Genomic DNA, 72,089 nt, shown 5'->3' with positions numbered 1-72,089 from the left:
AGCTCTGAAGATATGTTTGTTTGGTGCTGGCTTTTTGTTACTTATGTTGGTTTAATTTCATTTAGTTTTATTATTTTTAAAGATATCAAAGATATTAGCAACATAGGCACCATAAGGAATGAAATGACTGACTGATTCCTAATAAAGAAGAAACAAACTGATACCATCAAGCTGAAACAGTAGTTATCTGAAATATAAGATGTCAGAGTCTGAAGTTAAAGAGGTCACTAGCCTACAGATAATTCAGATTGTCACTCTTTATATAGCAGGTGGTTCCAGTGTAAAACAAAGCTCCAAGAAACAGCAAAAAGAGCAAGTAAAACAGTAAACTCGAATACACATAGTTAAATGACTCAATGAGAAAGTTACCACCAACAGGAAAGATGTTAGGCATTAAGATGATAGTAAAGTATGTGAATACATAAACTATTCTCAGAGTAATGACTCAGAATAGGGGATGGAGGTGAGGTAGAGCAGGGAGGAGGGGATGACACAGTATTAAGAGTTTGGTCTGTTCACAAGTAGGCTATGTTGATACTAGCATTCCTCTTTCGAAAGAGGCATGCAAATGAGGGAAATCGAAAATGAAAATGAGGCACTTATGTACATATCTGGCACATCATTCGCATATTCTTCATTCAAAAAAGCTTCTTTCAAAAGAAGAACCTCAGTGTAGAAGTGGCTCTTTCAAAAGTAATCCCTGTCTTTGAAAGAATCCTTCTTCCTATATTTTTTGGTGTAGATGTAGCCCTAGTCTTTTCATTGTACCTTAAATGTTCCTCTATTTTTTTTGCTTTTGAAGACAGGAGTGTTTACTATATATTCCCCTCATGCTCTTCTCCTGATTTAGTTACATAATTGTTTCATTATAACATATGTCGAGATTACAGGGATTTGTTGACAGCAGTTTTTTCAGAAGATATCTTCTGACAAAACTTCTGTCAACCAATCATGCCGGCAGTAAACAGGCCGTGTAGATGTGCCTCTGAAGGCACATGGGGCTGGCAACAGAGGGGCTTTTTGGGTGCACAGGCACATCTACACGGCCTGTTTACTCTCACGTGACTATGCTAATTAGTCATGTGATTATGCTAATGAGCAGCCATTGCAATTGTGAGACTGCCCATTAGCATGAAGCCACCAGCAATACCCCTCCCTGTAGATCCAGCCCCAAACTGGCTGGCTGTCAACAGATCCTGTTCACAGAAGTGTTATTCCATGTGGGCAATGGGATACAGCTGTCAACAAAAGCACAGCATTTTCTCAACTTACTGTCAACAGAACACACTTTGGAATCTGGACGCTGGAATCATGAGCTCATGGGAATAAGGGGACTTCGAAGTAGGCAGCATCCTTTCGAAAAGGAGCCCCGTCTGGAAGCGCCGCGCGGCGGCAAGGAGCGTCAATTTCGAAGCGCGGCTGCCGCCCGCATGCTAATGAAGCTCTGAATATGCATTTCAGTGCTTCATTAGTAAACTTCGAAATGGCCATTTGCATGGCCATTTCGAAGTTTGGGGCACGTGTAGACGTAGCCAAGGAGACAAAAATGCTGCCTTCATGGGAAAGCCATTCATGCCAATGCCAATATTGTTGTATATTTCAGTAATGTCTTGATGTCCCACTTATGTAATGGGGCCCCATTATCTTGAACGCTGTAAAGCACGTACAAATTCAGTTCCTGTTGTAAAAGCCATAAATGTTGTTTAATGAAAAGACACAATAGGGTGGATGAAACAAATAAGTGTATATTAGGGCAGGGAAGGAAGTGTTAACAATTAAATAGGTGTGGCTTCATAGAATCTTAGAAACATAGAACACTAGGACTGGAAGGGACCTTGAGAGGTCATCGAGTCCAGCCCCCCTGCCCTCATGGCAGGACCAAGTACCATCTAGACTATCCCTGATAGAAATTTATCTAATCTGTTCTTAAAATCTCCAGAGATGGAGATTCTACAACCTCCCTTGGCAATTTATTGCAGTGTTTGACCACCCTGACAGTTAGGAACTTTTTCCTAAAGTCCAGACTAAACCTCTGTTGCTGCAGTTTAAGCCCATTATTTCTTGTTCTATCCTCAGAGCCCAAGAAGAACAAGTTTTCTCCCTCCTCCTTAAGACATCCTTTTAGATACCTGAAAACTGCTATTATGTCCTCCCTCAATCTTCTTTTTTTCCCAACTGAACAAGCCCAATTCTCTCAGCCTTTCTTCATAGGTCATGTTCTCTAGAACTTTAAATATTCTTGTTGCTCTTCTCTGGACCCTTTCCAATTTCTCCACATCTTTCTTGAAATGTGGTGCTCAGAAATGGACACAGTACTCCAACTGAGGCCTAACCAGTGCAGACCAGAGTGGAAGAATGTCTTCTCGTGTCTTGTTCACAACACACCCACTAATGCATCCCAGAATCATATTTGCTTTTTTTGCAGCAGCAGTAGCATTACACTGTTGACTAATTTTTAGCTTGTGGTCCACTATAACCCCTAGATCCCTTTCTGCCATACTGCACCCTAGACAGTTGCTTTCCATTCTGTATATGTGAAACTAATTATTCCTTCCTAAGTGGAGCACTTTGCATTTGTCGTTATTAAACTTCATCCTGTTTACCTCAGACTATTTCTCCAATTTGTCCAGATCATTTTGAATTTTTGACCCTATCCTCCAAAGCAATTGCAACCCCTCCCAGCTTGGTATCATCTGCAAACTTAATAAGCGTACTTTCTATGCCAGTACCTAAACTGTTGATGAAGATATTGAACAGAACCAGTCCCAAAACAGACCCCTGCAAAACCCCACTTCTTATACCTTTCCAGCAGGATTGAGAACCATGAATAACTACTGTGTGAGTACAGTTATCTAGCCAGTTTTGCACCCACCTTCTAGTAGCCCCATCTAAGTTGTATTTGCTTAATTTATTGATAAGAATATCACGTGACAGCATATCAAATGCCTTACTAATGTTTAGGTACACCACATCCACAGCTTCTCCCTTATCCACAAGGCTTGTTATCCTATCAAAGAAAGCTATCAGATTGGTTTGACATGATTTGTTCTTTGCAAATCCATGCTGGCTGTTCCCTATCACCTTACCACCTTCCAAGTGTTTGCAGATGATTTCCTTAATTACTTGTTCCATTATCTTTCCCCCCCGCACAGAAGTTAAACTGACTGGTCTGTAGTTTCCTGCGTTGTTCTTATTCACCTTTCCAAAGTTGGGCACGAAGTTTGCCATTTTCCAGTCATCTGGAATCTCTCCTGTAAGAACATAAGAACATAAGAATGGCCATACTGGCTCAGACCAAAGGTCCATCCAGCCCAGTATCCCGTCTGCCGACAGTGGCCAATGCCAGGTGCCCCAGAGAAGGAGAACAGAAGACAATGATCAAGTGATTTATCTCCTGCCATCCATCTCCTGCCCCTGTACTGAAGGCTAGGGCACCATACTTTACCCCTGGCTAATAGACATTTATGGACCTAACCTGCAAAAATTTATCGAGCTCTTTTTTAAACCCTAATAGAGTCCTGGCCTTCACAGCCTCCTCCGGCAAGGAGTTCCACAGGTTGACTGTGCTCTGTGTGAATAAAAATTTCCTTTTACTAGTTTTGAACCTACTACCCCATCAATTTCATTTGGTGTCCCCTAGTTCTTGTATTATGGGAAAAGGTAAATAATTTTTCTATATTGACTTTCTCCACACCGTTCATGATTTTATATACCTCTATCATATCGCCCCTCAATCGCCTCTTTTCCGGACTGAAAAGTCCCAGTCTCTCTAGCCTCTCCCCATATGGGACCCGTTCCAAACCCCTAATCATCTTAGTCGCCCTTTTCTGAACCTTTTCTAATGCCAATATATCTTTTTTGAGGTGAGGAGACCACATCTGCACTCAGTACTCAAGATGTGGGCGTACCATAGTTTTATATAGGGGAAGTATGATATCTTTTGTCTTTTTATCGATCCCTTTTTTAATAATTCCTAACATCCTATTTGCCTTACTAACTGCCGCTGCACACTGCGTGGATGTCTTCAGAGAACTATCCACTATAACTCCAAGATCCCTTTCCTGATCTGTTGTAGCTAAATTTGACCCCATCACATTGTACCTGTAATTTGGGTTATTTTTTCCAATGTGCATTACCTTACACTTACCCACATTAAATTTAATTTGCCATTTTGCTGCCCAATCACTCAGTTTGCTGAGATCTTTTTGTAGTTCTTCACAATCCTTTTTGGTTTTGACTGTCCTGAACAACTTGGTGTCATCTGCAAACTTTGCCACCTCACTGCTTACCTCATTTTCTAGATCATTGATGAACAAGTTGAACAGGATCAGTCCCAGGACTGACCCCTGGGAACACCAGTAGTTACCCCCCTCCATTGTGAAAATTTAACATTTATTCCAACCCTTTGTTTTCTGTCTTTTAACCAATTCCCGATCCATGAAAGGATCTTTCCTCCTATCCCATGACCGCCTAATTTCCATAAAAGCCTTTGGTGTGGGACCGTGTCAAAGGCTTTCTGGAAATCTAGGTATATTATGTCCACTGGGTGCCCCTTGTCCGCATGTTTATTAACCCCTTCAAAGAATTCTAATAGATGAGTTAGACACGACTTCCCTCTGCAGAAACCATGCTGACTTTTGCCCAACAATTCGTGCTCTTCTACGTGCCTTGCAATTTTATTCTTAACTATTGTTTCTACTAATTTGCCTGGTACTGATGTTAGACTTATCGGTCTATAATTGCCAGGGTCTCCTCTAGAGCCTTTTTTAAATATTGGCGTTAAATTGGCCGTCTTCCAGTCATTGGGTACCGAATGTCCCCCATGATTTTCCAAAGATGATAGCTAAAGGCTCAGATACCTCCTTTATCAGCTCCATAAGTATTCTAGGATGGATTTCATCAGGCCCTGGTGATTTGCAGACATATAACTTTTCTAAGTGATTTTTAACTTGTTCTTTCATTTTATCTTCTGAACCTACCCCTTTTCCCCCAGCATTCACTGTGTTAGGCAGTCCTTCTTCAGGCTTCTCGGTGAAGATTTACTGTGTATTCCATGTAAGTATGATCAGCAGGTGGTAGATATATCTATTTGGATCATGAAAGCCCCATTTTCATATCACGAGAAATAAGTCCTTGTATCTGCTCAGATTTATGTGGTGGAACTGAGAGAGGAATTTTTGCTTAAGACTGAGTAATGCAGTGACTCATTATAGTTTTCATTGATGGAATCAGGGAGTCTGAGTTGATGTGGGATTGCAGTTTTTCTGTTGTTTTAGTATTCACAATTTTGCATGATAATGTTCATATTCTTAGTATTCATCTGAAGAGTCACATTACAGGTTTCTTCTTAATTTTTTATTAATTCAGTATTCATACTTTCGTTTCACAAGTTTCAGTCATCCACTTCCAGAAAGATACAACTTCATGTAGTTTAGGTGACCAATCACATACCAGGAATGGGTAGCAAGAAAGGTATGTAACCTGGGATCAGGACATAGGGGCCGTGTCTACACTAGCCAAAAACTTTGAAAATGCCATGCACATGGCCATTTCGCAGTTTACTAATGAAGCGCTGAAATACATGTTCAGTGCCTCATTAGCACGCAGGTGGCCACGGCACTTTGAAAATGACGCAGCTCGCCCAGACAGGGTTCCTTTTCAAAAGGACGCTGCCTACTTCAAAGTCCCCTTATTCCCATCTGCTCATAGGAATAAGGGGACTTCAAAGTAGGTGGGGTCCTTTAGAAAAGGAGCCCCGTCTGGATGAGCCACGCGGCAGGAAGCCGTGTCAATTTCGAAGTGCCACGGCCGCCAACATGCTAATGAGGCGCTGAATATGTATTTCAGCGCTTCATTAGTAAACTTCGAAATTGCCATTTGCATGGCAATTTCGAAGTTTTTGCCTAGTGTAGACACAGCCAGGCAGTGATATGTGTGCATGATCTATTCTGGAGATTCTTATGAAGAACAAAAAAAAGACTACATTTACAATGAATATTAGTCATGTCATTTCTACCAACTACACTTAAGAATAAAAAAAAAAACATATTTTCCATTTCTCACTATTTCAGCAGAGTGCAATTGACTATATACATGTAATTGGGGAATGACAGTATTGAGGTAGTTATTACTCAGGCAGAATACATTTACATTATAGTATCAAAACAAAAAGCAGTCAAGTAGCACTTTAAAGACTAGCAAAATGGTTTATTAGGTGAGCTTTCGTGGGACAGACCCACTTCTTCAGACCAGAGCCAGACCAGAGCAGACTCAATATTTAAGACACAGAGAACCAAAAACAGTAAGCAAGGAGGACAAATCAGAAACAGATAATCAAGGTGAGCAAATCAGAGAGTGGAGGGGTAGGGGGGAAGGTCAAGAATTAGACTGAGCCAAGTATGCAGACGAGCCCCTATAGTGATTCAGAAAGTTCCCATCACGATTTAAACCGTGTGTTAATGTGCTGAATTTGAATATAAAAGCCAGCTCGGCCGCTTCTCTTTCCAAAACAGTGCGATAATTCCTCTTCAGTAACACACATACCTTGAGGTCATTGACAGAATGCCCCATTCCATTAAAATGTTGACTAACTGGTTTGTGGATCTGGTGTGTTTTGATGTCTGTTTTGTGCCCATTGACCCTTTGTCTAAGGGAGTTAGAAGTCTGTCCAATATACAAAGCGTCTGGGCATTGTTGGCACATGATGGCATTTATGATGTTAGTAGAGGAGGATGAGAAAGTGCCCGTGATTCTGTGAGTAACCTGGTTAGGTCCAGTGATGGTATTTCCAGAGAAAATATGGGGACAAAGCTGGCAGCGGGCTTTGTTGCAGGGAAAGGTTCCAGGACTGGTGTTCCTGGGGTATAGACTATAGCTGTTAGTGAGGATCCTCATGAAGTTGGGAGGTCGTCTGTAGGAGAGAACAGGCATGTCACCCAGGGCCTTCTGGAGTGTAGCATTCTGATTAAGAATAGGTTGTAGGTCTTTAATAATTAGTTGCAGTGGTCTGAGTTGAGGGCTGTATAAAGACAGGAAGATTGCAAGAGAGTTTCTATGAATGCATCAGCTACTGCAATCTTAGGGTTACAGTAAAATAGACACTCCCACTTTCATTGTTTTTCTCCCATATTGTTTCTTGAATGCATGTTATTTCTGTGATTATTTCAGAAATTTATTTTTCTGCCATGACTTCTCTTCTTTTAAACTATGTGCTCCGCTCTTTCAAAAAGAAAGTTTACCTGTCCCACCACAAAAGGCAGGGTTGAAGAATCTGAAACAAATTAAATATGTGCAGGGTGGGGACTGGCTTCATATTTTTATGGCATAATTCATGGGAAATTATTATCATGTCACAATTAGTCTTCCGTCACACAAAGGTGTAATGGACAACCAATTCATTTCTCACCATTCATTTCTTAACTTATTATGCAGTCTAAATGTGGATCAAGATTTTTGAGACTGGCTTATTCTTATAATTACTGACTGAGAAATTCTTGTTGCCCTTCATTAAGTAGTTATAACATTTAATTGAGACTATAGGGTGTCTACAACTAGTACAATGCATAATTATCAGCACACATAAGGGAACACTGTAGCCACTTTTAACAATGAATCAGATTATAAAAAACTACATTTTCAATGTAAGTTTTGACTTTAATCTTTGCAGTGATTAAAACAAATCTCTGCATGTTTCTGCAAATGAAGACATTAAGCTAAATAAATGAACCATAAAGTGTGGTAGTAAAAACTTTGTTCATTAATGGGAATGGATAAAATAAATCTAATGTACATTTACAAATTATGGCTTTATCATTCCTTTTCTAATGGCTATATTAGAATGAACAGCAGCCATGAACTGTCTGCCCCTCTGATGAACAAGAGCCTCAGAACTCAGACACTTACTGCCTGGAAGGCTTACCCTTCATCATGGCACAGAATGTGTCCTGAAGTCCCAGGATGAAAGCTGAGATGCCTCTGCCCTTAACCCATGGCCCTGGACCCTACATTTCCAAACACATTGAATATCCTACAGCTGAGTTGGTGGGAAACATAAGCTTTCCATGTGAGTGAGCTGACAGTGCTGCTGAACCGAACGTAACGTTCAGCATGAGATCAATAACTCATGGCTTTCTGAATGAAACTGCCTTTCTTTTGTACATGTAAGGCGAGCCTTGGGCTGAATGAGTTTCTGAATAAGAATGTAGAGGAATGAATTGAGCAATAAAGCAGCATTTTTTTTGTTGTTGTTTTTTTCCCCCCCTTTTTACCTCCCTCTTGTCTTCTCTCTTTCACCAACCTAAATATACAGGGGGGAAACATCACTTTGGTATACTGCAGTTTGGACATGTGACCCTATTAATATTAATGAAAGTTGTATAAGTTCACATGTACCATGCATGCCATTCCATGTATTTCCCATAACATAAATTGGATTCTGGTATCTAATGTCCTCCACAGCATGCTGAAAGCTTTGATATATACAGAGAGGTGTCAAAGGAAGTCTAACTTGATATAAATTATCATTTTTATGGTGCCCCTGAGGCCGTCATATCAACTTAGAATTAATTACTTATGTAGGCCCCTTTAGAAAGGCAACTTGAGAGGAAATATTATAGATACATAGATGTAGATATAGGCTGTGTCTACACTACAAAAATAATTTCAAAGTTGCTTACTTTGATGTACAACTTCAAAGTACGCAACTTTGAAGTTGAGCACCTACACACACCCTGCTTTGAAGTTCAACTTTGAAGTAGGGCAGTACTCCATTCCCAGGAGTGGAGTAAGGACTTCAAAGTGGGGCTACCTCCTTCTATGTTAACTTTGAAGTAAGGGAAAATGTGTATAGACTCTCTGCTGGCTACTTCAAAGTAACTTCAAAGTTAGTTCCTAGTGTAGACGAACCCATAGATATAGATACACACAAACACACACACCCCCACACCAGTTTTAACTAATACTTATTTTGCCTTCCAGATCCTTTTTGCACAATTTAAAATCTGCATATATTCCATTTGACATTGGTAGACTAGGAGTACGTAGCTGGGTGAAGATTTATTAGCTCTGAGATTGAAGCAGGGCCCAGACCAAATATCAGTGGGCCCAAGTCAATAACCCAGATATTTTCAAATTATTTTAATATGGATCAAAATTTTGAAACTTAATAATATATTTTCTGTATCCAAATGGATTTTGAAAAAGGTAATAAACTGGAAAAAGAGGAAGAAAATCCAACTCTTAGCCGATTACTTAAATTACTTTGAAATCAATGGGACCATTGACATGCTTAAGTTGTGAAAATGCTTAAGTGCTTTACTTGATCAGGGCCTAAGGACTTTGAAAAGTCTTCTGTAACTTGTTGGGTTCAATGATTTTGCATACCTCATTTTCAAGTTGGTCAGGAATATTTCTGTTGAACTGATTTTCTGTCAGAAAATGCAGTTTCTGTAAAATCAAAATTTTCCACAAAAAAATGCCAGTTTTATCCCCAAAATATTTACTATCGGGAAAATCAACATTAAATATTTAAAGTCAGGTAAGTTTGACTTAAACTGGATTTTTTTTATTCAACTGAGTCTGAATATTTAATATTTTGTTGAAATGTTTGAAAACTAAACTGCATTCTTTTATCAGTGCTTTGCCTTTTGGGAGTTTTAGTTCAGGATAGCATTTTTTTTCCTTGGGGGCCAAGATTCCTGTAAGACTACATGTTCCACAATAAAATATAGATTTTCTTCTCACAGCTGCTACCTGGGGAGGGACGCGGGCACTAGGTTTGCTTTCTAGAATGGGTTCCATGGAAAATATAGTCTGACCCTGGATTCTGGCTCACAGAGCACAGAGAGGCAGAAAGCTTTTGATCTATAACTCTGGTAAGGAAATCCATCACTCTCACAAAATTCAGTTTAGTACTGAACTGACTCAGAATGAAGCATCCAAGAGGTAGCTGAATTTGTCTGTATCTTCAAAAACAATAAGAAGTTGTGTTAGTTTATAAGGTGCCACAAGACTTCTTGCTGTTTCAGAATGAAGTGTTTCTGGTCAATTCAATAAACCAAAATTTAAACATGTGCAGAACAAGTCTAGATGTTGAGCTTCCCAGCTTAATTTTTTAACTATTTTTCTGTTATATGTGCTGGCTTCCTGACTTCTCCCAGGGGGCTTTTATGCATTCCTACCTACCCCCCAATATGCAGTAAGTTACACTGACTTAAAGTGGTGTAGATAGTGTTTTTTTTTCCTAGGAAAAGAAGTGGCAGAACTCAAGCCTCAAATACCTGCCCCAGTGCCTTAACACCCCTGTGTGTCCCCAACCTCCCTAGTGGCATAATGCCCCAATGTAGCCTCAAACTGCCCCCAATCTTCACTTCCTGTATGGCCCCAAACTGCCTTCCTACCTCCCCCAGGCTTAAACCCCCACTACCTCTGTATGGCTCCTCCCATCCCTGGGCTTAACCCCTCCACACCCTGGGCCCAGGCTTAACCCCTTACTTCATGGCCCCAAACCATCCATAGGCGTAACCCACCAACCCCCTGTGTAGCCCCAAAATCCCCAAACTTAGGATTCACTTACTGGCTTGCACAGAAACTCTATGTGCTTCTGCTGCTCCTTCCTGGCCAAGCCCTTCGGCAGCATGAGTGGGGCAGCAACCAGCACCCTGCTGCGCTGAAAGACTACCATTCAGTTTAATTGGTTGAATAGCAAGATACCTCCTGCCAGCCATTAAACCAATTAAATTGAGTGGTAGTCTTTCCGTGCAGCAGGTAGGACAGGGATCCTGAAGAGTGAGTGGCTGGAGCTGCAAATGTCTCCCTTAAGAGCCACATGTGTCTCAGAGCTGCCCCACACAAACAGCTTCCAATATGGCAGAGCTGGGAGAAAAGGTGGCAAAACACAGTTCCGCTGCATTCCCTAGGAAAAAAATTCCTGGGTGCTGACACAATGCTATGTGGACAGGAGGCATTTTCCCACCAGCATATCTTCTGCCTCTCATTGAGGTGGCATCATTAAACTGGCAAAAGTTCATTAATACATTGGTACCAACATAGTGCAGTACTGAAGACAAGTACTTCTTCTTCTTTGCTAAAAGCAAAATTTAGGGCACAGATATATAGATGGAAGGTAAGTTTTCACACAGTGTATAAAGTATGTATGAATATTCTTGGAAACAATATAAACAAATCCTTTAGTCTTTAATATGTTTTCCATGCATAAGAACATAAGAACGGCCATTACTGGGTCAGACCAAAGGTCCATCTAGCCCAGCATCCTGTCTGCCAACAGTGGCCAGTGACAGGTGCCCCAGAGGGGCCGTTCCTACACAAAAAAATTTTGGGAAGAAGGTGCCTCTGGAAGAAGGACTTCCTTCCAGAAGCCCCCCAGGGGCCACACTTCTACACGGCATTTTGGAGTCCGGAAGAATGGTCTTCCAGACTCCAAATCATGTGATGTTATGCTAATGAAGCGTGAAGAATTTGCATCCTTGCCTCATTAGCATCTTTCGCTCCATGTATTAGCATCCCACTTCTGAAGGAAGTGGCCTGTGTAGGAACGGCCCCTCTGGGGCACCTGTCACTGGCCACTGTTGGCAGACAGGATGCTGGGCTAGATGGACCTTTGGTCTGACCCAGTAATGGCCGTTCTTATGTTCTTATGCATGGAAAACATATTAAAGACGAAAGGATTTGTTTGTATTGATTCCAAGAATATTCATACATACTTTATACACTGTGTGAAAACTTACCTTCCATGAAATGTAGAAATGGCCAGGGGGTAGACTGAAGGCAATGATCAAGTGACTTGTCTCCTGCCATCCATCTCCAGCCTCTGACAAACAGAGGTCAGGGACATCATTCCTACCCCCTGGTTAATAGCCTTTTATGTACCTAACCTCCATGAATTTATCTAGCTCTTCTTTGAACTCTCTTATAGACCTGCTGTCGGCATCAATTTTTCTGCTTTATAACCATTGCATAAAAGACTTTTCTGGAGATATTGGAGTTGTTATTCTCTTATACTTTATTTATGAAATGGCTTCATAAAATGACTTATTACTTGCCATCTGGAGCCTATCCTATGAAGTTGGGCTGCTAACAGTCATTCAAACAATTTTGTTTTGCTGTTGATTTGACTTTTCCCAGTTTTGCCTTGTAAAATGGTGAAGTTACAGAGATCTTTTTAATGTCAAACCTGTTTTCCCAGTTGGTTTTCTTAAACTTGCCCAACTCCCTAATTAGAAGCATTTGACATTTGTCACAAAAGCATGTCCCTTGCCACCTGTCCCAAATTTGGTGGTTTATACTCAAGAGCTTAAGGTGTTGGTGTTTAAAGGATGGAAAATAGCAAGTTGAAATCAAAATCCAAATCGTACGCAGAGGAAGTAAGCTAGTTAAAGTGTTTTTGTGAGATTACTTTTCATTAATAAATGAGGATTTGATATTTGGTTTGTGGAACAATCATTTTAAAAGGTTTCATTTTTAAAGAAATTTTGAAACAAAAACTTGATAAACGTTGACATTTGTCATACATTTCATGTAAATTTGGTGGGAGAAAATCCCACTTTCTCTTACTTTTTTTTCCACTGGAAACAAGTAGACCAAAGAGTGAAAAAAAGATGTCTTTGTGTGTGTGTGTGTGTGAGAGAGAGAGAGAGAGATTGAGAGAGAGAGAGAGAGAGAGGGTGGGGATCGAGAAGAACAATTTAAAAGTTTTGTTCACTTTTTTTAGAGTGAAAAGAAGAAAGGGTAAAATTAAAAAAAAACCAAGAGTGGTGGTATAATATTCATATTGTGGAACTCTAAATAGGGGTCTGTAGCCACCTCAAAATGTCTGATGCTTAGATTTGGATGAGTAATTGATTTTTTGTTTGTTTGTTTGTTTGCTGGAAATTTAAAAAATGTGAAAAAAGTCCTTTTAGAACGAAATGAATCCAGATATTGTAAGGAAAAAAGTGAACTTTCACTTTTGGGTTGATGAAAATGTCATTTGATTGCAAATGTTTTGTTTCAGACATTTAAAAAAATCTAGATTCACAAGACAGTCAGCCCGTGTCTACACTAGCAGTGAACTTCAAAATTAATTTTGAAGTTAGGGCTTACTTGGAAATTAAGTGTGGAGTGTCTACACATGTCATACGTTACTTCAAAATAGTGGTTGAAGTAAGGTGGCCCAGCTTCAAAGTCCTTATTCCATTCCAGAGATGGGAATAGCACCCTATTTTGAAGTGTAAATTCGAAATAGGACGTGTAGACTGTATGTCTGTATCCTGTTACTTCAAAGTAGCAGGTCTACAATGGCGGTGGCCTACAGGAGCCTGGAGACACTCCAGCTAGCCAGCCAGAGCTCTATGGTCACTGCCAGCCAGGCATAAATGCGTAGCTACCCAGCAACCCCACGCAGGAAGCTGAGAGCATGCTACAAGCAGGCGAGCACAAGGTCCCTGCAGCATTCCCATTCACCGACGACACTTTGGCTACAGCCACCCCCAGCCTTCCATGTCAGCCAGCCAGGAGCCCCGTGCTCCCACAGAGCCCACGAGTGAGCCCAGCCAGGGGTTCCAGCAGCTCAGCCAGTGCCAGCACAAAAGGGACCCCTCCAGGACAGAGGAGGAAGTCAAGAACTGCCTCACACTGTGGGGGGAGGAAGAGGCCCTGCTCCAAACTGGGGTGCAGTGATGGAACACAGATGCATACAACTGGCTGGCCAGGGGCCTCACTGGCCAGGGCACCCCAGCCTGAGCAGCGAGCATGTGAGAAAAAAAATTGAAGACTCTGGGACTCTGCCAACCGGTCAGGGGCTTGGCTTACTCAGTGCCCCCATTATGAGGAGCTCCACCACCTCCTAGGCTCGAAGTAGGTGCAACCCCCTGACCACCTCCTGAACACTGTTGCCCCGCCCATGGAGACCAAGGAGGAGCAGTAGGCAGCTACAGATGAGAAGCCAGGACCTGCAGACACCACCAGCACTCACGAAGGGGCCAGGAGACTGAAGCCAGGACTGAGGATGAGGGTACCATCAATGGGACACCCATCAGCTCCATCCCCTCCAGGACATTGTGCTGGGACACTTCCAGCTGGGCATCACCTGAGTTCATGGAGGTACCAGCTAGTAGATACAGGATGTTCAGGATGACTTGGGACATGGGAAGGGGGACCCCACTCCCTGCCACATGCAGCAGGGGCCACACACTCCTGTGACACTTGGCAACTGCACCTGAACAACCCCACAGCACACATGCCCGAGGAAGGGGGGGCCACTGAGACCAGCCCAACCCTCACCATGAGGGGAACCTTCTACACACAGGATCCCAAGATGCCCCCAAGGACTTCCAACAGCAGGGGGTTGGGGCTGTGCGGAGGCCAGCAGATTGGGGGCCCTGGCCTCTGGGGTGAGGACACAGGACTCACAGACCATGTACCTGTTCCTTTCTCTCTCCATGGGTCCACAATCCAGGTACCACCTTAGTCTTGTCTCGGACCAGCCTGCAGCCGTGGAGGGCCAGGAGTCTGCAACCTCACCTGAACCCCATTCCCATAGAGTCACCAATGGGCCAGGCACTGCCACTGCTGGGGAGCTAGGAAGCAGCTGCCAACAGGGCCATCCTTCAGGAAATGACTGAAGTGCTCTGGGATTGGCTGGCAATGGAGCAGGATGTGTGGCATAGGGGGCAGACAGCCTGGAAACCCTGACCAAGGCCACTGTCTCACCCAACCTCCCACTCCCTTTCCAGCCTGCCCTAACGTGCCCTCTGAGGCAATTTTCGTAGCATCTCCCATGGGCCCCCTGCTGTTCCTGGTGAGGCTGCTGACCTTGGGGTCCTGCTCTTGCCTGCCCTCCTATCTGCTGCCTGCCTGGATCTTGGGCAGTGTCTGGTGGCCAGTGCACTGGGGATGAGCAGGCCCCTTCCTTTCCACTGGCTCCCCAGCTCCTTCCATGCCTCCTGCTGACCCCAAGGCTGCCATATGTCCTCAACGCCCCTACCTTCCCATACTTCCAGCTCCAACGCAGCCCCAACAGGGTCCCCGGACACAGGGCGGTTGGGGCTTCCACATCCACCACAGCTCCTGTCCCTCCATCATTGTGGATCAATGAGTCCTCACCCACCCCAGTCTGCTTCTCCAAGTTGGTTCCCTCCCCCAATGCCACTGCTCACTCCCTCTTGTGTATAGTTCCCCCCTTGTACATAGTTGTAGGCACTCATTTGGTTTAGAAGCTTATAAACATGCAAAACAAAAAGCAGTCAAGCAGCACTTTAAAGACTATCAAAATAGTGTATTAGGTGAGCTTTCGTGGGACAGACCCACTTCTTCAGACCATAGCCAGACCAGAACAGACTCAATATTTAAGTTCTGAAGAAGTGAGTCTGTCCCAAGAAAGCTCACCTAATACGTTATTTTGCTAGTCTCTAAAGTACTACTTGACTGTTTTTTGTTTTGATAGTGTATAGACTAGCACGGCTTCCTCTGTTACTATAAACATTCAAATTTTATTTACAACAGTAAAGGTAATGTTCTAGTTCTACCCCTACTTCCACTTTCATATTGTGTGGTTGGGGTGTGATGGAGGTAGGGGTGTGGGGGTGTGGTCAGGAGTTAGCTGGGGGAAGGTCACTGAGGGCCCCAGGCAAAGGTTTCCTGCACGGCCTCCCTGACATGTGACCTGTCTTTATGCACCTGGCCACACAGGGCTGCAGGTGGAGAGAACTTCAGGCCATGACCAGCCCAGGCATGCTCAGAAGGCTAACCTCCAGCCTCGGGAGAAGGCATCGAAATTGCTCCTTCAGCTGCCTGAAAGCCCATTCAACTGTGTTCCTGGCATGTCAGGTGTTTGTTAAAAACATTCTGAGATGAGTCGGGGCACCCTCTGCAGGGCCTTGTGACCCATGGGTGCAAGGCGTATGCAGAGTTGGCCACAATGCAGGGTGGCATGGTGAAGTCTCCTACTGGGAGCTACCACAGGGTGAGGTAGGTCCCCTCCTGCATCGTGTAGACGAGCCCTGACTTCTGAAACACGCAGGTATCATGGACCCTGCCTGACCATCCTAAACATGTCAATGAACCGGTCCTGGATGTTGACAAGGGCCTGGAGGACCATGGAGTGGTACGCCTTTCTGCTTATGAATGCATCAGTGCTATGTTCCAGGGCCCAGATGGCAATATGCGTGTTGTCCAGTGTGCTGAAAAAGTTGGGGAATCCCAGGTCTGCGAAACCAGTGAGGGTGATGTCCAGGTCCCTGACGGTGACCACCTGGCAGAGGAGCAGGGTGTTGATTGCCCAGATGACCTTCATGGCATGCAAGACAGATGTGTTCGTGAATGCATGGCTGTGTGGTACTTGTCCCTATGAGGGTGTGCTGTGCTGTGTACAGCCTAGCAACCCTGAGCACATGCAGAGTGTGCGTGTTGGGAGGGGTGCTTTAAAGGAGTGGCTGGCTGCAGGCTCCAGAAGGGCATGTCAGCCATGCAACCTTCATCCACAGCATTTCCTGCCATGCTATTTCAAAATAGGGGCTATGGGGCCATTTCAAAGTACTGGACCACTATTTTGAAATAGTGAATGGTGAATTTGATCCACTTTGTGTGTGTGGATGCACATTTTCAAAGCTCGTTACTTCGAAGTTGGACTTCAAATAAGCTCCTTTGAAATTTTGTTATAGTGTAGACATGGCCCCATGGTATTCACTTCTGATGGTGGTGACCTGAGCTTAATTCCCCCCCTGCTGGTTATGTGGAAAAAGTTTAAATTTAAGTCATATTTCAGGAAAGTGGCTTTCCCACAGTAATCTATAATCTGAGCCAGGTATCTCTCAGTCTCTCCTTCTGAAGCTGTTCCGCTTTTCAGAACTTAGACAGCGGGATGTAAACTTGAATGTAGGTCTCCCAAATCCTAGCTGAATGCCCTAACTACCAAATTGTAGAGTCAGTCTCACTTTTTTCCCATGGCCCAATGACTGACTATTCACTGTCATACACAGTAGCAATTTGTTGTCATTCATTATGACAATGAATCATTACTGGGCTCGGAAAAGAAAATGAAAATTTAGAAGTCTGGCAGGCAGATAATCTACATAATTAGTCATTCATTTCCAAATCCATGTTAAAGAATCTTTACTGACTTTCTCTTTTCTATATTAAAAGCTCTTTTTCCCCTATTTTTTTCTTTTGTGGATACTTTATGTGCATGCAGAAAAGAAGAGATGCATCTCAGAGAATGATTTTAATAAGAAGCACCAACTCTAAATATTGACTAGTAATGAATTTCTCAAATACCAGCAGGGACAGTCCAATGAATACTTAGGAAGTGGAAGATGTAAGTCTATGTCCCTGTGCCAATTCTTATTTCATCATTTATTAAAAAAAAAGTAGAAAAGTAGATCAGCTGCAGAAGGAGAAACTGAGAGACATAATGTTGTCATTCCTTTTTTTCAATGCTCTCAGATTAGTTGGAAGAGAAATTGGGTAAATGGTGTGAGAAGTAGGATTAAAGTTCTCTTACCACATACAAGGTTTCCTCAGGTACGGTGGAAAAATGAGTGAATAGGAAAACTTTCATTTTCAGAAGATGAGTAAAAGGTATACATTTGATTAATGGCATATATACTAACACTTGAAGTTTATTACGATTATTAACATTTTTGTTGTCCTTTTATTCTTCCCTTGATTCACTGCAAAATTTTGTTGACAGAAGAAAAACAAAAGAAAAAAACACCTCAACCAATGGCAACATCTGGACATCAATGCTTTTTGTACAGGTTGAACCTCTTTAATCTGGAACTCTCTCATCTGGCAACATCTGTAATCCAGCATGATTTTAGTTAGCTGGCTGACCATTTATCATGGATGTGTTCAAGTTTCCTGTGGTCCCATACAGTTTGTTTCCTGCCACTGTTCCTGGCTCTGAGTGTTGAATGCTACTATTTAGCTGTAATTCACCCTTAAATGTCTTCTAAGAGCCCAGAAGGCTGTGGAAGGGTTGATAATGCTGTTAGACAATATTCACCTCTAGTGGTCTGGCAAATTCTCTCTTCTGGCATTGATCAGGTCCCAAGGGTGCCAAATTAGAAAGCTTCAGCCTGTAATATCCATACCAAATCATATAATGTGTGTTACACCCCACTTGGGCTTTTGGGCAAAGAAGGCACCCAATCACATCCAGTATTTTAAGTGCACATTAACTTCAGTGAGAATTCTATATTTGTGCAACTGATGGTGTAATCAGTCCCAGGTAGTCTTTGGATAAGGGTAATAGTAGTGACTGAGGCCGCAGCTTTCTTCTTTCTCTGGGAGTGCTCAACCACTGCTTAGCCACAGGCCTGGCCCACCTTCCATCCCCTCCGTCAAAGCCCTGTCCTGCACTTCCTTTTCCTATACCAAGGCAGTTTCTCCTCTTTTCTTCTGGCCCAGTTCTGACTCCTCCCCCAACCACACCCCATATCCACTCTTCTTCCTCCACAGTGCCTCCTGCACTCCATGGAATGGCTGATCACAAGGGATGTGAGGCTCTGGGAGGGATGGGAAGGAGCTGATCAGGGAGGCTGCTAGCAAGTGGGAGATACTGAGGAGATGGTGAAAGAGCTGGCTGCTGGTGTGGCCTAACCACACAATAACTCTTATCCCACAGAATTAGTTCCTATAAGAGCGAAATGGTAGAGCTGTGATATTCCAGGCCTGCCAATGGAGGGAAAAATGGGGCAGTCGCACAGATTCCTGGTGTTTTAAAGGGATGTGGAGCTCTAGCCTCAGCTGCTTTGGCGGTAACTGTGGCTGGAGCTCCCTGGCCCCTTTGATATGCTTCAGCGGTGCTGCTCTGCTGCTCCACATGGTTATGAGGGGGCAGTTCTGACAGCACTGAGGATTCACTGCTCTTGGCCCTGCCCCTTGATCCTTGGCCCATCCCCTTCCCAGGGTGCAGAGCTGGCTCACGCTCCCACCTTGCCAGGGACCCCGGTGGCTGTCAGCCCCTCAGGCTCTTTCTATAAGTTTGATTTAACAAGGATCCAAGGCCTCCTCCACACCTGCTATAAATCAGCTTTATGAATGGGGCTGACGATCTAACTTCAGAGTTTTCTTCTCACTGTTTCTGAGTGTTTCTGGTTTTTTGTCTTTTTTTTTTTCCTGTTCTCATTTCATTAACCATGGGAACCTGTTTAAAGAGGGAAGAGACACAAACAGGCCCATTCAATCATTGTTAAAAGTACCTAGATAAATTAGGTTTCCATTGCACTTTACATTTAATTAATTAGCCTCTTTCAAGAAACCTGGATTGAGCAATCTTGCAGTCCAGAGTTAACTAAATCTGTATAAAACAAACAACGTGTTTTGTGAAGCATAATTGCTCCTGGGAAACTCAAAAAGTTTGATTTGTTCCACCTAGCTTCATGCAATTTTTATTTTTGGCTTTTTATCCTAAGGATAAGTCTGGGAAATAAAAGGTTGATAAAAGAAAATCATTTTTAAAATCCACCTAAGTCAGTCAAAATCAATGGCTCCTTTACAGAATAAACCCCCGGGGAAAGAATTAAGAGGAATTACTGTATAGGTAAGTCTGCTACTCCTTTTTTTTAAGCTTGACTGCTTGTTGGTTGGCAGAAATCAATGGTTCCCTTTACACCACTGAGAAAAGACGGAAATGGGGGTCAAAATTGCAATGTAACAGTCGTCTGCATATAAATTAAGCATTTTACTGCTCTATCTTCAATATATGACCTAAAATATAACTTGCTATATCATTTTGGAAAAGTAAAAAAAAAACGTTTTAGCACTTTCACGTGGATCCACCTACCACAGCATTTACAGTTGTTCATTTACATACTAATTTCTGTTGTGGCTTCAGATAAATAAATATCTTTTTGAACCAAAATTAAATCAATAAAGGTGCACTTTATATTGAGCTATTTTTACTGGGATTAAATTGACTTAATGTAGGCTAAAGAAACCTTACTAGATTACTTTAGTTTTGGCCTTAACAATGAAACAGTCAATTTTGCAGACATAAGATATTAAATATATCCAACAGGTTCAAGGAAAAACTGCGAAAGGTCGGTCCATGCAATACACCACTCTTCAGGAAGTGTAATATATTCACTAAAAACATGGTTGTATCATATATGATGGTTTTAAAAGTAGTCTGTATTTCAGATTAAGGACTGGTGTTCCCGAAAGGAGAAACAGATCCAGTGACCTTTAATGCCTAGCAGTAATGTGAAAGTAAGCTAAGACCCAAAATTAAATTGATTCTGCAGTTAAGTCAATTTTTTAACTGGGTTCTGTTTCATAATCCTATTTTCCTTTTGGTCATCACAGAAATGATGAGGTGGCAGCAATGTATGTAATTGAATTTTGGTTTCTTCTGGTCCCTTGATTATTAACAGTCTGGTTTTAAATGGGTCCTGAACACAGGTTTCCCTACTGGCAAGTACAATTTTGTGTCCACACTTCTTAACGTGCCCAGTTAATATCTTTGGGATATCTGTGCTCACAAGTCAAATATATAGATGTTTAAAATACATCATCATTATCAATTTCAAAGAAAATTTTGATCTGCTTTTAAGAATTTATTTTAAAAGTATTACTTTATGTTGCAGACTATCAAAAAAAACAGATACTGCTTAAAAATCATTCAGCAAGCTAACAAGAATGTCTGCATTAGATCCATTCTGGCCTTGTACATCAAAATCAGAGCATGCAGGGCTGGCTTTATGATTTTCAGGACCCCATACAAGAACAGTACAAAACTTGCTGGAAGATGGTCAGAACAGACTAGCAATCTTCTCCTTGGGTGTGTCTACATGTGCACAGTATATTGAAAAGACCAGCCCTCTTTCGAAAGAGTGAAGGGAGCATCTACACATACCATGCACTCTTTCGATGTGAAATCGAAGGAACGCAGCCCAGACATCGAAAGCTGTACCCTGATCCCGCATGGGAAAAGCGCCACCCATTGAAAAACATCGAAAGAAGGCATGTGTAGATGCACCACAGCTCGCTCTTTCGAAAGAGGAGTCCTCCACGATGGCACCCAGTCCGAGTGTGGAGACACCCTGAGCCACCAATCGGTGCTCTATGACCTGCGTGTCCGGCCGCTCTTAAAGCTGCACGGACCCAGAAACCCTGTGACAGGAATCTGAGAGCAGGCAAGCTGCGAAAGCACGAGCTTGAGGCAGCATGGTCTCTCAGCTGCACCCAACAACACTGACAGGCACATGGCCAGTGCCCAGCACTCCCCCAAGACCCCAGGGTCCCTCCTCAGAGCCCCCACAGGGCTCCCAGGGCTCTATCGCTGAAAAAAAGAAAAGGGACCCCTTCTGGACGGACCGTGAACTGAGAGACCTCCTGGGCCTCTGGAGAGAAGAGGAGGTCCTCTGGGAGATGGGGGAAAAGTGGAGGAACGCCGCTGCCTTTGTCCATCTTGCCCGGGGACTAACCAGCCAAGGCAACCTGTAGTGGACCCCGGAGCAAGTCCAGAGCAAAGTTAAAGAGCTCCAGCAGGGCTATGTCCGGGTCCGGGGCGAGGCTGGGAGCTCAGGGGCAGGACCCTCCACCTGCCCCTACTATAGAGAGTTCCGTAGCATTCTGGGGCCCCGGGACAGCTCCCCACCAAAAGTGGTCCTTGACAGCTCGGCAGACCAGCCCAAGCCGCAGGAGCTGCAGGAGCCAGGACCAGCCTGCCCGAGCCAGGGGGCAGATGCCACCCAGGACTGGTCCAGCAAGGAGGGTGACCTCCTCATCAATGTCCCCTCACAGTCATCCAACCGGGCCACAGGGAGCCGGGTGTCCCTGGAGATCCTCGAGGTATCCCCCCAGTAAGTGCACTGCGGGGCCAACACACCTACGGGCAGGGGTTGCACCCCTGACAGTGGCCTGGGCACAGGCCCGGAGGCCCAGGGCCACACACCCCAGCCAGCCACACGCCCCAGCCAGAACATGCCCTCTGCACCTGTCAGCGCCACCCAGCCAGCACCTGGACCCGTGCACACTTCCAGGCACCCAGTTACCCAGTGGGACTCCTGCGGGCCAGCCCACACCCGGGGATGGTTCCACCCAGGGTGGAAGCCTGTTTGCACTTCACATCACAGGGGTACCATGTCCACCATGGCCAGGCCCTGGGAGGGGGACAGGCGGGGCCCCGGGGGGCATAGGGTCCCATGGGGATTGGGAACAAGGTCCTGCTTGGAGACTGACATGCTATCCATCACCCCTTGCAGGTGCAGCAAGTGAGGGCCCACACAGTGCATAGACGTTGGTGGTCCCTGAGAACACCCCGGAGGCATGGGACTGGGGCTGGGCACCCTCAGCAGCAGCATTACGCTGGGTGCGCAGCTGGAGGTCACAGCTGCACCCAGTGGATGACCCCACCAGCCTCCGCCAGGTGGAGCTTATGGAGCACCAGCTCTGGCTGGAGCAGTCCGACCTGGCGTGGCGGAGGGAGGCCTGGGACAGGCTCATGTCCCACCTGGACACCATCCATGGGACTTTGCAGGAGCATGTGGGCAATGTGGCCTGGCTCCTGCCCCTCCACGCACCCCCCACTGCCCAATCCTGAGCCCCCCTCAGGGCCTCCCCAGAAAGGTCCCACCCAGGGTCCCCTGCCCACCCCACACCCCCCACAGAGTCCTCCACCCCACCTCACACAGATGCCCCCCCTGCCATCCCATCACATCCATACCTTCCGGTGCTCCCCACCCCGTCCCAGCCCCACTGTGGCACCCACTCCCAGGGGGAAGGGGATCTCGGGGCCAGCGTGGCTCTCAGTCCACAACCCCTTTGCCCGAGTCACCATCCCACATCTGGCCCCCACCCCACCCTCTTCAGAGTTCAGGCCCCCCTCCCAGTTCTACCTCCCTGCCCACCTCCCTCCAAATTCAGGCCCCCTGCCCCCTCTCCCAGTTCTAGCCCCTGCCCCATACCCCCCCACACACATTGTACATAGTTGTTTAACTTTTACACCACAGTTTTTTACAGTTTATTATTGATAAAGGTTTATATTGGGCACAACTACCTGTGTCCCATGTTCCCATGGGGGGGGAAGCATGGCACGGTGGTGGTGGTGGTGCATGTGGTGGGGGGTGTATGTACGGGGGGAGAGGGAGGTGTGGGCATTGAGGTGCTCAGTGCGGCGCCAGGGCGAGACTTGCACAAAGGGCCTCCCAGATCCGGACACCATCGTGGTTTGCCTGGTGGCTGGGGACAGCAGCTGGCTGCTTGAACCCCATGGTGGCCTCAGCTGCCCACCCCTGGACGTAGGCATCTTCCTTGGCCTCCACAATGTTGTGGAGGACGTGGCAGGCGCCCACCACTTGTGGGACATTGCACAATATAATGCTCAAGGTGGGCAAGAAGGTACCACCACTGCCCCTTGAGGCGCCCAAAGGCCCGCCCGACCACAAGCCGGATTTGGTTGAGGTGGGCATCTAAGGCCTCCCTGCTGGGGTCGAGGTGGCCTGTATAGGGCCACATCAGCCATGTCAGTAGGGGGTATGCCACATCTGCAACAATGCACAGTGGCATGATGGTGTCCCCAACTGGCATTTTCTGCTGGGGGATGAAGGTGCCAGCCTCCATACGCCGGTACAGGCCAGAATTGCAGAAGACCCTGATGTCATGGGTTCACCCCAAGCAGCCCATGTAGATGTCCATGAACCGGCCTTTGTGGGCCACCAGAGTGGTAGCTCTTGTGATTGATATAGCAGCTGGCACTGTGTGGGGGGTTGCGAATGGTGATGTGCGTCCTGTCCAGGGCACCATAGCAGTTCAGAAACCTCAATGAAGAGAAACCCTCAACGATGGAGTCCAAATCCCCAACGCAGATGACCCGGTGCAGAAGCATGGCATTCAGGGCATGGACAACCTGCAGGGAGGGAGGCCATGCACTTTCGTGAGGATGTGGCAGGGTGTTCCCAGCTGGTGACCCTCTCCTGCCCCCCAGGCCAGCAACCCCTTCCCCAGCCCCCGCCCCAGCCAGCAACCCCTGATGGGTTCCTGTGTCCATAGGCCTCCTTCCCCCTTCCCATGGTGGGAGTGTGCCCCAGGCCCACCTTACCTCCATGAGCACTGCTCTGACAGTGGCCTTGCCCACCCCAAACTGGTGAACAACTGAGAGGTAGGAGTCTGGGGTGGCCAGTTTCCACACCACAGTGGCAACTCGCTTCTTGAGGGGAAGCGCAGACTGCATGGTGGTATCCTGATGCCTCAGTGCAGGTGCCAGCCAGTGACACAGCTCCTGGAAGTTGTCCCGGCTCATGCAAAAGTTCTGGAGCCAGGTGACATCATTCCATTGCCCCAGAACCAGTTGCTCCCACCAGTCCGTGCTGCTGGGATGACTTCACAGACGCTGGGGTGTAAGGGGGCAGGGGGCAGGCTGAGCATGCTCTGTGTCCTCAGGGGGTCTGTTCTGTCTCCCAAGGAGGAGCAGGGCAGCTGCGGCGACACTGCAGATAATGTGGGCAACAGAGCCCACAATGTCTGCATCCAGTGCAAGGAACAGGGTGGTGTTGTCCATGGTGCTGCTGCGCTGGGGTCCCGCCTTGCTCCTGGCAGCTCAGCAGGCCTCAGCTAGTGCAGGGCTGGGGAGGTGAAGGGGGACCCTTTAAGGCGGCAGCTGGCTGCAGGTGCTTGGCGGCCATGTAACCCCATCCATGGTATCTCCACCTCCCTCCTTTCGAAAGAGCGCTCGTACATGTGTGGACGCTCTCTTTCGAAATAATGGGACGGGGTCCTCAAAAGAGCAGGTCGGAACTGCGATCCGCCTTTGCCGTGTGGTCACGTTCTTTCGAAAGACAGTATATAGATTTCTGAATTTTGATGTTGCTCTTTCGATGGTGGGCTCCCGTGTAGACACAGCCCTTGTGTTGGGGATATTGAGAAACGGGGTCTGGTATCAGGCATTTCCTTCCACTTTGGTTCTAGTGACAGAGCAGGAGTCTGGGCTAGCCAATCACCTCTAGGCCAACATCTCCACTTTTTGCTCTGACTGTGCTTACAGACAGTATGTTTTGGCTGGGTGGCATTAGTAAATGGAGACCTGCGCAGATACAGAAATGGGGATCTGCATCCAATCTGCATTCACCAGGCTCAACTCCTCATCCACCCTGTGATCTGCATTATACTTGCATCTGTACAGCACATCTGCAGGTGAAGGGGAAGGAGGAGGTAGCACAGAGGAGCAAGGAGGGGGCAGTGTCATGCCAGGAAGAGGCAGTCAGCATGAAAACCGGGATGGGGTAAGGAGCAGCAGGGATCTAGGACCAAGGGTCCACAGGTCAGTTCTCAGGAGGCAGGGGGAGAAGGGAGCTGGCGGGGCTGGCACTTGGCCCCTCTGTAAGGAGATTTAGAACACAGCTTTTTGCATCCTTAAATGCTGGCAGGGCAGGGGCCTGCCCTGGTGCCCCTTCCCCCCACCCAACCTCCTACCCACGGAGAGCACTGCATGGTTATCCACTCCACTACCTGCAGATATCCACAGATATGCAGGGCTCTATTAATAAACTCCACTAAGAAGCAGGTGCTCATCCCATGTAGTTGTTTTACTTCTGAAACTCTACTTACTTCAGTGCATAGGAGACAAGTCGAAAGAGTCCAAAAAGTATGGATGATGATATTTTCAACACCAACACACTCTAGTGTGACTGTGTACCATGTGGGTGGAGCTTATTTTGCAAGTGTGGTAAGGTAAATACTAATTGGGATAAGACTCTGGAAAGTAATGTCAAATGTACCCTAGGAACGCACTAGCAAGGGTTTCAAAATGAAAAAAAAAGCAAAAACAAAACAACCCAACCAAACAAAATAGAACAATACCACCTTGAAATCAAAAAGTTTCACTCTCAGGTACAAACCAAATTAAAGATATGTGGCCATGTTTACAAAGCATGAACTACTAAATCACTTCTTAATCAACAAATTTATCCCATTTGCACTAAAGTTTTTTAAGTGAATCCTCATTTTGATTATATTGTATATTATTACTTGTCCACTCTTCCTTTTTTTTTTTAATCCACTTTTTTAGTTTTGTAAAGAAGGGAAGAAAAACAAACAGAACAGGAACAAGAAAAAGACACAGCCCCATCATCAGAAATTTATAACAGTGGAACTGTTTTATGCTTCTGTTTCTAAGACATTGCTCAGACCTTTTCTTACTGGATGGAATTCATTTCTACACTAGCAGCGTTTATGTTTGAATCCCTACAATTTTTTAATGCACTAGCTCATTAATACAGCCATGCGTCAAACTAGATTTCTGTTTATAACAATGAAGGAAAGAGCTACCTCAGAGTTGCATTTGGCACACATTTGATTCTAAATAAATTGAAAATCCTGTACCCAAACTTCTGTTGCCATCAGTGGTGCGCAGTGTCACACTTGGTCAAAACAGGCATGTCTCTGGCTTTGTTGACTGGCTGCATTACCTTTGAACAGGTTACAAAAACAATGACTTCAGCATTCCTTTATTTATTTATTTATTTATTTATTTTCCCTCCCTGGTGATATGGACCAGCCCAGACTATCATGTCTATCCAGTTTTCAAGTTTGGAGTAACTCCAGACTTCCTGAACTGTGAAATGATTTACTGACCAAGGATGGCTTTCTCCAAAATTTAGTCAAGTAAATCATTCCCTCAACCCTTTGATTTTTTTTTCTTTTAAGTTGATCCTGTTTAGAAAGAGTTGAAGTTGTAGGCTGATTTATGTAACTTTATTGGTGTTGCATACTAGTTCCTCTGCACATTTCCCAGTCCTATCTTTTGCTAACATTGAGTGTTTATAAAAATTTATTTGACAAAAATCAGTTATGGTAAACCTCATGAACTGACAGAGAGCTATCCTTCTTTGAAAGGTTTAGAGACTCCATATAGATACAAATAACATAAGAAACAGCAGACATGTTAAATTATCTAACAGCAAAGGGGATACTTTATGGAAATGAACTCACAAGATAATAATTTGAATTTGACAAGGTGATAATTAAAGTCCCCAGATAGACTCCTTCCACATCTGTATGCCTTTCAGTAAAGTTGGTTAGCATATTAACTACTGCTGGAGAATGCTAAAAATATTCATGGGATGTTAAACTGCATATTATTATTCATTTCAATTTGTATAATAAATGTAACAAAATGCAATGCATACAATATTACACAAGAGGTACTAATCTCTATTATAGACTTACTTTAAAGCACATTGATAGCATACCAAGCACTTGGATGTCAGTTTTATTGAGAGAAATTCAAGAGATTTGAGTAATAATTGATCTTTCTGGCACGAAAAAAGAGGTGATAAATTTCTTCTGCATGTGGAATACTCAAGCAGAGACATTTTCAGAGCAGTAGCCAGAACTGTTCTATATTACAGTTCCCAAAGAATAACCGTCGGTACATTCATTTTACGGGAAATATTTTATAATTAATAGTAGCTGAGTTTGTATAAAAAGCACGGAGATTGTGGTTGTTTAATATAATGTTTGTAATTTATTAAGCAGTAGCTCTTCAGAATAAGCTGAAATGAATGCACTTCAAAAAAACTATCATCAGATTCCGGAATAAGCTGCAATCTCTCTTATGAGAGCAATTTTCCAACGAGAGATTATTCAAAAAAGATCTTTAAATTATGTGAATGGGATTGCAAATTTTGAATGTTTATGTCTGGAAAAGGCTACACTCTTGACCTGTGTCTACACTAAGTTTTGTCTACAGCAGTACAAAGTACGAAGTTTTGTCTACAGCAGAGGCCTTCTGTTGGCAAAACTAGGGAGCGTCCGCACTGTCTGGAATCTGTACACAGAACATAACTTTTTACCCAGCAGACTTACATCTTGAAAATTAGAGGCATCATGCCTCTGTAAACAGATTCTGTTGACAGAAAAATAGTGTAGATGCTCCTGGGGCCCTCTGTCAACTGAGAAGGGTTCTAGTTCACTGGGCTGCCCTATTTGCAGAGCTTCCAGTTGGCTGTTCTGTAGACAGAAGGCTGGGCTGTCTGGCCACTCTGTCGACAGAGGGTGTGGACAGGGAGAGCCCCTATTATGTGTGGACGTGTTCTGTAGACAAAGGTTCTGTTGGCAAAACTCTGTCAACAGTGACTTCTGTAGACAGAGCTTAGTATTGTAGACCCAGCTTTGGATTAAAGAATGGGTTTTCCTAAGAAGCCAAAGGAGCTGGGCAACCTACCCAAGCTTAACACCTAACTCTTAATGTTGCTTGAAAAATCACATGTACAAATTTTTAAAATGATCAAGTTATTTTGGGAAAACAATATCTACGTATTCAGGAGCTGTATACAGTGTCTATGAATGGCTTTAAAAACAAGGTCAGCATTATCATTTATAACCTTTGTCATCCTCCTTTCGCATTCAGAAGACAGATGTAAAAACTTGGGTCTATGTCCAAGACCTTAGCTCATTTTTAAAGAAATTAGGTAGTTTATTACAGGTTACTGGTAAATGAGCAGCAGTGACTTCCTACTGAGAGGAAGCCAGGCAAGAGACCTGGTAAAGAACAGGAGGATTTTGGGTAATTGGTTAGAGAGAAAGTGTGAGTAAAATAAGCCCAGGCAGGGTTTGAGAGAGACTGAGTGAAGCGGGGCAATGAGAAGGCCTGACAGAGTCAGGGAACAGACATAAGCAGGAAGTAAAGAAGTTTGAATTTATCAGGCTCAGGATTGGATCTGAGCATATAGAAACCACCTTGGAGGTGGAGGTAAAAACCCTGTCCCTTAGAGATAAACACATCATCTGGAAAAGGCAGAAAGAACTTCGTAGCTTTGGGAAGGCAAAAGATAAATGGGTCCTAACAAAGGGCAGCATCTCTAGCAAAGGACTTTGGGAAACTCTACTGATATAGGGATAAAGGCACTGTACATATCCCCAAATAAAGGGGGAAAGATATTAGACTGGCACAGGCAAGAGGAAGTGTTGTTTGCATTCCCTTTGGAGTGTACATACACACAAACAAAAATAATTTTTGATTAGGCCACAAGGTCAAAGCACTGAATTTTCCAGCAGCCTAGACAAGATATCCCTACTGGGGAATACAGGCTTGGTTACCTGCAGAACTTATAACATGGCTGCAAAGGGATTTAACTCCCAACAGCCTGGTGTATTATGCGTGTATTACTTCACTGTACCCAATGCTGCAATTTAATCCTTGGTATTTACATCTCTGAACTACACATGAACCATTATCCTGCCTCCATAATTATTATTTACCAAACTAATGCATCTTTACCATTTGTAATATTTTCTCAGAAATGGGAGCTTCTTGCCCATTCATCTTAGTTTTTGTTCTCTGAATTTCCCTAACTCTTCATTATTTTATTTACCTACTTTCAGAGTATGTTTCTTTGGAACTTGGCAGCAAATAAGTCGGCAGGACCAGCAACTAGCTAGAATTTAGGCCAGTCCTATATCAGGAAATCTGGAAGGATTAATTTATCCACACATCACATTCTATATTTGCTCACAACATAAATAGCAACAAAGGGCCCAATTCTGCCATATGTCAGCAACATTTACATGTTGAACATGCTCTAGCTTCATGGGTTTCTTCTGCTTCCCTGTCTGATACCTGTGAAAACTTTTTTCTGTCTAAACACTGGGTATAAACACCAGGTATAAAAGGCTACAAGAGGATGGCTTCAGACGGGCCTGTCAACCATACATGGGGATCGTTCCTTCTGAGAAAAGGTACTATATGAAGGTATATTCAGAAAGGCCAAATTTTCATACCCACCCAAATCTGAAGTAAATGTCTCTTACACAAGAATTCCCTGAGGAGGACAGACATGTGACACATGTTGTTTTCTCTTCATCCAGGCCTTTAAGGCTGCAGTATTATCCACCGCCTTTCTCCTTCTCTACAATGAGTTTCAACCATTGAGTCTGCTAAAATGCTGATGCCTAACCCTTCTCCACCTGCTGCCTCACAGCAGCCAACCCCACAGTCTGACAGCAGCCAACCTCACTTTGTCTCCAAAACCCGAAATTGTCTTTTCCATAGCACATCTAAGTGCTTTGTGCCTGGTGTGAAAGGCTGAACTGAAATGTTAACTCAGATTTGCCACATATTAGCTGCGTCCACACGTGCACGCTACTTCGAAGTAGCGGCACCAACTTCGATGTTAGGCGGCGAGACGTCGAAGTCGCTAACCTCATGAGGAGATAGGAATAGCGCCCTACTTCGACGTTCAACATCGAAGTAGGGACCGTGTAGACGATCCGCGTCCCGCAACGTCGAAATTGCTGGGTCCTCCATGGTGGCCATCAGCTGGGGGGTTGAGAGATGCTCTCTCTCCAGCCCCTGCGGGGCTCTATGGTCACCGTGGGCAGCAGCCCTTAGCCCAGGGCTTCTGGCTGCTTCTGCGGCAGCTGGGGATCTATGCTGCAGGCACAGGGTCTGCAACCAGTTGTCAGCTCTGTGTATCTTGTGTTGTTTAGTGCAACTGTGTCTGGGAGGGGCCCTTTAAGGGAGCAGCTGGCTGTTGAGTCCGCCCTGTGACCCTGTCTGCAGCTGTGCCTGGAATCCCTATTTCGATGTGTGCTACTTTGACGTGTAGACGTTCCCTCGCTGCGCCTATTTCGATGTTGCGCTGAGCAACGTCAAAGTTGAACATCGATGTTGCCGGCCCTGGAGGACGTGTAGACGTTATTCATCAAAATAGACTATTTCGATGTCGCAACATCGAAATAAGCTATTTCGATGTTGGCTGCACGTGTAGACGTAGCCATTAATAAAAAGTGCTATGGGGGAACAGCCCAGAGAGTTTCTACGATGCAAAATATTTGTTAAAAATGTTGGGTTTTGAGAACTACATTCACTGCTGTTAAATCAGTATGCCAAATACAAAAGCACAGTTTCCTAAAAATATTTTACTTTGAACCAACAGCTGGTTGAGAAATATACAGTTATTAAAAGACATTAACTCTTTGAATATGTCACTTAGAAAATGTTATTTATGGCTCAAACAGAAAAAAAAATGTACCTTTGTGCCGACGAGTTCAAAATCAATTAGCGCATAGTATGTTAGGTCCAAGAATGTAAAGAATACTCCAGGTATTGTACACCATGATAGAGGTGTTATAATGACCTGCAGGTAAGCGTTCAGCAATAGTGTGGCAGAGTGAAAACACGTGTCCTTTCCAATGTTGTGGCTTGTTTAGTACAGTAGCTCACATAGGCTATGTCTACAGTTGCCCCTTCTTCAAAGGGGGCATGGTAATCAGGGTGGTGGGAGATTACTAATGAAGTGCTGGGAAATTTTGGGGAGTAAAAGCACTTCAAAGTAACATGGGCACTTCAAAGTGCCCACAGCTACACAGCATACCAGCACTACAAAGTTTGACACTTTGAAGTTGCTGGGGGAGGAGAGGGAAATTTGCCTAATGAAGAGCTGCATATGCACCGCAGTGCTTCATTAGTAATCTCCCATCACCCTAATTACCATGCCCCCTTCGAAGAAGGGGCAAGTGTAGACATAGCCATACTAAAACACGAGGATATGAAAGCTTGTTTTGCATTGTTTCAAACTCCCTCCAACATTGTGGTTGTGTCGACATGGGCACAAATATTCAAAACAGCCATATTTTGAAGATTACTAATGAGGCACTGAACTGAATATTTGGCACCTCAGTAGCATTAGGACGCTTCCAGCCATGGTGCTTCGAAAGTGCTGCTTTCGAAAGCACGCAGCTCAGCACAGCTACACGGGGGTCCTTTTTGAAAGGACCCACACATTTCAAAGTCCCCTTATTCTGATCAGTGAGTGGGATAAGGAGATTTTGAAAGGTTCAGGGTCCTTTCAAAAAGGACCCCTGTCTAGCCACGCCAGGCCGTGCAATTTCAAAAGCAGCACTTTCGAAGTGCCGCGACGGGAAGTGTCCTAATGCTAATGAGGCGCTGAATATTCAATTCAGAGCCTCCTTAGTAATCTTCAAAATGTCCATTAGTATGGCCATTTCTAAGATTTGTGCCCATGTAGACACACCCTGTGTGTTCTGAAATTCCACTCAGATTCTAATATTCTAATTAGGAACAGTTGTCTAAAGGCAGGATGGGAGACTGATGTCCAGCAGAAGCAAAAGAAGCAGTTTCAGTAAAAAATAAATCCAGACAGAGTACAAGAGAAAAGAGAAAGTCAGAGATTCTACTGAAACAGTGTTGTATATCAATGACTCACTTGTACTGCCCTCGCTTTTGGGAATTCAAAGGTAATCATGTCTATTACACTCCACTAACCTCTCTTGGGCTATGTCTACACGTGAACGCTACATCGAAATAGTCTATTTCGATGTAGCAACATCGAAATAGCCTATTTCGATGAATAACGTCTACACGCCCTCCAGGGCTGGCAATGTGGACGTTCAACGTTGACGTTGGGCAGCACCACATCGAAATAGGCGCGGCGAGGGAACGTCTACACGCCAAAGTAGCACACATCGAAATAAGGGTGCCAGGAACAGCTGCAGACAGGGTCACAGGGAGGACTAGCGCTTCCGGGGCAACAACTAGCCATGCCCTTAAAGGGCCCCTCCCAGATACACACAGCCTGCACAGCACGCGGTCTGCAGAGCCATAGGCACGCACACCTCGAGCGACACAGTCATGGACCCCCAGCAGCAGCAGCAGCAGCAGCCAGAGGTCCACCCAGAGGCCCCTGCAGGAGGCAGCTGAGCACCTCCTTGCCACAGAGAAGGAGCTGCCCGCAGGGGAGGAGGACGCAACCCCCAACCCTGCAGCACTCCGCCCCGCCACACACGCCACCGGCTGTGGAGCTACCCCACAAGCACCGACTGGTGGGAGCGGCTGGTGCTCGGAGAGTGGGACGACAACCGCTGGCTCCAGAACTTTCACATGAGCCGTCAGACATTTCTGGAGCTATGCCAGTGGCTCACCCCCGCACTGAGGCACCAGGACACCGCCATGTGGCGTGCCCTCAGAGTCGAGAAATGTGTCGGCATCGCTGTCTGGAAGCTGGCCACTCCAGACAGCTACCGATCCATGGGCCAGCAGTTTGGCGTCGGCAAGGCCACTGTCGGGGCTGTCCTCATGGAGGTAAGAGGACCCATGGGGGGAGTAGGGGGAGGCAGCCCTGGCAGGGGAGGGGAGGGGAGGTGGGCCCTGGCAGGGGAGGGCCACACACACCCTGCACACCCCTCATTGGTGCTCTCCCATGTGCTTCCCCTGCAGGTCATCCACGCCATCAACGCCCTGCTCCTCCACAGGCTCGTGAGGCTTGGGGACCCGGATGCCGCCATCGCGGGCTTTGCCACCGTGGGCTTCCCCAACTGCTTCGGGTCTCTGGATGGGACTCACATCCTTATCCGAGCCCCAGAACACAGTGGAGGACGCTACTTAAACAGGAAGGGCTGCCACTCAGTGGTCCTCCAGGCCTTGGTGGACAGCCGGGGCTGTTTCCTGGACATATATGTGGGCTGGCCTGGCAGCACCCATGACGCCCGGGTATTCTGGAACTCAGGCCTGTGCCGCCGGCTGGAGGCGGGGACCTACATCCCCCAGTGGGAGATCCCTGTGGGGGACACCACCATGCCCCTCTGCATCATCGCAGATGCGGCATACCCCCTCCGGCCCTGGCTCATGCACCCTTACATGGGCCATCTGTCAGCCAGCCAGGAGCGCTTCAACCAGCGCCTGAACCATGCGTGCCAGGTGGTGGGGCATACATTTGGCTGCCTCAAAGAGCTCTGGAGGTGTCTCCTCACCCGCCTTGATGCGGGCCCCACCAACATCCCCCAGATTGTGGGCATGTGCAGCGCCCTGCACAACCTTGTGGAGAGCAAAGGGGAGGCCTTCTTTCAGGGCTGGGCTGTGGAGGCCGGCAGGGCCGATGTGCAGCCACCCGCTGCCCCCAGTCTCCAGGTGGACCCCGAAGGGACCCGGGTCCGGGAGGCCCTGCGGGCCCATTTCGATGAGGCCCTGGGGTGAACGGTAGCAGGCCCCCCACTGCCCCCCCCCATCCTCCACAACACTCCCTGCCCCTACACCCACACCACAGGGCACCCAAGAGTACACCCCCCCACTTTTCTTGTAAATAAAAGCAGACAGTTGTTCGTCAAATCAAATATCTGTAGAACTCTTATTATTATTATCAGCAAGACTAACTATTTACAGGCAAAATCTAACTTATATATATATGTATTATATATAAGGATAAGATGAAAGGGGAAGACAAGGAAGGGGAAAACTATGTACATAGGGGGGCAAGGATCAGCATAGCAACAGGGGTCAAATATACAAACTATTTACAAAAGAACATAACACTGGGGGGAATATATACAAAGAGGGGGAACGTCCTGGGCCCCACACCCCCGAATGTCCAGCGCTGGGGGTGGGCGGCCGGGATCCCCGCCTCGGCCTCAGCCCTGGCCGGGGCTGGCTGGGGGCCGGGCGGACCGGGAGATACGGCCGGCGGGTGTCAGCTGGCCCCAGGTCCCCCTCAGCGGAGGGGCCCTCGGTGGCGGGTAGTGGTGCAATGGTGGACGGTGCAGCGGGTGGAGCAGCGGGTGGAGCAGGCAGGGCAGGCGCAGCGGCGGCCGGCGCGGCATGGGGGGCCAGGTAGTCGGTGATACGATTGAAGGTCCGTATGAAGGCCCCCCATGCCTCCTGGCGCCAGGCCAGCACCCGCTCCTGCAGCTGGAGAAGGCGCTCCTCCACCTGCAGCCACTGCTCAGCGACCTCCAGCTGCGTACGGTGGAGGGCCAGCAGCTGGGGGTACGTGGCCATTGGGTGATGGTGCTGGGTCTGCCGTCTTCCCCGCCATGGGGCTGGTCGGTCCTCCGCCGAGGGGATGGCCTGGAGCGATGGACCCGGGGGGCTGTCCGGGACCACTGATGCCTCGCCGGAGCTCTCCGGTCCTTCCGATGGTGCGGCTGCGGAACACAGGAGGGGGAGAAGAAGAGTGGAGACAGCCGTTAGTGTGGGCCCCGAGCCGTGGCCCTTGTCCCCCCACCCCTCTGCTGCAGGTTCCCCATTCCTGTCCCTGGGAGATTCTGCTGTGATGGGGTTCAGGGGTCCCCCTGCACTGCACCCCATCCACTGGCAGGAGTGACTCTCACTCAGCAGGTACAACAGGAGGTTTATTAGGCAACAGATGCCTAGTTTCTCACAGAAGTGACAGTACAGCAGTCAGAGACGGTCCTTCCAACCCGTCCTGGGGAGAAGACCCTGAGGGGTGCCCCTCTGGGGTGTAACTTTCCCCCTCCTCAGTCTGGCTGCCTTCTAACTCTCCCTTCCCCTAGCCTCTAACTGCCACCCCCCCGATTCAAACCCAGCTCTGCTCCTCCCTCCTCTTTGTTCTGGGCAGAGGTGTAACCTGCCAGTTGCAGCCCCAGGGTCATCCTTAGCCACTGGGAGCTATTCTGCTTGTTTCTTATATGTAGCCTGAGTCTCGCGTTTGCACTCCCCCCATTCCATCACATGCTGCTGCTGCTGTTGCTGCTGGGTGTCCCACCCCCTCCCCCCGGGGGACCCTAGAGGTTCCGTTCCCCCCAGCCCTGGGGATGGGGCATGGCACTATCATGCTGGGGGTGGGGGCAGGGGCTGATGCACTCTTCTGAGGGACATGCCACTGCTGTCCTTGGGGCCATGGTCATCTGGGCATGTGGAGGGCCCTGGTCATATCTATTACCCCCGCCCCTCAACCCCAGGGTTGTGCATCGGGGGGTACATACCTGATGGTCCACTCCCACGGTCAGGGGACACCCGGGGGGCGGACGCCCGGCTGGAGCTCCTGGATGGCAGGATGATCCTCAGGCCGGTGTCGCTGCAGGAGGACTCCCCTCCTCCTCCTCCTCCTCCAGTGCCCCGGGGGTGGGCTCCTGGGGGGGCCCCCGGGGTGCAGGGCTTGCCTCCAGGGCGGACTCCACCTCCGGGGCCTGCTGGGGCTCCTCGGCCGAGGTATCCAGAGTGGCCGGAGGGGAGGAGGTGTGTCGGGGGCCCAGGATGTCCGTGAGCTCCCTGTGAAAGGGGCAAGTGATGGGGGTGGCCCCAGATCGGCCGGCCGCATCCCGGGCCCGGGTGTCACCCTGCCGCAGCTCCTTCACTTTACTCCGGACATGATCCGGAGTGCGGGCAGGGTGACCCTGGGCGGCCAGGCCCTCGGCTAGCCGAGTGAACGCATCCGCGTTCCGCCTCTTGCTCCCCATTACCTGAAGCATCTCCTCCTCGCTCCAGAGCCCCAGCAGGTCCCGAAGCTCGGCCTCCACCCAGAAGGGGCCCTGCTGCCGCTTTCCTGCCTGGCTACTGGGCTGGGAGCCCTGGCTCCCCTTGGGGGGGGTCCCCTGGGGGCGCTTGGGGGGCTGGCGGATGGCCATTGCAGCAGTGGGGTGTGTGTGTGGCTGCTCAGAGATGTGCAGGCTGGCTGCGTGTCTGGGCTGCTTCCTGAACGTTCTCTCAGCTTCCTGCACAGGAAGGCAGGGGGCTGGGAGCTTTAAGGGGCTGCTGCACGTGGCCACCATCGAGCTCAGGGGCTGGAGAGAGCGTCTCTCAACCCCTCAGCTGATGACTGCCATGGAGGACCCCGCTATTTCGATGTTGCGGGACGCGCAACGACTACAAGTTCCCTACTTCGACATTGAACGTCAAAGTAGGGCGTTATTCCCATCCCCTCATGGGGTTAGCGACTTCGCCGCCTAACGTCGATGTTAACTTCGAAATAGCGCCCAACACGTGTAGCCGTGACGGGCGCTATTTCAAAGTTGGCGCCGCTACTTCAAAGTAGGCGGCACGTGTAGACATGGCTTTGATGACAAAGCATGTACTTGCATGACTTCTCTTTTTTCCCTTTTTTTTTTTAAGCTATATTTGGGAGGAGGTGGTAAGATTGGCTTTAAAATTTCAAGAGGGAAATTGTTCATAAACTCTAACTTTGTGAATCTTGCACACTTAAACACGTGTTTAATGGGGTTGGAAAACTTTAGATACCTTGATGTTGACCTATTTGTAGGGGTTGATGATAACAAGCCTAGCCAAGCCTGCTTTGTTTTAGAGTCCGTTAACTACTGTATACTTCAGTTGGATTTCTCAAATAAGCAAAAGTGACTAATATTTCCCTTAATGGGAGTCTCACATGGGAATGTCTGCAAAGCTGTTTGACAGACATATTCAGATTAATGGGATCACTAGCAAAGGTCAATAATTAAACCCTGGGGCATATGGAAAAAACCTGACAGTAACATTTGCCAGGTGTAGTTTTTGGAGATGGTTTGCTATCACTTACTGACCAGTAGCCTTTAGATAGCAGTAACAGTGAGCCTGTCACCACAAAACACAGCTTATGTGATAAGCAAGTCAACATTCCACCTCCTTGGGACACCGGTGCGTGCTCATTTCTTGCTAGATATTGGCATACCCTACAAAATTATGGAGCTTTCTTATTTATGTACATGTGAGTTAACCCCTCTCTCTTCCACGTTCTCTTTTCGTGAAGTCCCATTCAAAGCAATGAGGCTACTTTGAATACTTGTTTTATTCTATAGGAATGAAGTAAACAGAATCCGGACCTAAGGAGGCTAACATTTTTTTCAATTCTTGTCTTTCATTTCCAGTCAGGCTGTTCAGGGAAGGGAGCAAACATGCTGTTTATAAAGTTGCTTTGATATAAATACTGTACTGGTTCAGTGAAGAAAAATAAAGACTGTGGAAACTGAATGGAGTTGATCACACTTTAAATTGGATATCTACATTAAAAGAAATGGTCAGTTTTATCACTGTTGTTTTGTTTTAAGAAGTAAGCTCTGATTTTCTCATTTTTTCTCTTTTTCTGTCAGTTTATTTTGCATCTTCTACTTGAAGTAGTTTAGACAAAAATTCAGTACCACCCCTTGAAGCTCAGGGGAAAACCAGCTATGTAGAGCAATTCTGTAGTGCTGTAAAGGTCCTTGTAACCTCATATGTGAAGAGCCATATGGCATCTGTCCATATGGACGTTTGTGCTCTGGAGGGATATCTGGAAAAAAGATACTCCAATTGGATGTGGTCACTTTAAGTTTAAAATATAAACCAGTTCAGATCACAAGAACTGGAGCAGAGGTATATTACATGCCCCAAGAATAAGCCCTCTCCATTCAGACTTGCCATATATACAGTAATGCATGGGTGCATTGTCTTTTTTGTAGCTATATGCAGTGGCTAGATTCTAAAACTGAAGTGTGATGCTTTAGTGAATGGAACTGTCTGGCATCATGTTGATGACGGATTGCTTTTAATTGCAGTGTCCAGGAATTCTGTTTATTCTTAGTGATAAAAGATTATTTTCTTGTAACAAGCACCCAGAAATACTCAAATATATATCTCCATGTTCACTTGAGTATTAATCTGCTCTGATACATCTGTGTGGGGTCAGTTCTGCGATATTGTACAAAGTGTGTCCTAATGCCATGGTGTATCTAAAAGATCAAAGGAAGGCATCAGGAATCTCTATATTATAATAAAATGATTTGCTAAGACTGTGTCTACATTTATGACTGTGTGGTTACCAGCTCACATAGGTGTACCCACATCAGCTCAGCTCAAGTTAGCCCAAAAGATATGTGTAGGGTGGGCAGCAGCTTTAGCTACCTGCCCCAAATATGCATCAATAGAGACCAAGTGAGAACATACCTGAGCAGCTAGCCTGACCTGCCATGTGTGCTAGCCTGGTCACATGGTTATCTGTAGGTGCTAGATCCAGCACAGATTGTTCAGATACCTCTGCTTAAACTGGGAATCACACCTCTCCACTCAAATTCCATGGTAAGATGGGAATGGACTTAACTACTTGGTAAATGCCCCTCATCATAGTTTTAATTCAGGGGAAAAATAACACTGTATTGTCAGAGATTTGCTTGTTATGTAAATCCAGATTTAGCACAATGCTTAGGAGGATAAGATACAGTATATAACTGTAGCATTATAAATGGCCAAGTCCAAAATAATCCTATATTTGTTTCCTGGAAGTATAATTCTCTTTCCAGTGTAACTAGTAATGTAACAAACGTAGCAAGGTAACAAATGTCTACCACAAATTCACTCCTGCCAATAATTTAATCCAAAAACATAGCTCTGATCCCTGCTCCGGGCTCCATTCCTCTCTGACACTATATCCTTTTTTTTTTTTTCATACTTTGGCTCTCTAAAATGCCCTGAAGTGGAAGTTACACAATGACTTTAATCCTCCTTTATACTGTCAAAGTTGTATAAAGGGGCCTTCATGTAACAGTCAATCAGTCCAGTGGAAAACAGGTTTAAAGTGTTTGCAGAACAACTGGGTATTGCCATATTTGCAGATATTAATATGTAAACTAATGAGACTATCATAACTTTAAGCTCTTTTCATATGTGCATGTTAAAATGTTGTATGCATGACTTCAAAAGAATAGGTAAATAGCCAGGGTTGTAACCCATATTGTAATAACTGAGACACTCTGGCCCCAGTTCTGCATTTCTTACTAAGTTTAAATCTTGCACTAAGGTCAAGGTGAGCATTGCTTTAGAATTCAACACAGGCATCAGGTCCCTTGTGAGTGAAATTATATAGCCACTCAAATATTTCTGAGAACTTATTTACTCCAGTAGCTCCACTGGTATCCTCTCTGTAAGTGCCCAGCAAAGATGGGAAAGGTTGCAAAATCTACTTTTCCAGCATTTATATATTATAAAATGAGACAAATAGAAATGAAAATATCATTGATATTCATAATTAGAATTTTAATTTTTTTAAATATTTTTTCTTAAAATGATCTGGTTTGACTCCTGACATTCAGATTCCCCTTTCTTATCGAAGAAAGATACTTTATCTGAGTAATTACCAAATTGGTGTCTCAGGATTGGCTCTGTCTTTGTTACTACCAGCTGGTACATTATACCCAGGGTCTGGAGAATTTTATGCATTTATCAATGTTGAAGAAAGTATTAAGATTCAAATATATATTTATATACATATAAAAAGGAAAACTGATTTTACTTATTGTTGTTCCAGAAACTGTTACCTTTATATCTGTTTTCAAAAGTACCTGCATTTGCTTCCTAAGATACAGTTGTTTACTAAGATTGATGAGTTCACTAGCTTTTAAGCTCATTCACATCCATTAGTTCTGCTCCCACCCACTATGTCCCAGTTAAAAATCAGGAGCTGTCAGACTGAAATAGCACGATCAGTTAATGTTCTTTTCAGATACAAATAGTATCCCTAGGGGTGGTGAAAAACATTCTATGACAGAAAGAAATAACTCTTAAAATGTTGCCTGCTGACACTGGTCATTCCATTTATTTTGTAGGAAATGCTGAAATTGATAACTATATAGATAGTGCTTAATGGGTGTCTAATAACTTATTTGCCAAAATATTTAATTTTTAGACAAAACAATAACATTTAAAATAACACATTTAGAAAAAAAAACTAGTGCTGCAAAATGTAGGTTAATCTCATACAAAACAGGAAGGCAAACTGCTTTAGCTATTGGAGCTAAATCTGTATCTGTTCTGCAAATTTGGATGTGATTTAAAGCCCATTAAGGTCAGCTGAGGGCAGGGGCACTGACAGACTTGACAGGTCCCTCGGCAAAGTGGGGGGGGCCAGCAGGGCTACAGGGAGAAGGGATTGGAATGTGTCAGACAGAGCCCACCATGTCAGATCCCTCCCCACCCACCACCGCAGGCAGCACTTAGAGTGTAGACGTAGCCTTAGATTTCCCAATGAGGTAAAAAACAAGGCAGTCTTGAGGGGGAAGGCACAACAAAATTCATAGGATTATTATTATGACATTGCTTATTATTATTATTATTGCTTATTATTATGACATTGCTTGATGAACAGACAGCCATGTGCTCAGGCTGAGTGCCGATTGGCTGAGCGGTAGTCAGAGGGAGGGGCTCTCTCAGGTAGGCCACAGCTCTAAAGCCCTGCTGGCAAGCGACCAGGGAGCATGCAACGGGGTGCATGCAAACAGGGCGGTTGCTAACAGGAGGGAGTTTTGAGGGGGGAGTTTACAGGGGGAGCTTAGAGGGAGCTAGTTACTACTTCAGGTGTAAGAGGCAGCATCATCCCCAACTGCTGGCTGAAGCTGAGGGACCCGCTGCAGCATGAGGAGTGGGAGGAGCGAGATCGAGGGATGTCAGTGGTGGGCAAGTGGTTTGGGGGCGTCTGGTGAGGATGGCAGCACCCATGGAGGCTGCTTGTGGCATGCTGGCCCAGATTGCATGGCTTCCAGGCCCAGTCCTGCGCTCCCTGCATGCACGCGCCGCACCAGATCTGTGGGGCTCCAGGGACAGCCGTAGCCAGATGAAGAGTTGGTAGCTTTGGCTGGGACCCAGGGTGCGGCTGGGCTGTGAGATCAGCGCCTTCCTCGAGGACATGGGGCTGCAACAGCATGTGAACAGGTGCGGAGAGGCCAGGGGAAGGGTGACCTGGGGGCAACGAGAACTGATATGGGGCAGTGTGGTGCAGTCGGGAGACATGGGAGTGGATGGGGGGAAAAGTGGACAGGGAGGGAGGATCTAGGGGGTGATGGTAGATGATGAGAGGCAGAGGGGTAGGGAGGAGGGTCCTGGGGAGGCAAGGTGGTCGTCCCGGGGAGCTTTGGGGACATGTGGTGCCAGGGAGGTGCAAGAGGTAGTGGGACCGTACCCATGTTCTCCATGCCCCACTGCCTTGTGGGTTATCCTGGAAAGGAGCAAGGCTAAGGGAGTAAACCCTGACAGAAAATCCAGAGGGGAGTCCTAAGGCGGCTCTGTGCCAACTTCTGGCATTGACCCGGCAACTCCTGCAGCTGATCTTGTACCAAACGTAGAGGTTATCCTCTCCTTTGGACTATATCAGTAAAGCTGAGAGGGGAATGCTGGTGTCTGGGCAGCCCGGGGTCCCAATAACCACCCAAGCTCGTGCCTGGAGAGGTACTCCAGCATCACTAACAGCGTTGAACCAACACGGGAAGTAACAGACACCGGTTATAAGCTCTTGCTCGATTGGCGTAGAGAACGAGCACCAGGGGTTGCCTCCGACAGTGGAAGAGATCGTTGCATCTCACTGGACAGTCACTGCCCGCCTCAAGCTGGGCAGCCACCAGCCAATAGGGTACTGTTCCGCCACATGTCACCTGCCTCACTGGGTGCATGAGGCTTAAGGTTCCCAAACCTGACAAGTGACCTGAAAGCTGAGCACCAGGCAAACCAATAAGAAAATCAAGAAGAAAAGGAAACCATCAAAGCTTTAAGCTTGCTTGCTGGAATGTGCGGACCATGACGACAGGTCTGACTGAAGATCTTCAGGACATCAGCGACACCCAAAAGACCGCTGTCATCAATGAGGAACTGAAGAGGCTCCAAGTTGACATTGTTGCTTTGCAAGAGACATGTCTCGCAGATTTGGGATCTCTAAAGGAAAAGGACTACACCTTTTTCTGGCAGGGTAAAGCCCAAAAAGAACCCAGGGAGCATGGTGTTGGCTTCGCCATCAGAAACACCCTTCTACTAATGATGGAATTAGTCATGGGTGGATCAGAAAGACTCCTTCAGGTCATACTTCAAACTTGCACCAGTCCTGTCCACCTGATCAGCGCTTACGCCCCAACCCTGTATGCCGCACTGGAAGTAAAAGACAGGTTTTCTGACGTGCTTAGTGCTGCCATAGCGCAAATACCTGCTCGCGAACAACTGTACATTCTGGGTGACTTCAATGCAAGAGTTGGAGCTGATTGTGACTTGTGGCCTTCCTGCTTAGGCCACTTTGGTGTGGGAAAAATGAATGAAAATGGTCAGCGTCTTCTCGAACTTTGCATGTACCACAATCAGTGCATCACAAACACATTTTTCCAAACTAAGCCACAGCACAGAGTGTCATGGAGACACCCACGCTCAAAACAGTGGCATCAACTAGACGAGGTCATCGCTAGATGTGATAACCTCAAAAATGTCCTTCTGACACGCAGCTATCATCGTGCTGACTGCAATACAGATCACTCGTTAGTTTGCTCCAAACTCAAGGTGATTCCCAAGAAACTGCACTGCTCTAAACCAACTGGAAGGCCCCGCATCGATGTCAGAAAGATGGCTAACTCAGAAACAGCTGAAAAGTTCAGAGTGACCCTCGAGGAGAATCTGCACAGCAACCCTGGTGGTGCCGATGTGACATCCAGATGGCAGCATCTGAGGGATATAATGTACAACACGGCCTTGTCGGTGTTTGGAAGAAGAGCGAGAAACACAAATGACTGGTTCTAAGCTAATTCCAATGAGATGATTCCAGCCATCAAAAAAAAGTGCGCTGCGCTCCTGGAGTACAAACGTTCGCCGAGCCAGAATACTCTGCAAGAGCTCAGAGCAGCCAGAAAAACATTACAGCAGATGGCCAGGCGCTGTGCCAACAACTACTGGCTTGAGCTATGCAGCAGCATCCAGACCAGTGCTGACTTTGGTAACCTCAGGGGAATGTACGAGAGCATCAAGAAGGCATTAGGACCCACCCAGAACAAGATGGCACCTCTGAAATCCAAATTTGGTGATGTCATCACTGACAAAGCCAAACAGATGGAGCGCTGGGTCAAGCACTACTCCGAGCTGTACTCACGCGAGAACATTGTGGTCGACTCAGCCCTCGATGCAGTCGAACTCCTACCAGTAATGGACAAACTGGACCAGGAACCAACTGTGGATGAACTGAAGAAAGCCATCGACAACACTGCAGTAGGAAAGGCCCCGGGCCAGGATGGTATACCACCAGAGGTAATCAAGTGTGCCACAGACACTCTCCTGGAACCCCTACATGAGCGGCTGTGCCTGTGCTGGAGAGAGGGAGAGGTTCCACAGGACATGCGCGACGCTAACATCATAACCTTGTATAAGAACAAAGGAGACAGAAGCGACTGCAACAATTACCGTGGAATCTCCCTCCTAAGCATCACTGGTAAACTTTTCACTCGCGTCATCCTCGGCAGACTCCAGAAGATTGATGAGAGGGTGTATCCTGAATCACAGTGCGGATTCTGCGCAGAGAGGTCTACCGTTGACATGGTCTTCTCTCTGAGGCAGCTGCAGGAGAAATGCAGGGAGCAGAGGAAGCCACTCTTTATTGTCTTCATTGACCTAACCAAGGCCTTCGACTCAGTCAGCAGGGATGGTCTGTTCAAACTGCTCCACAAGATAGGATGTCCGCCACGGTTACTCGAGATGATCCAGTCTTTCCACAAAGACATGAAAGGAACCGTCCAATACGATGGCACATTATCGGATGCTTTCAGAATCAGGAGCAGTGTCAAACAAGGATGCGTCCTTGCTCCGACACTGTTCAGGATCTTCTTCGCACTCCTCCTGAAGCATGCCTTTGGATCTTCAACAGAGGGCATCTTGCTGCACACGAGATCTGACAGGAAACTGTTTCATCTTGCAAGGCTGAAAGCTAAATCTAAGGTGCGGGAAGTCCTCATCAGAGATATGCTGTTCACAGATGACGCTGCTGTTGTGTCACACACAGAAGACCGGCTTCAGAAGCTTCTGGATCTGTTCTCCAAAGCATGCAAGGACTTTGGGCTCTCCATCAGCCTAAAGAAGACAGACGTACTTGCTCAGGACATTGCTGTTTCTCCATCAATCAGCATTGACAACTATACTTTAGAGGTCGTCCACGAGTTCGTTTACCTCGGGTCCACCATCACTGACACCCTGTCCTTGGAGACAGCTAAATAGGAGGATCGATAAAGCAGCCACAACTCTGTCCAGACTCAGTGAGAGAGTGTGGAATAACAACAAGCTGTACACTCATGCCAAATTACAAGTCTGCAGAGCCTGCATCCTTAGCACCCTCCTTTACTGCAGTGAGGCTTGGACCCTGTACGCCCGCCAGGAAAAGAAGCTGAATGTCTTCCACTTGCTCTGCCTTAGGCGCATCCTTGGAATATCGTGGAAGGACAGAGTGTCCAACACCGCCGTCCTTGAGCAAGCTGGAATCCCAACTATGCACACCCTCCTCAGGCAGTTGCGGCTCCGCTGGCTTGGCCACATCCACAGGAGGAATGATGGAAGGATCCCAAAAGACATCCTGTTTGGTGAGCTAGCCTCTGGCAAAAGACCTCCTGGATGCCCCCAGCTGCGCTACAAAGATGTTTGCAAGAGAGAACTCAGGGAAGTACACATCAAACCAGACAGCTGGGAGGAGCTGGCAAACGATCGCAGCAGATAGAGGCAGGAACTATACAAGGGCCTTCGGAAGGGCGAGTTGAGGATCAGACAGCTAGCAAAGGAGAAGCGAACCCAGACAACCATTACATATGCAACAGATGCAGCAAGGACTGTCACTCTCGTGTGGGTCTTCACAGTCACAGTCGACGCTGCAAATGAGGATGCCAAAAGGAACTATGAAGGGCACAATCCATAGTCTACATAGACTGAAGGATGCTACTACTGCTTGATGAACAACAGAAGTATGTTACTATTCTTCTTCATTATTTACATTTGCATAGTATTGCTAAAATCAAAGTTACCTTTTTACATGCAGAACATAGAGTGACTGATTAAACAATGCTATCTAAGCACTTAATTATCAAACCATTTTGTTAAGGTAGATAGATAGATAGATAGATAGTCCTATGGCTCCTTAAAGATTAACACATTTATTAGGGAATAAGCTTTCCTGGGCTCATTAGCCTCTAAGTTGCCACAGAACTCCTCATTGCTTTTATAGAAATATGACTAATTTTGTACAATGTGTTGATTATAGATCTGTATGAGCACACAATTTTTGAAAGAAACTATATTAATTCATAATAATAAAACCTTTAAGCCACACCATCATATATGTTCTCTCAATAAACATAGATGCGCCACGCTAGAGAAGGGCTAGGTTTCAGACAATATGGGCAAAGAGGCAAAGTATTGTCCTTGCATGTTTCCAACAACATTCAGTTTCAGGTGACAACTGCCTGAGTTGCATGCCATAAGCTTACCTGGCTAATTTCAGCTGTGCATCATGTGTTTCCTATACTCTGCTGCTTCACCTCACTGTGGCTAGTGGACATTTTGACTATTGCATGAAAAATCTTTTATAACACAGATGTATGCAGATGGCCAAAGCAAATTCCAGCCTACATTAGTGCTGCCAGAGGGGTTATGGCTCCTTACAGCCACAATCAATGGCACACTATTATAATAATCTTTGTACAAAGTATTGCTAGTAAAGTATTTGAAAACATATAATTTGCTGGTCATAATTGTCCTGTTAAAATATAGGTGGCAACATTGTAAAGTGAAGTTATGAGATTCTCCTGGATGGTGTTGTTTATAATCTTCAAATCCCATAGCCCTGCCCAAACAGTGGCAAATGTGTCCGTCCTAAACAAAGAAACGTATGCTCTGCTCAGTGTTTTTTTTCTAGAAAGTAAAAGGTACCGGAACCCCCCACAGCCCCAGACTGCCCCAGGCTTGACCCCCTTGCAGCCACAAATCATTTCCAGGCTTAACCACCACTTCCACCCCATGCAGCCCAAACAGCCCCCAGGCTTAACCCACTCACAGCCCCAAATTGCCCTGCTCACCCCCAGGCTTAACACCCCACTGCCCCAAATCACCCCCAGATAGCTTAAACTGCCCCCCAGAGCCCCAAAAATTCCCCCTCCTGCTCCCTGGCAGTTTAACCTCCCCCGCTCGGCTACCCCAAACAGATCCCTCTCCTGCCCCCAGGTGGCTTACCCCCCATAGCCCCAAAAAGCCACCCTCCTGCCCTGAGGCTCAACCTCTCACTGTCCCAAACTGCTGCCCCCATCCCCAGGCTCAACATCTTACTGCCTCAAGATGCCCACCCCAGCCCCAGGCTTAACCCCCCAACACAGCCCAAACCACCACTCCCAACCCATGATTCAGTGATTTACCTTACCCAATCCAGTAGCATTATATGCTGCCACCCCCTACTGCTCCTTCACCAGGCTGTCTGCTCTTCATCACAGCTGCATGGCTTCCCCCAGCCATCTGGATCCCACCTCATAGAGGACGGCAGGGGAAATGCCCAGCATCCTGCTTTGCTGAAAATGACTCAATTTAATTGGTTTAATGGCCAGAGATGGTGTCTCAGGAAGCACATGTGTTGCTTCTCATACCTGTTTCCTGAAAATCTGGGTCTTCTGCCTTCCTGCATGCGGTATGAGGGAAGAGTGGGAGTCCCAAGTCCACACCAGCTCCAACTTCATAGGCAGCACATGGCTGTCATGGGGACCAAGGACCAGGGTGTGTGCTGCCTGAGCAGTTGGAGCTGGCATGGACCTGGGTCTCCCATGCCCTCCCATCCCCCGTGCAGGAAGGCATCAGATTGGAGGAAGTAACTGTGAGGCACCTGAGCCAGCTTTTCAGGAAACATGCCAGCTGATTGCAGAGGAAGTAGTGGGCAAGCAACAGACATGACCTTTTAGAAAATGCACCAGCTGTTTGGGGAGGGGAAGCAGTGCATGCACTTTCTGTGACCCTGGACCTGTCATGTCGGTGCAGGGCCCAAGCTACCAGTCGAGCTGTCCCCATCTGTTACCCAGACCTCCACAAGTGAAGTTTCCCCACCCCTCCCATAAATAAAGACAATGATGAAACATTTGTGTTGGACATATTTTATTTAAAAATGAAACCTGGCCAACAAGCCCCCAGTTGGACCCAAGCCCCCATCTGGCCACAGGATCATAACACCCCTGCATCCCCCCCACACCTCAATCCTGAGTCTATCATACACTGGAACCCCATCCTGAGCCTCTCACATGTCCAGTCTTCTGCCACAACATTACTGCACAATTAACACACTGCAGGTCTGTGTCCTGAGCCTATACTATTCCCAGCTCCCCTGCCCTGAGCACCTCATACACCCCACCTGCACCCTCACATCTACAAACCTGTGGTTTGCTCAGCACCCCAGCGCTCCACCTGACCCCAACACTGTCCAGCCTGGAGCCCCCTCCCTGAGCTCCCAGCAGCCTCTTGTCCACCTCTTCCTCCCCCAAAATTCCCTCCCAGAGCTTGCACCTTTCATCCCTTCCCACACCCAAATTCCTCATTCCCACCCCAGAGCCTGTACCTCCTCTCTCAACCCTGTGAGAGTGAGTAAGGGCTGTGGACAGCAAATGATGGAGAGGAGGGGAATGGTGAGGGTGAGACCTCAAGATAGGGGTGACATTTTGGGGGTTGCCCTGACAAGTAAAAAGATGGGAGACCGCTGTCAAAAAACAAAAAAAAGAAGAAAAGAAAAAAATTCAAATTTCATACCAAAAAATGCTTTTTTTTTGTTTTGCCTTTCAATGTGTAGGGGTACCGGTTCTGTTAGTGGGGAGGCCAAAGAACTATGTAGAAGGCAATGGAACTTTTTCAAACTTTCTAGCATGCTCACAGGAGTGTTTGGGAGTGTTCTCTTTTGGGAGGAGGGAGCCAGCATTGCATGGTTACTGGAAGTGGGGCAAATAAAAAGGCAGCATACATCCATACATAATAGTAATGGTAAATAAATATTTGTGAGAACTTACCAAAGTAACTTGCATCCATTTATTTATTATAATCAGGAAAATTATTTTTATATACTTTTTCATTAATATATTATAGCCACAATCACAAAAAGGAAGTATGATGAAGACTACATTAAGTACGGTTCATAGTCTTGGAAGGGAATGGGATCAATCATCTTCAGTGCACAGTGTGCCACAAAGTTCTCAGCAATGGCGCCTTGAGACCTGGTTGTTTCAAGCGACACTTGAAGAACCACGGCACTTTGACAGACCAAATAATCAAAAGAGTTTTTGCTGCTAAACTTGAAAATTTGAAACATATGAAGCTGGACACTAATGGAGCTTTTCATCAAGCACGGGCCAAAACAGTAGAAGCATCTCATGACCAGTCATTGCTCACAGAAAGTGCACATAATTGGAAAAATTCTTGTGAAAGCAGCTGCTATTGTGCTTGGTGTCGAAAGCAAGAAAAAAAAATATTGGAAATTTTGCTTTCCCATGAGTCTGTGAAACGTCTCATCAATGACCTGGTAAAAGATCTTAAGCCTCAAGTTGTGGAGACAGTGTTGGCTTCTCCTTTTTTTGCAATTCAGTGTGATTATACCACTGATGTAGCACAATGCTGTCAGTTGGTTGTCTATGTTCAATTCATTAGCAACAGAACTGTGAAAGAAGAGCTGCTTTCTTCAAAAGAATTGATGACTACATCAAAGGCTTCTGATGTTATAAAAATGATTTCTGACTTTTTGGAAGAAAATAGATTTTCATGGGGAAAACTGTTTGGCATATGCACAGATGGTGCTCCAGTGAGGCTTGGCTTTCACTTTGGATTTGTGACATTGGTGAAAGAAAAAAAACTCTAGCCATAACCACAACTCATTGCATCATACACAGACAAGTGTTGACTGCTAAAAGCTGCCCAGATTACCTTTGTGACTCATTGAATTTGGCCATCAAAATTGTCAATTTTGTGAAGAAAAGTGCTTTAAGTATGAGCCTTTTTTCAGCTCTTTGCATGGATTTGGGAGCGGATAATAACACCCTTCTGTTTCACACTGAGGTATGATGGCTTTCCAAAGGGAACATGCTTTTGAGATTATTCGAACTGAAAGACAAAGTGGAAATTATCCTCCAGCAACACAGAAAAAAGTAGAGTTATGTCATGGAGTTGTGGACCAAACATTTCAACTTTTACTGGCATACTTTGTCCACATTTCTGAAACTCTGAACAACTTCAGTTTGCAGCTGCAAGGAAACAACATTGCAAACATTATAATGCACCACAATGCCATCAATGCGTTTATGGAAAAAATCCAGCTTTGGAAATGTCAAACACAAGCTCAGATGTATAACTTTTTGTCTTTTCTGACATTTTCATCACTTGCTGAACATGAAGGTTTACAAGAAATTTGTAAAGAGGATGTGAAGAACAAAACTGTGTTTCATCTGGACTGACTTGCTCATGAATTCAACTGCTTTTTCCCTACAACTTTTCTGCAAACCCCATTCATAAATTAGTACGCAGTCCATTCAACATCGATGTAGATTCATAGCCAGAAGTATTGCAAAAACAATTACTCAAAATTACAAAATAGAATATGATTCAAGTGAGAAAGATAATTTTGTAAACTCAAGTTTGGAGGAATTTTGGATAAAATATTTCCCAATGTACTCAAAAGTTGGAGAAGTGCTATGTATTATCCTTCCATTGTCGTCAATATACCTCTGTGAAAAAAAGTTTTTCAAGTTTAGTCATATTAAAAAGGAAACAAAAAAAACCGACTGGATGTGAAAGATGATTTGCATTGTGCACTTTCATCTTTCAAACCTAGGATTTCCCAAATTGTGAAGAACATGTAGCATCATCCTTCACATTAAATTTGTTTTGTTCTGCTATTTCTGATGTTAAATTCCATTTTATTAAATTTTTGGGCCAAAAATCTATTTGTGCTTATTTTTAATTTGAAATAAATTCACACCAGGTTTTTGTGTTTATTTTAAATTTTAAATTATGAATTGAATTTTGTGTTAAAAGAGGGTTTGGGGGATGACAAAGAAGAAGTGAGGAGGCATGAGGGTTTCTCAAAAATCAAAAAGGGGGTGTGATGCCAAAAAGTTTGGGAACCACTGATTTAGTAACTCCAGTGAAGACCAGCCAAATTGACTGCAGATTTCTCTCTGGTCAACCCTGTTATTCTACACAGGACAAGAAGAGTAATGGAGGAACTTGTGATAATTTGAATTAATACACTAGGAATTAACATTATGCATGTAGCTGGAGTTGCATGTCTTAAGCTGACTTTCTGCTGTAGTGTAGATACAGCCTCAAATTACATTTCAGGCTTTCTTGACAACTTCTGGGTTTTTTATTGTTGTTGGTTATTTTTATTGTTACACTAGATGACCAACAATGCATCAAGAAATTAAAAAAATCATTATTGACATATTTGTTAGGTTTTAAACATCTTTAAAGAATGATTAAATAGCATTTAACATTATATTCCTTAAGCAATCCTTATTCTTGGGCTGAATTCTAGGAAGATGTTTGGGTTTAAAAGGTTTGTGGGGGCAGCATCATGTGATCCTAGCAAGCCACTCTCTGCAAGCTGATACCATAATAAGATCATGGGTAAAGGCGCTTCTTACTTTCTTGCTTCCTTTCTTGTTAAGAACCTCATGTTCTTTACGTGAATGTGAATTGCTGTTTGTGCTAAAGAGCCCTCTTTGGTAACTATAATTGTTCATATGGATCTAATAATATTTCTTCTTTTATGCTTAATAGTGTGCTTTTAGTCTTCTTTTTTGCATATTAATTAATTTTTCATTATTTTTTTTCTCAGCTAAGACTCCCACTTGACCCTGGATTATATTCTTCCACAGCAAAGGTACTAAACTGGAGGCTGTGTTTGTCTTACTTCCCATCTCTGTGTGAGTGAGAAGGGTTACCTAGAACTCGTTACCAACCTATGTGTGTGACATGGTGAAAACTGTACTGTGGGTCTTTGCTAAGGGATAGTTAACATGTTTGATGTTTTTTTCCTGTAGGGAATTATCCATTTTTCTCTTATTTTTAAGACATATTTGAAAACATGGGGGAATACAGAGCCAGATCTGGGGACCTTTACTCACACTGAATAGTACTTTGACACCAAGGAATTATTATAATTGTTCAGCTAATTTTACCACATTGTATTTACAAGTTTACTTAATATTTACTTTTGGGGGGAGTCATATTTGCATTGTTTTTATTTTGGCAAAAAAGAACTCTCCTTCAAGAACAAGATGGGGCACTCATCACCAAAACCGTGTGTTTCTAGTGGGGTCCCATCAGAATTGGTTCTTGTCTGTATGCTATTTAACATTTTTACTGATTACTTGGAAGAAAACATGAAATTATCATTCATAAACTTTGACGATAACAGAATAATTGGGTAAGTGGTAATTAAGAAGAGCATAACCCATTGATTCAGCGCGACCTGGATGACTTGATACGCTGAGCTCAAGCAAAAAATATGCATTTTAATATGGCTAAATGTACAAGTGTACATCCAGGAACAAAGTATGTACAGGATTCTTACAGGATAATGGACTCTATCCTGGGAAGCAATGACACGGAAAAATATTTGAGGGACATGATGGAAAATCAGCTGAACATGAAGTTCTAGTGTGAGATGTGGGTTAATGTTAATGTGATCCTGGGATGCATACATGGAAATCTTAAATAGCAGCAAAAAGCTTATTTTACCCCTGTACTTGTCACTGATGTGACACCACTGTTACAACGTGTGCTGGTGTCAATAGTTCAAGGAGGATAGGCCTATAATGCAGGACATAGATAAATTTTAGAAGATGACGATGTTGTGCAGTATGATTACATATGATTGCTTATATCCTTAGGATTATCGCTGCCATACAGTTGCAAGAAATTTTGTACAAAATATGCTATTTAATGTATGCTATCTATGAACATGTAATATGCTCATGTAAATCTGGAGTCCATTTGGGGCCAGTGATTTTCCAAATGCTTGAGATATGGGCTTTGTTTGAGACAGTAAAATTCTGTGCCCATGGCACAATATATAGAAGATTCCTGACATACCTCAGTTTTTCCTCTTTTGTTCCCTGTTTCTCTGGACTGTGGATTTACAACTAAAATGAACATTTTGAACTATGGAGTGAGGATCTTCCAGTTTTTTGCAAATTACCAGAGAAACTTTCCAAGCCAGCAGTTTATTGCATCACTGATCTATGAACCCCTATGTATGGACTATGTAACTGTTATTAACTCTTTGTCTTCTTTTATTTTATTATTCAGCCATTAGTTTTTAGCTACTAAAGGAATGGCATCAGCATGATTATTGGGTAAACATATGAGTTACAAGTTGACTTGACTAAGTGGCCAATTACTAGGGATAAGATGGACCTATATTAGATTAAATTGGTTTTCAGTAAGCACTCACTGTTGTGTTTGGTATCTGGGTGTGAGCCAAGGGCTGGAATGCCTAAGGAGGATGCATGTTGATTTGTGAAGCAGTGTGGTGAGACAGAAGTTCACTTTTGTTACTGTCTTAGTATAATCTAAACATAGAATAACAGTGTGTTTGGTGTGAGTCTGCCCTTTTTCTCAGCACTTAGCCCTGAATTTGCTCTTCTTAGTGGGCCACGGAGGTAGGGTGACAGACAACATGAGTGTAAAGGACAGATTAAGAAACCTCTCTTCATACCCAAGGGCAGTGGCTCACATAATTAGTTCTATTTAATAAATGGGGGAATTCATCTGATTATTGCATACCAACATAAATATGAAGCATGCACAATAGGGCCCTAAATGAATAGTAATATTAACTGACATAAAAAAAAAGCTTAAAAACTTATTGAGATTCAATGGCTACAGTATAGTTACATGAGATATCTAAGCCACTTTGCACATAAAAATCTACCTCACCCACTCAAGGATCAAGGTGAACAGAACACACTAGATTTGTTTCCATCTCTTGACATATTCACACATTTTCACAGTAGAAATTGGTGGGGATGAATGAGGTTTCAAAATTGGCTATTGAACAGTAGCTTTGAAATGGCAAAACACATTTATATAGAAAGATAAATTTTTGGTAAACATTTTCTGATCGGGGGATAATAGTAGATTAATAGATCCATTGGTTATAAAAGGACAACTGTGATTATCTAGTCTGACCTTTTTTGATAACTGGACCTCTAAATTTTTAGTCTCCACTGTAAGAAGTGAGTGAAAATTCATAAAATGTCCTACTTTAGAGCAATAACTGTTGTTGGGAAAAGAAGCAAAAGAAAGGCAGACTAAATTAATCCAAACTAAAACGGCTACCCATATAAGTCAAGGACCATGTTAAACTCATGCTAGCAAGCAAGAACAAAATCCCAGAAATCAATTAGACATTTATTGTTTTACTGAGTCTGCTTTGGATATTGCTTCTGATGCCTCCATCTTGTCTGATGATTATACCCAAGTATGTAAAGCCCTCTGTGGTTGTCAGGTCATGGCCGTCGATTTTGACTGATGCTGGTGCTTCAGTGTTTAGGATTATGACTTCTGTCTTCTTCTGGCTGACTTAGCCTGATCTGTTCTCTGAAGATGCAGAGTCAATTTGTCTTCTCTTGCATATGACGATGTGTATGAGAGAGCAGCATGAGGTCATCAGCAAAACTGAGATTTTCTACTGTGGAAAAGATGGTCCACCTAATGCCTGTTGGCTCATCTTCTGTTGTATGCCACATAACCCAGACTATTTCTGAGTTAAAGAGCATTGGAGACATATGTCCCTACCTTATTCCAATCTTAACTTCAAAACACAGTTCATTATTTCCCACGCTGCATGTAAATTTGTCATGAAAACTCTTGATGAGCTGTACTACTTGTTGTGACATGACATATGCTCTCCGAATATGACAAAGATTTTCCCTATCAATGTTGTCGAAGGCTTTTTCCACATTAATAAAGTTGACGAATAATTTCCTTTGTCATTCAATGAATTGCTCAACGATGTCATGCAGTACAAGAATTTGATCTACATGCCTTTTTACTTCTTGCTATTTCAATCTTTTTAATATAAAGACAGTTCTGATTGCTTGTTTCTATGACCTATTAGCAATTCAAGGATGAGAAGGATAGAAATGGTCTTCTGCAATTTCAGATTTTATTGTAACAAGGATGTCACAAAGATTTTTTTCTTATAAGCGAAGAATTTTTTTGAAATATGACCTGGAAGAGTGAAGTTAGAGATAAGCTATGTTTAATACTATGTCAGTCAAGCTTGATTAGCTTGTGCTGCTATCCAGATCATCACCTTGTCATGGTGAGTGGGCTTGTGTGTTCCAGTAAACCCAAGAGTGATGCCAAAGGGAGTCTCATGCTCCCAGCAGGGTCACCCCAGCAGCAAGATCAAGGGGGAGGGTCCAGACAAAGAATGATCCTACAAGTCCTCAATGGCAGAACAGGTAGAGGATAGCAAAGGTAATGCCACAAAGGTTGTGAAGGAGGATGAAGACTGAAGTGGACAGGAGACTCCCAGTTGTCATGGATTCCCTGCCACTGGACCTGAGTTTTCTATCCATCAAGAACTGTTTGGCGGATGCAGTGCAACAGTTCCCCCATATTAACAGCAGTCACACACATGCATCTTCCTCTGTGTGCTACTCTCCTAAACTTAAGCCCTACTGTGATTTACAAATGGTGTCAGGAGTTGGATACTTTTAACCATGAACTAGGATGTAGGCAGTGTATATATGTATCAGTCATTCCATTTTGAGGACTGAGGTGATAGAATGGTCTGGCTGCTGCATCCATGACTGAGCAGCCCTATTTTTGATACAATCTGCTCAACAAGCATGTTGAAGGGTACTAGAAAAGGTTCCCTAAACACAGTCCACCTCAGTCCCCCTCATTGGATAAGTTCATATGGTGGGTTCACCTCCATGTGGTCAAAATCAAACAGTATATTTTGGAACATGGAATATTTGGACTCTAATGGACAATCCAGACAGTGAGTGACCCAAAAGATACACAACAATTATCACCTGTGAGCTGCAACAATTCAACATCGATATTGTTATCTACATAGACCAGAAGAAGGACAGCTTAGAGAAGGTGGAGGAGACACATTATTCTGGAAAGGAACCCCAAAGGAAGAAAATAGTATTAATGGAGTAGGATTTGCCATCAAAAATCAACTGACAAAGATCCTATCTGAAGTCCCTGTTGGCATCAATGAGTATCTCATGACTCTGTGCTTGAAGCTTGCTAAAACCAACAGGCAACTGTCATCAGTGCTTATGAACCAACTCTAGATGCTACAGATGATATGAAGGAGAAGTTCTACACCCAACTGGACACAGTCCTGAAAGACATACCCAAAGAAGCCAAGATTATTCTCTTGGGGGATTTCAATGCCAGGGTCGCAAGAGATGCAGCTCTCTGGCAGACTACCATAGGGAAAGATGGAGTAGGTAACACCAACTCCAATAAAGTACTCTTCCTTACAAAACGTGTGGAACACAAGCTCATCATTACAAACAACCTCTTCCACCAGAAAAACAAATTTAAAAAATCATGACAATGTCCTCGATTGAAGCACTGATACCTCATAGACCATGTTATCATCCTCACTTGGGATTGATGTGATGTCCTTCTCACACGTGCAATGACTAGTGCTGATGACTGCTGGACTGGTCACTGCTTTATTCAGTCCACAATGGCGATTAGGATTGTCACCAAATGGAGAAGTCAGAGAAAACCATTCTGATGAAAGATCAATGTGCAAGGTTTGAAGGACCCCATCAGCTGAAATGAGTTCCAGATATCACTCGTAAGGAAGCTGCCAACAGTACACTCAGAAGATGTGGAAGATCATTGGTGTTAATTGAAAAATGCCATCATTGGAGACTGTGGTGAAACCATCGACCACCAGACCAGGAAAACCTGTGCCCCTCCAACGGCTACCAATACCTGACTCCTTTGTGATAAGATCTGTGTATCCAGAATTGGGCTGATCAGCCATCAATGGACTCACAAATAAAAGCATGACATGAAGACACCCTACTCGTTATTGAGTGACCTCTAAGAAGAAACTTGTGCTATCAGTATGATATTCCCATGATAGGCTGACATGATGTTAAAGACTACTAATGTGGTCTCCGCTGATCAAAAAGTATCTAATATAGTCACAGAGTCACAGAATAACTGGCCTCTTCAGAGGAATTGGGGCTCAGCATCACCCATGACAAGCTCAGATTGTCTTTCCAGATAGCAAAATTATTTTTATTAAGTGACTAATTCCTTCTAAGCCTATGGATACAAAATGAAAAAAAGTAAAATTTTAAGTGGAAGCCAGTAACACTACAGCTTTCTGTGCCAGGAAGGAAAGAATTCTGGGAAACTGCAGGTGGCAAGAGGGACTCCAAGAGAGAGCAGAAGGGTTTGTGATTGGGCTGTAGGAAGGATGTCTGGGGACTTCTGATAATAAGAAAAGAGCAGAGTCAGGTACTCAAGTGATAGACAGAAGCTTTAACAGTGCACAGGGAAAAGGCAAGGCAGGTCTTGTACCTGTTGCAAAAGCAGCAGTGATCTCTATGTCTAAAAATACTGTTACACCTCCCCTCTCCTGTCTCTCATTAAATGCCTGTGAGATGGCTTTCCCTACCACCCTCTCCCAAAATGCGTGTTGAGATGAATGGGCTGTCTGAGCAGCTCCCAGGTAGATAAGCCATCTGGGACCCTGATCAGGTGGCAATCTTATGCCCACAACATCGACACTCCACATCTATACAGCAGGTCTCTGATCAAGCAGCAATCACATGTCCCAGGCATGGACATTGCCTGAGGTGGGATTTGACAAACCAGAGAAGGCCAAGTCATCTCTAGCCGCAGAGCAGGATGAGCAGGTCCTTAAAAGGCAAAGGAGCCAGAGGCTTTGGTAGTGCTCTCACAAGATTGCACCTTCTGGGACTGTCTGGCCGGTGGTCCACTTTGTCGCGTTCCATTGTGCCCCAGGAGGACTTATCTCCATTTCACAGTCCATCACTGTGCTGTGGGAAACTTGCCTCACAGAATCCTAACATGTCCAGTGCTATGCCTGTCCTGAAAGTGTGAGTATGTGAGTGTGAATGTGAAAACCTTCCCTCACTTTCTTGAGCTTAGTTATCAGTGAAATAAACATGCTGCTTTCTGCCAAACTTTTGTGGATCGTTAGTCCTCCCTAAGCTTAGTAGCTGGCCCAATTTTGGGTAAAAGTACCTTCTTGAGCTGCCCAGGGAGCGGGAAGAGAGGGTCCTTTCACAACAAGAAGCTGAGATTTGGGAGGAAGAGACTTTATTTCATGTTTATTTGGACTTAAATAAATTAAAACTCCAGCACGAATTTTTTTTCTTATGTATTTTGCACTGTATAAAAGGGACCTTGAGCTGAAGGGGAAACTCAGGAAAGGTGCTGCAGAGCCAAACCTAAGCCAAGGAGTTGCTTAGGTGGTGGAAAAATTGCTATGGTTATTTTAACAGGCCTCCTCATTGTTGTCTTTTTGTATCCTAGTATTTTGTGAGGATAGATTGCCTAGTCTGTACCAAATTATATATTTCAATGAATGTGGTCACTGTAATAATCTAAGGATACCTATGCTGATTCAATTGGAAGATCTCTGTCTTTCTGGACTAAAAACATAGCTTGTTTTCATTTAAAGACATTCTATGAATGGTTAAAACAGAGTAAAGTATTCCAGGCTTAAAAGTTGCATGAAGCCTGATGTGTGGGCTGCATCTTGGAAGTCCACAGTGATGGATTGACGCATTGGTGCTAAACACTTGGTTCTTTGTCATGTGTTTATCCAAGTACATGGGGTATTCTAGCACACATGATGTTTTTCAAGGCATAAGTTATGATCACACTGAGCTTGCACTAGAGTTTCAGTAACAGGCCCTTTGAGAGTTGAATATTTGTTCTAATTTGATTTCACCTCTCCCTCACCAAACTACTTAGCTCTGAATGTACACACCCACTAGCTTCAAAATTTAAAGTGTGTTCATTGTCCTAGACTGTAATCTAAACAGATATAGCAATGAACCACTAAAATTCAATTGATTACTGTAAGAACATTACATGTGTTCCAATTTTTAAATGATTTTGTTTTTTTTTAAATATCTGGGGGAAAATGTAAGAGCTTGTTACCTCTGAGGTAATATATGACAACACAGCGAATATTAAAGAACAAAGAAACCAACAAACAAGCCTATTTTCCAATGTACATACATCTGGAAAAAAAATCAGCCTTTCTAACTGGACTGTTAGTCAACTGACTGTTTAAACAATTCACTGTACTTTGACCTTTTAAACTATGTTAATGTTCCTTTTGAACAAGTGCTTTAAAATGTTGCCCCTTCAGCTTTAGCAACAGCAATTTTCAGTGTTAGGGAAGGGAATTGGCCCTCTACACTTTATTTAAAAATAAAAAGCCTACATTTATTATCAACCTGCCCCCTGGGTTTTTCTCCCCAGACCCCACCTCTAAAAGCATAATCGTTCACCATTGCAGTCCATAAAAGTTTTCCCACTGATTCCAATGACAGTAGGAGAAGACTGATAAGGCCCTATTTTTGAGATGCTGTATATTTCCTGTGGACAGGTGAGGGAAATCAGCTGTATCAGCAATATTTGGTATGGGGATGGATTATACTGCAAAAAATGTAATACTTGTAAGATATAAATTTGTTCTGTATTGTTTTTCTAACTATAACCTCAATTGTTTTATATTGCTAGCTGTTCTTTTGGCTCTGAAGGGTATGGAAAGGAGTAGGTAGATTTTGAAAATAGCTTATTTGAGTATATATTCCTTTTGAAGATTTTTTTTTTCCTTTTGTGTGTTGGTTTGCTGCCACTCACTTACCTTTGTTCCAACTTTTTTCCTCTTCTTCAGTGTCCCTGAACGTGATTGGTTAGTTTCATGGTCTCATGCTATTGTTCAAGATGTTTCTATGGTGAGTGATTTAATTTCACTAGATTTGTGGCTTTCTCCTGCTGTGCTTGTACAATGGCATTGATGTGGATTGTTGAAAGGGAGAGTCTGAAGCCAGGTGGAGTTAATTAAGATGAGGTAGGTACCAAAAATAAATATATACATAAATAAATAAATAAACAGAAAGAAAGAGCAAAAGCAAACCTGTCAGTTGATGATACAGCAAACACAAACACATTTTTGATGACAGATTATGTCATTTCAAATAGTGAGAGCAACTGAAAGCCAAGAGGCAATGTCCTGTCTGCTCAAACTGAAGCTCACATGGAGGAAGAAGTCATTCATTTTCTGTGAATAACTGAATAGTCACAGGGATTCTGAGAAAGCACACTACAGCGCCTGTAATGAAAGAATTCAGTGAACACACAGGAAAAATACAGAACCCCCCCTCCCCTCCCAAGAGTCATGTCATGCATACATGCAGTTGATACATTGACTTTGCAGTTACTTATTAGCTTTATCATGTAAATAAAGTTATTGACATTGATTCAGGACAAAAGAGAACAGACACAGTCCTGTGTTATTTGAAACGTGTGCTGGAGAAAGAAATGAAGAGTTAATGTATTACCATAGTCTGCCAAACATTTTAGGCTGCAGAAACCTAGTTTTATTTAACACATATATTCAGGAAAAAACAGAGAAAAGCTGACTGTAAAATAACACAAGAGGAGAGATGTATACATTTGTCTCATACTGCACTGATTGGAAAAGTTTGTTAGTTTAAAGGTGTATCTGTGTTAATCTAAAAGTCTACAAATCAGCACAATAATACATGGAAGAGAAATCTGAGTGAGAGCAGGAGAAAGCTTGAGTATCTCATGGTTGCATAAGGGAAGAAAACAGAGCAGAAGGGTATTGTAATCTGTGGAGTTGGTGCTTGATAAATCTAGAGAGAAAGAAGTTGGGGGAAATGAGAAGCAGTTGATGGCTACAGCCTATTTGGTTCTGTGTTGAATTAACTGTCTTAGGGAAACTAGTGCTTGTGTTTTGCTGATAGAATTGCCTTTGGTATGAAAATGAAATGGAAACATAAGCCTGCCTCTGTATTTAATCTGTGTATTTATATTATGTGCAGTATCATGGTATATATAGGTGCTAAAATAACTCTGTAAGGCAATTTTTTCACTCAGCCACTATTCTTTCTACTTATGGAATCTGAGCACTCAAGGAAAATCTATTATTAGCTCTGGTCTTTCTTTATTTTCCAAAGAAACGTGGATAGGTCATTCTGCAAGGTGACAAAGGAAAAGAGATGGGATTTTACTTTCACACAGAAGATGCTAATGTTCAGAGTCTATTCTGATTCCTGATGGCATGGAATTTTGTGTCCAGGCCATGGCAATGCCCAAGGACCAACCCTCGTTGACAAAGGTTGCTAGGGGCTACTGCTGTCATAGGCTACATCTGCACTAGTCCCTTTCTTTCAGAATGAGCATGGTAATGAGCGAGGTAGGAAGATGCTAATGAGGTACTGCCATGAATATGCAGTGCCTCATTAGCACAATAGCAACCATGGTGATTTGAAAGTTCCGCTTTCGAATCGTGTGCTGCCTGTGTAGATGGGAGCCTTTCAAAAGGACTCCCCAGTCTTTGAAAGACCCTTATTCCCAAAACCAAATAGTAATAAGGGGCTTTCAAAGACTGGAGGGGCCTTTCGAAAGACCCCCATCTACACAAGTGATGCCTATTTGAAAGCAGCACTTTCAAATCGCCACGGCTGCCATTATGCTAATGAGGCATGGCATATTCATGACAGTGCCTCATTAGCATCTTCTGACCTCTCTCATTATCATGCTCCTTATGAAAGGAAAGGGCTAGTGTAGGTGCAGCTTAAGATAGTTAAGGCTTAGTTCATTGAGTGCTCTGTAGACTAGGACCAGGACTTAGCCTTGAGGTAGATTTGGTGCTGCCAAGGTAGCCAGTACAGCAGAAAGGTAAGTAGAATGGTGCCTTGTAATTGTTCTGTCTGACTCAGAAAGTGGCCTGCACTGGGCTATACCAGTGAGAGTCTTCTTATGGCCTTCACTGCTTGTTAACGTGAATCATAAAGCAACACTGCGTCACTATATCTTCATTTCAGAAAGTGCATTTTTAATTAGATAAACCAGATGGAGAGCATATGGCAGCAATATTCAAAAACTTAAGTAAATAATAAGATTTGCAGTTCAATGTTCTTATCACTTGTAACATTCAGAGACATTCCTGAGACCTCAGGAGGCCATGGAGTCCATCCCAACAGGACAAATCCCAACTAAATCATCCCACCCAGGGCTTTGTCAAGCTGGAACTTACAGATCTCTAGAAATGATTCTACTGTCTCCTTAGGTAACCCTTCCAGAGCCTCACCACTCTCTTAGGCTATGTCTACACTAGCCAAAAACTTTGAAATGGCCATGCAAATGGCCATTTCAAAGTTTACTAATGAAGTGCTGAAATACATATTCAGCGCCTCTTTAGCATGCGGGCGACCGCGGCACTTCGAAATTGACACGGCTCGCCGCCGTGCGGCTCATCCCGACGGGGCTCCTTTTTGAAAGGACCCTGCCTGCTTCAAAGTCCCCTTATTCCCATCTGCTCATAGGAATAAGAGGACTTCGATGTAGGTGGGATCCTTTCGAAAAGGAGCCCCGTCTGGATGAGCCATGTAGCAGTGAGACACATGAATTTCTAAGTGCCGCGGCCACCCGCATGCTAATGAAGCGCTGAATATGTATTTCAGTGCTTCATTAGTAAACTTCAAAATGGCCATTTCGAAGTTTTTGGCTAGTGTAGACATAGCCTTAGTGAAATAGTTTTTTCCTAATATCCAAACTAGACCTTCTCCACTGTAACTTGAGACTATTGCTACTTGTGTCATCTGTCACCACTGAAAGCAGCCTCTCGCTACACTTTTTAAAACCACATTGATCCCCCATTTCAGGTAGTTGAAGGCTTCTATAAAATCCCCCATCACTCTTCTCTTTTGCAGATGAAATAAGCCTAAATCCCTCAGCCTCTCCTCATAAGTCATGAGCTCCAGTCCCCTAATCATTTTACCCTTCACTGGACTCTCTCCACTACATCAACATCCTTTCTGTAATGGGAGGGTTCAGAATTAGATGCAATGCTCCAGATGAGGCCTCACCAGTGCCAAGTAAAGGGGAATAATCACTTCCCTAGATCTTCTGGCAATGCTCCTACTAATGAAAATAAAACTTACCTTCTGTTACCTTCTTGCAGTAACTTTTCAAAGTGCAGTTGCTACACACAATGCCTCAGAGGGGTTGATGTGTTTGTCTATAGCTTCACAAAAGAAAAACAAAACAAAAACAAAACCACAAGCAGTTCAGTAGCACCTTAAAGACTAAGAAATTTATTTATCAGGTAATGAGCTTTCCTGGGTAAGACCCAATGCTTCAGATTTGGAAATTCTGGTAGAAGTATCTTTTGTAGTCTTTAAGTTGCTACAGAACTGCTTGTTTTCACATACAGTACGCAAATCAAGGTCCTTCATTTAATTAATCAAGTTCAATAACAAAATATATTTAAGCATACTTATTTTTCTAAACAGGATATTTTGTTTATTCCAATGGAAGCATAAAACAGGTCTTTGAAATTTGAGTGTATTTGAGAGTGCTACATAGGAAGACATAGGGAGAAACAGAAACCTACTGCTGATCATTGTTTTATTTCTTATTTATATCTTAGTTACAGAGTCTCAATTTCTGTAAAAAGACTATCATCCATAGACACAGTAAATATTAAAAATTAAAAAATATGAAATCACAATAAGCAAAGACATAGTCTCGGAAAAGCTCTGTTTGACTAGAGGAGGAATTTTACCTGAGTAAGGCAAGATAGGCAGCCAAATTCATAGAACCCAATTTTATTCTGAAGTTTCTTAGCGTAAATTTGAAGTTTTCTAAATAACTTACATATGAGTTATAGTTTACTTAGCTCTTTTCTGAAAATTGCCATTCATTTAAATTTTACTATCCAGAACAAGTGGGAAGCTGTAGTTCAATGCAATAGTGGGTTGCTATTACAGAAATCCTTGAAAAAAATGTGTTTTAATTCAGTTGATTAGCATTGAGTCCAGAACTGACAGTTGTTTTTCATTCCGAGACAATTATAAGTTAAGTTGGGAGAATCTTCTTTGCAATAAAATTATTCCTATTCTTCTCTCACTATTCTAGCTACCTTTCAAACTGTCCAGTACCATTTAAGGTCAAATGTAAATGCACCACACAGTGGTAAATGACTTGTTAACTCCTAGGGCAGGGACCATCATTTTGTTCAATGAAGAGTGCGTGGTAGAAAGGTCACTAATTGGGTCTGTCAGGTGTTATTACAACATAAATGTTAAATGATGGCACAATGGGGAAAAATGCTCAGAAAGACCTTGAAGCACTTCATATCTCCCAAACTCTTCTTTGTGGGGGAAAATTAGCATGACCAATCTTGCCTCCAGGATGTTTGGGTTTGAATTTGAAAGCTAACACAAAGGCATGTGGGAACAAAATAAATTGGCTGGAACGTAATACATCACAAAATGCTGAAAATAGATTGCGTTAGAGGAGATTTAAAAGGAAAGAGAAAAACGTGCATCTCTTGAAGAAACTTGAAAAAATGTCAGTGCTAGCAGTAAGCCAATATTTCCATTTCTGAGCTCAAGGGACTGTTAAATAACAAGCAATGATTTCAGGCATTAAGTAAATGTAAATGAAGGTATTCAAAAACCTGTGAAAAGATACTGTTAAAACAGATTTGGTATATTTTAGAACACTGCAGTTCCATAGTTCTGCTCTAAATCAACAAGATGATTTACCTCCTAGAGGCATATCACACTAGTGAGTATTCATCAATAAGTAAGAAAGGTGTCATGTCTTGACAAAGCAAACTACAATATATTCCAAAGTGCAAAATTCAATAGTAAATGAAATATTAATCCTCTCTAATGAGTTTAATGTGCCATTGAAAAATAATTCAGACTCAAAACATAGGTTTCAATTAATCTATTTTTAAATGAAAATATAAGACAAAATGCTTGAATTACAAATTTTTGAAATTCCAATTTAAATGGCTTTTTGGAGTTAACCCTTATTGTGCTATGTTGGAAACTCAAACACAACATAGCTTTGCATGTGCATAAACCAAAAAAGTGATAATCAGTCCGAGTGTGATGCTCTATACATAATGTAAATTAAATGGCATAGCATAATTTAGTTTTACAAGTCTTTCAATTTCATATTCAGCTGTTTTATCTGTAAGTTTCTTATGAATAATAAATATAGATGTACTTTTATGAATAAAAGCACAATATTAAAATCCATAACTTCCTTAGCACTAGTGGAGTTGTTACTCATTAGCTGGACTCATTCAGGTAACACTGCGAATTTGCAAAAATACCAATGAATCCTGATAGTCCTCAGATTTTTAGAATATCAGCGTTGTGGTCTGTTACTCAAAAGTGAACAAGTCACTAATGATGAGTCAGCTAAATTTATTCATCTGCTGTTTGAGGAATATTTATGAATAACAAATAGATTTATAGAAATCAGAATGAATTCATGAATAAGGGATACATTCATAACAAGTAGTATTTTTAATAAATGGTTTAACCAGCATGCGTAATCAACACAGTCATTTTCCACTCCCGCAAATTATGAAATTTCTCAGTGATGGTTGTACTGCATATACCACATATTTGGAAATCTAGTAAGAAAATACACAAATATGGCTTAAAGCTTTCTTAATCTGGGTTTAACCAGCATTGCTCCCACAGTACATAAAAGACACTTTTTGTGTGAACAGCTGCTAATCTTGCACTGAGTTGGAACAACTCTCTTGTTGTTCTACTGTACAAGGGACTCTTAAACCACTACTCCACTGTAGGTACTCACGGTCACTGTGGTGTTGGTGGTTACCCCTACATACAATAGAACCCCTTTCCTAGCTTCACCAGCAGTGGGAAGGATGAGAGACTATTCTCAGGTAACAAATAATGTAACTTCTAGAAGAGGGGCCACCTGATTCTCTCCTGTGTTTTCTCTCTCTCTCTCTCTCTCATACATACATACACACACACACACACACATTGATGGCTTGTTCTAAACTGAGTCCTTTTTTATTATTGACCTAGTTACAAGTACAATGTGTGCATCTTAAAAACACTTTACCAAAAAACTGGTCTGTGAAATATTCAAATGAGAGAGACTTTCTAGCCTCACAACACATTTAGCACCAGTCTGGCAGAGTTAAGCAGGCTATTCTAACTGGAGCTGTTTAAATAATTGATTTGAAAGTTTTCTGGCAGGTCAAAAACCTGGAAAATGATTGTTTCTAGTCAACTGAAACTGGTTTTCCACCAGATTTTTTGGCTAAACAAACTTTGAAAAGATTTGTTTTGGGCCATAGAAAATGTTTCACTTTATTTTGATTTGGGAGATCTTTAATAATAGTTTATTCATTTAACAAAAACAAAGGAAATTAAAGTCAGGTGCAAAAGGGGTTTTACAGGCCAATAACAAAACTGAAGATGGGATAATGGTAACTCCCTACCACGCCCTGCCTTTCTGTCAGAATAAGAATGATATTATAGCCTGATGCTTAGCGTACTCAGATGATCATTAAGGCACTCAGATGAGGGGAAGGAAAAGTATTCAGGTTCAAGTTCCTGCTCTAATCAATATTAGATTATTTACACCAAGTTCAACATCTTTAACGAGAGAGACTGAGGCCATTTCACCCTCCAATATGTTGGTGGTTAGGAGGACTTTTACTTGGGCCTGAAGAGGGCTATGTTGAAGTCCCTGCTTCAGAGCAGAGATTCAAACCTAGGTCTCTTGCATAAGTACTTTAAGCACTAGGCTATTGGATAAGGGAAAGCCTCATTTCTTGTATATATTTTGAATTATGTCTAAGTCTCTTGAGAATCTTATCTACAAATTCAGAATGTTTTGACCTTTCCATAAATTTTTTCTTCAATTGCAATAATTCAATTAAATCGTCATGAATTCACAATGTATTTTACATGACCTGAATCTGCACTTTTATAGATAATGGTGGGTGATTTTTTTTACCCCTCTCTAATTCTTGCCTCCTATGTCAAACTCCATGGTGTGAATCCTGTTAATCATGCTTGGTTACCTATTCTCCTGACAAATACTGTAGTTAAAAACAGGTGATATGCTGTATAATACTTCAAGTTCCACTTCTCTTGTGTGCCATACTCTTCTCCTCCTCTGTGTTAGCAGTTCAATATGGCATATGCATGACTCTTGATAGCAGGAGTCAATGCAGAACACTTGAACAATAAGCACAAGAGGTATAAGCTCTTTTGATTTAGAACTTTAAATAACATTATATTATATTTAGTGCCTGAAACCCTCAGAGAGCTGTTTGGATAAGCTGTGTGGTAGCTTTTTTCTTAGTGTGCAAAAAAAAAAAAAAAAGGATCAGCAAATGTATGTTTTATTCTTTGTACAGAGAGAAACATAAAGATACCTTGCAACAAGGATGGAATTTTCCGACAAAGTACTCAGAGAAAATAAGGAAGTTATAGAGATTTCAGGGTCAGAAACATAAAACGTACAAATGGTAAAATAGCCATTTATGGAAATATGGGAGGTATGCAGCTCCATAAAATAGTGAGGTAATTAGAAGTCTATATTCAGAGGCTACAGCATGGTATTTTTATGCAAATGTTAGTGAAGGCAGTTACAACAAAAGTGATATTTGTAGTGCTTAAAGATTACAGATTTTACACAGGCTGGATGGAGTATAAGGACCAACTGAGATGTTCACACCATAATATATGATAGCCAGGTTTCATAGATGAAAGACGTATTTCAGATATTAAAGTAACCTGACATAAAAATAGCACTTATTCTCAATAAAATAAAAGTGTTCCACTACTTGTAGTTCTGGCAAACTTCTTATGCTACTTAGTACTATAGTCGAGAAAAGAAACTTATTCTGAAGTGAACTGTGGCTAGAGATTAGTGCTGAAGTCCACCAAAATAAAACTTTTCTATCATGTAGGAAGGGACTTCCTTGGAGTTCCCATCCAGCCAGGGAGGAAAGATCAGATCAAAGATTAAGAAAACAACATCACATCCCAAGTTTTGGCAGTAAGGGAATGTAAGTGTCCTGGGACACCCCGCCCTTGGCCTAGGGCGGGGCGGCAATCAAATAGGGTTATAACACCGTTGCAATACAATCCAGGCCCAGCCCTCAGTTCATGGCGGGGCAGGAGTTCACCGCTTTAATACAATACAGGCCCAGCCCTCAGTCTAGGGTGGGACAGCAGTTCACAATTGCCACACAGTACAGGCCCAGCCCTCAGTTTGGGGCGGGTCAGCAGCACAAGGGTTTGAGCACCAGCCCAGCCCTCAGTTTGGGGCGGGGAAACAGCACAAGGGTTTGAGCACAGGCCCCAGCGTGGGCTGGCCCTGTCAAGAAAGGGGTAGGGGGTCGCAGGCCCTCCCACTCCACTGCGACCCGGCCCAGGGGTCGCTCACACACGACCACGGCAGTGGGGATCCAGGCCGCAACACACTGCCATGGGTTCCGGAGCATCGTTCCCCAGGCCACTTCCTACCTCGACCTCCACTGGTGGAAGGTCCCAGTCCATCTGGTCAGGGGGTCCCACGGGGTTGGTCTCCTCCAAATCGTCCACCTTCGGGGGCTCCGGCCAGTCGCTCTTGTCGATGTCATTGGGATAGTTGGGCAGTGGTAGCACAGTGGGCCCGAGGCGATCCTGGGCCTGAGGGCTGCAGGGGTCCGCCGGGACTGTAGGGCAGGCCGCTCCTGGGGCTTCTTCCAAGGCGGGGGGTCTCCACCTGCATGAGGGTCCTGGCAGGTCTGGGAAGTCCGGGTAGTCCCCCTGGGGCATCTGGATCCGGGGTTGTTCGGAGCCGCTGAGGGCTTGTCCTTCTGGCTCGGCCGGGTGGCGACAGACTCTCTGCCCTTGGCGCCGGGGAGCTTGTGCAGATGCCTCCTCCCTGCCCGGAGGCCCAGGCTTTAATGGGTCCCGAGCCCTGCCCTTGGCCCTTCTAGACGTAGGCCCCACCCTCTGAGGGATGGGCCTCTGGTATTATGGCTCCGGGCCCGCCCACCAGGGCCTCTGCGCAGTCTCCTCTGCTTCTGAGTCAGCAGGAGGCCATACTGACTCACTACAGGGAACTTTGACGTTATGTAGGTACTTTGAAGTGCCCACAGCTACATTGCTTGCCACCCCTTTGAAGTCAGCAACTTTGAAGTTCACGCACTGGGAATTATGCTAATGAGGTGCTGCATATACAGGGTAGCACCTCATTGCGATTCTCTGATTGGGCTGATTAGCATGCCCCCTTAGAAGGAGGGGGCTAGTATAGATGAACCCTACATCTTTAATAAGTTGTGGGGCAGAGGTTATGGAAAGAAGGGACGTATGCCATTAAAGTGCAAAGACAAAGGCCACGTGGATGTCATTATTTAAAAGTCTAGCTACCAGACTGGCCAGTGGACTATAGAGACCTTTCAAAAAAGAGGACAACCCTGAGAGGGAATGTACCTATATCAGTATCTACCGGTTCATCTTGTATTAATGTACTATATATACTATAACACATTAATGCAACATAAGTTGGTAGATACTCCCTCTCAGGGGTGTCCTCTTTTTTATATGGTAACCCTAGTGGAATCCATAGTATTTAATGGTTCCAGAATTATCATGTCACTGCACATAAACCTTGCTGCACAGTGGCACCATGAGTCTAATTCTCACAGTTTGATATAGCAGTCCTTCATGGATTCTACATGAATTATGATGTACTGAGGTAGTTCATCACCAGCACTGCAAAAACTGAAATAGAAAGACTACAGGGAGGTGTCTTTCATTCCAAATGGAATTATACCACTTTCTGCTGGTGAAAAACTCAGCCATGAAGAAGATGTCATCGATATTCCAATACTGGAGGAAAGAACACATTACATCTAAAGCTAAGGTGCATGATCTGCAGCTAGCCCAGCATCGCAAGAAATATCACTGAAATGTGCCAACATTAATTCATTTACTCTCTCCAGGCCTTCATGGTTTCTTATGAAGTGCAGTATTTTTTAAAAAAAAGGTTCAGGAGCGCATGGTGTTCTATGAATACCAAATTATGTTGAAATTGTTCACACTTAGAAATTCCATTTTGGATTCTACCACAAGATTGGAACAAAAACTCTTGCTGACCTAGCCAAGAAGGTCAAATGTAAATGTGGCAGGGAAGAGTCAATCTCAGTCTCTGTTAGTCTAGAAACTGCTTTGTACCAGGCCCTGTTGTTATAAAGATGCAGAGATGTTGATTCAGTAGCATCTGTTCCTAGTCACAGCTCCCCTACCCGAGTGGAAGGTAGGAAGTGGCCCAGGGTCAGCCAGCCCTAGTCTGGCTGCATTGTTGCACGAAACCCAGTCAGAGTGTCGCATCTGGATTCCCCACTGACTCCTTGGCAGACCACTTTGTGTCGGTCAGGGCACAGGGCTGGGATGCAGTGGAACTGGGTGGGCCTGCTTCCTTCCCACCCCCCAGAGGGGCAGTACTCCCTCTCCTTAGGCCAGGAAGCTTGGATCAGCCAAACAAACTACAGCATACAATGCTTACAAGCATCCAGAAAAAGGCAATGTTAAAGTTAAAAAACTGTCCTCTAGTTACTCATGTAACTAGTAGTAATAGTAATAGTAAACTCAGGGTTAAAACAAATAGTTTAGAAATATTTAAAAGTAACATATTCCTCTGGGGTGGCTGTAATCTCTCTCCTTTGGCCAGGAGGATTTTTTCAGCTGCACTCCCCCAAGTTAGGGCACTAGACTGCCCAGCTACACCAGAGTGCCCTACACTGTATTTGTTGCTTGATCCTAAATACAAACCTGATCTAGAGATTCTTGTTGACCCATCCTGATTAAGAGCCAAGACTTCTAATTGTGTTTGCTATTCTGCCTTGACTGCAAGCCATAGTCCTGGGTGTGTGTTGTACTGCTAATTCCCTAAGAGTGGGCCATGCACAGGAGGATAGTGAAGTGAAACGGCCTTGCATGGACCCAGAAGGGAGACAACCACCACAAACAACCCACTATAGTACATCAGAGATGCGATGGATGTCATATAAATATCATAGAATTATAGAACCATAGGGATAGAAGTCAGGAGGTCATCGAGTCCAGTCCCCTGCCCAAAGCAAGATCAACACTAAATCATCCCACCCAGTAGTTTGTCAAGCCAGGACTTAGAAAGCTCTAGGGATGGAGAATCCTCCAGCTCTCTAGGTGATGCATTTCAGTGCTTCACCATCCTCCTAGTGAAATAGGTTTTTTTTTTCCTAATATCCAACCTAGACCTCCCCTAATGTAATTTGAGGCCATTGCTCCTTGTTTTGCTATCCATCACTACTGAGAACATACTCTCTCCACTCTCTCTAGGATCCTCTTTCAGGAAGCTGACAGCTGCTATCAAATTGCCCCTCATTCTTCCCTTCGGCAAACTAAATAAGCTCAAATTCTACAGCCTCCCTCATAGGTCATGTGTTCTGCCCCATTAATCATTTTGGTTGCCCACTGCTGGACTCTCTCCAGTGCATTCACATCATTTCCATACTGCAATGCCCAGAACTGAATACAATACTCCAGATGTGGCCTCACAAATGTTGAATAGAGGAGAATAATAACTTCTCTAGATATGCTGGAAATGTTGTTCCTAATGCACCCCAGTATGTCATTAGCATTCTTGTCATTAGCTACAAGGGCACACTGTTGACTCCTATCCAGCTTCTTATCAACTGTAATCCTCTAGTCCTTTTCTGCTGCACTGCTACTTAGCGAGTCAGACCCCAGCCTGTAACAATGCTTGTGAGTCTTCTGTCCCAGGTGCAGGACTCTGCATTTGTCTTTATGGAACCTCATCAGATTTCTTTTGTCCAGTCCTCCTATATGCCTATCTCACTCTGGACCCTATACCCACCCTCCAACATATCTACCTCTCCCCTTAGCTTAGTATCAGCAGTAAATTTACTGAGTGCAATCCAATCCCTCATTCAGGTTATTAATAATGATGTCGAACAATACGATTCCTAGAACTGATCCTTGGGGCACACCACTTGAAGCTGACCAAGGAGACAAGTTCAGGAGACAAATTCCACACATTCAGTGAACTGGCTTCATAGTACTAGTGGCAGGTCTTAAAACTTAAATCTCTTACAGACATGGCAAGAATAACCCTATGAAAACTGCAGAAGGATAGCACTGGATAGGATCTGGGGTTGGATTCAAAACATAGCAGGTGATCTGGATGACTTACGCCTCCATGGAAAATATTTATAAATGTGTCATTCATCAAGCAGTCACTAGTGAAAGTCCTCAGTGAATATATGGGTCAAGTTGTAGTTGGAGATTGCATCATCACACCATACACAAACACTCCTTATGGGAGGCTTTTCTAGTGGTGAAGTAGCAAAACTCATCACCATAACAGGTGTTGAAAAAGCTCAAGATTTGTGCAATGCTCGAGAGGAAGCAGACAAAATGATGCTTCTGAATACGGTATGTGCAGTATAGATTTTGCATTTTTTGAGCTGTGGCTACACTACAAACTTTTGTCTGAAGAAGAGGCC

At 44.3% G+C, this 72,089-nt stretch overlaps 1 pseudogene; it reads left to right on the top strand.

The window, feature by feature from the left end:
• The first annotated feature begins 48,758 nt into the window (after positions 1-48,758).
• On the top strand, positions 48,759-49,591 carry LOC142008610 (protein FAM200C-like; annotated as a pseudogene).
• The last annotated feature ends 22,498 nt before the right edge of the window (positions 49,592-72,089 follow it).

This window comes from Carettochelys insculpta, chromosome 1 (genome assembly GCF_033958435.1).
Source record: "Carettochelys insculpta isolate YL-2023 chromosome 1, ASM3395843v1, whole genome shotgun sequence".
Taxonomy (NCBI): Eukaryota; Metazoa; Chordata; order Testudines; family Carettochelyidae; genus Carettochelys; species Carettochelys insculpta.
The sequence above is the reverse complement of the archived record's forward strand: the minus strand, read 5'-3'. Positions and strand labels throughout refer to the sequence as shown.